The following is a 72,089-nucleotide window of genomic DNA, read 5'->3' on the forward strand; positions in this document are numbered from 1 at the left end:
TATAACCTTCTACAGACAACATCGTAAAGGTAGCACGAAGGCGCTGGACACAGGCCGCTACCAACCGGGCCGCATGGAAAGCATTGGGGGAGGCCTATCTTCGGCAGTGGACGTCCTATGGCTGAGATGATGATGATGATGATTATGAACCTTCTATAGTCGGCGTCAAAATGATCGTGACACCCAAAGTAGAGAAAAAGTAGATAACACAACCTTATTCCAATTGTAACAAAGACGTGTTGCGATATAATTGGCTACTTTGGGTGTCATGAACTATTTGACGCTGACTATACGATAGGGCAAAAAACAAGCGATATGTTTGTTATAGTTCCAAAATACTGAACTGTCCTATGCATGACATTGACAGTGGGGCGCCACCGTCAATGCCGGATCGCTGGTTCCGATTTTTGCTATGTTGGAAACCATATAGTTGAACGATGGTAGCGCCCCCCTGTCATTGAGTTTGGTGGGACAGTTCAGCTTGGGTCATCTATACATACGGTACACTTTGTAATGTCACTATTATTTTTTCAATCGTCAGATATCTTTTAACTGAAGAATAAACTTATCATTTTGACATATTTCCCATACTGAAACTGTCAATGTGCCAAACTTATTCTTCAGTTAAAAGTTATCCGACGATTGAAAAATCAGCCGTAAAGCAAATAAACAAGCTGATACAGATTAGTCATCAATTAAGGAATGTTATTCTGATACACATAGTAAATGTATTTTAGAGCCTGATTCCCCCTTTTTGGATCAGATGGGATTTTACACGCCCACTACGATTTTATTTTCAAATACCAACAAGTGATTTAAATTTCAAGCAAGTAAAATGTGTCTAAATACTTACCCCTTGTATAGCTTCGCATGACGACATGGCCGGGACACCAGTGGACACCATGGGCGATGATCCTGTGGACAGGAATACAATTACGTCATCAGACACCATGGGAAAAAATCCTGATTATAGAAATGCGTCAACAATATCATGATGTACGGGACTATTCACCATCATCAGGTCATTTAGTTTCCACTGCAGGAGCAAGACCTACCTTCTCTATTTTTTATATGTTTCTTTCTTTCATTTACCAGAGACAAAATGGAGGAATTTGGCCTACACTCAATACGCTGGCCACATGGGTTGCGAAATATGTTTGTTACTCTTTGGACGCAAAAACTACTGAACGGATTTTGATGAATCAGTATTATTGTTTATAGATCAGAGTAACATATTTAAAGGCTTTAACAATTTTATAACAATCTGTGCTAACTGAATACCACGCGGGCGAAGCCGCGGGAAAAAGCTATTCCTACTAATATTATAAATGCGAAAGTTTGGATGTCTGGATGTTTGTTTCTCTTTCACGCAAAAACTACTGAACGGATTTTGATAAAACTTTACAGTATTATTGTTTATAGCCCAGAATATCATATAGGCTATAATTTATGACGATCTATGACAAACGAAATTTCACGCGGGTGAAGCATAAATTACACATAGATATACGTCAAATTATAGTGCTTTGGCTCTGTTTAATTAATTTAATGAATGCTTTGTCTCGTCGTGCTAAATGTTCAATTCAGAGAGAGAGAGATATAGAGACGACAAATTTTAATTTTAAAAGGTGAGACTGTTTTATGAAAAAAATTGTAAAAAAAAACTAAAAAAATGAGCAATTTTCAAGTTTTGACTTTGGCATTTTACAGAACATAATTAAGTTAAAAAAAACACCTATTAGTAATTTGTAAATAAAAATTAATAATAGTCCCGTTTCCACCGGGGTTCGAACCCGCGTTCCCCGGATTTCGAGTCGGCCAGCCCGACACCAATGGGCTATCATCGCTCCAGTTTGAACGCGTCGCTACAAATTACCCCACACCCCTACCCCAGGCCGCCTAAGCCTCCCTCAAAGGGTAAGGGTAAGTACAGTGCAATACATTAAATTGTTTCGAATTTAAACATTTTCCTCAAGTTAAAATGTTCTGTCAAAGTTGTTGTAGCACAGACGATACGTTCTGATACGTTATGTCGATGCAATAGGTGATGCTTTGCAACAATTTTTAAATTATTATCCGACTAATATTATAAATGCAAAAGTTTGCATGCAGCATGTCTGGATGTTTGTTATTCTTTCACGCAAAAACTACTGAACGGATTTTGATGTAACTTTACAGTATTATTGTTTATAACCTACCATTATGTTAGGCTATAATTTATCTGTGACAAACTGAATTTCACGCGTGCGAAGCCACGGGCGGAAAGCTAGTTTTTAAATAAATAGTTTTTAAACAGTTGTTTAAAAACATTTGACATAATTAATTTAATGTAATAATAACTCTACCAACTTTCTACTCTTCAAGCCTTTTCATTTCATACCCATATTAAGGGGGTTGAGAACTAATTATGTAATCCGCCATCTTGGAGCGGCGGCCATATTGAATAGACAAATAAGTGTTGCACATTGTATTGTCACTAGAACTGTATGCAAAACAGCTCAATCGGTTACAAACTTACTTAATACATAATACATACAGTGCAAGTTATGAATTTAAGATTTTCTTTAAATAGTTATGTTAGCAAAATTTCGATTATCCGAATACAATTTTTTATTTACATGCGAATGAATGTTGATGAAGTAAGACCGCACTTACTGTATGTAGAAAACATACCAATTTTCTACATAATTTTAAATATATCAATATATAATTGTTGCAAACGCTATTTCGGTTCTCAGATAGTAATACTCTTCTAGGGAGTTGCACCATCTCACTTTATCTTTGACAAACGTCAAAAATCTGTCAAACTCCATGCAAAAAGCACCGGTTATTGTCAAAACTTACGGTTTTAAGTTGTGCAACAGCCTTAAACGGCAAAAGTACTACATGACCTTTTGAAATTTCGGATATTTTCACAAAATTTTCAGCCAGACTGTACAAGAACACGCCTCTATACCCGTCTCGCTCTGCCCTACAGCTCTCAATGTGGACTCTCTCTCTGAAAATCGATTCCAAACGGTGGTTGGGGTGATTTTCAGTCTGAATTCTATAGTGCTAAGCTTAGGGCATATGGACGTCTCATTCGCACTTCTAACTCTACCATTAACGACTTGGAAAATGTGAAAATTGTTGATAAACTCTTTATTATTGAATTTTGAGTCTTGAAAAAATTTGTGGAGATAGATATTAGCGTTCTTAATTGCCAGTCATAATGTTATTAGAAACTATGGGATAGTTTCCGAGAAATAAATTTCTGAAAACGATTTCCTGAATCGCGGTGACGAAATATCCTCTCGCGCTGAGTATATAAGGCAAATATTTTGTTCTGTTGTCGAGGAGGGTCCGTTGCTACGACGTAAGCCGGACGGCAGGGATCCGGTCTAACTCCCTGCAGCCATTTGTGGCTGACTCGAGTCAAATATGTCAAGATGATAAGGAGATTCAGGATCTCAACACCACGTTTGTAGCTACTTTGACCTTCCTTTTGCCTTTGCTTTATGATTCAACTAGCGGCCGCCCGCGACTTCGTACACGTGGATCCCGTTTCACCCCCTTAGGGGTGGAGTTTCGTAAAATCCTTTCTTAGCGGATGCCTACGTCAATAATATCTACCTGCATGCCAAATTTCAGTCCGATCCGTACAGTGGTTTGGGCTGTGCGTTGATGGGTCACTATGTTAGTCAATCAGTCACTTTTGAGTTAATAAGTATTTAGATAGATGATTCAAAGAACGCAAAAAAAAAAATATTTGAGAAAATGTCAGAATAATGTAGAGTACAACAATCAAGGAGGGATTTAGACGTATTTTCACTTTCTCGTGTATCTTTTCTCAAATTGTGTAAGTGCAAGTTGTAAATTAACATGTATTTAGCAGAGTTACTGTATCACTTAAATCAAAGCTAGACTAAAACGAATGTTGTGTTCAGCTACAATCGTAGTGCAAATTAATCGTTACTTTTGTCGAATGTATTCTATGTTTTCGCGACTTCGTATTCTTTTTTATTGATGCTTTGTTCTTATTGGTACAAGCTCGTAGTTTACAAGCCTTCTTCGATAAAATGTACTAGTACTGTACTACTAGTAGAAAAATGTACTAATCTATACTAATATTATAAAGAGGTAAAGTTTGTGTTTGTATATTTGTTAAGAGCGTTTACGTCTAGCGTGGCATGTCAAGTTTAGGTAATTTCGATGCTATTTTTATTCACACTAAAATAATTGTGACTGTGTGCGTTTTCTCACGCTCTATAGTCAAACCAAAATACTTTGATCCACCATCGTAAAAGTGTGCCAGGCTGTCAAGTGACAGCTCAAGGAAACTATAAAATCTTCAAATCTTCCAACACCGACTCCATAATTATAAATCATGGTATACATTAGTCCTAATAAATAATAAATACATAAATTCTTTATGAAATAGTAAATTATCAAAGGTTTTTTACTATTTTGAGAATATTTTATACAGCCTATGTTCAGCAGAAAAAAATTGAATTTTAATGGTGAGAGATTTTTTCAAATCGGTTCTATTCAAAACAAACTTTTCCTGTTAACTATTCTTTTTTTATCCGGAAAATGCATAACATTTCATACCCACCAGCTGCGGGGGCAGCTAGTGGGTTATGTGGGGTTCTTCCTACCAGAAGGTGGGTAGCCCCTACACCCACTAAAAACCTGACTGTTTCTGCCATGATCCATATGAGTGATATGAGGGAACGCGGGACATCGCCATTGGCTGTTGCCTGTAGCATTCGTCCTTAGCCGCCACCAGACACCTCCATGTCTAGCGACCGAGGCCTGTTAGGAAGGGACAGTTGGAGACCATAAGCTGTCCTCTTGCGCCCAGGGTGTCGGCGGCGGATAACCGGAGTGTCGGCTGAGGCCTCTCGCTCCCGCTTTCTACTGCTTCTTTCTGTGAAAGAACACTTTCACAGAAAGTAAGCACACTATACCATAAGATTATTTGTCTCATAAGAATATATTTTATACTAATGTAGATATTGTTTCCGAAAGCGAGCGGGTTCATTCCGTACCTGTACGCTTCATGCGTTCTCTAGCAAAAGCTGAAAATGATTTGTCAATATTTTTGACAATGATGACTTTGATGAGTCACAGTATAATAATATCAGTGCTTCTGGAGAAAGCTAAAATTTTTGATAATTAAGAATTATAAATTTTGTCTGCCTATTGAAATTTAAATCGTTCGCATCCTTTTAAACGAAGACTCTACTCATGATACATAGTACATTCCTCAAATATGAGACAAAACCAATGAGTTAAAATTACATTTTAATAGTACCTACATACAATCGTCTTACACTCTTTAGAAAAGCACACTGATACAAATAAATAATAAAAAAATAGGTCAGTGGGTCAAATATAGGGGCAGCTGCACGTCACTGAAAGACGATTCTGTTTACTCGGCATCTGGGCTGGAGAACATGAACCCTTGTTTAAAGATGCAGATGTAAATGGACATATAACTGGACAAATTTTACATGAAATGTGTAACAGAAATCAGTTAAAAGACACATACATGGAATACCAATAAGGTTGCGGAGGGAAAGCTACCTATTATAAACTAGCGGCCGCCCGCGACTTTGTTCGCGTAGACCTCGTTTTACCCCCGTTAGATATAATTCTTAAATAATATACTAATCGAAATATTTTCTCAACTAACTATTTAGACGAAAAAATAGCCTAATTATTTATGCCTATAACATATTTGTAATGTAACTGGTTAATGATTGTAACGGGTTGAAATAGTGCTTTTTTTGCGCCAAACGGCGTAAACGCTCTTAAATTGTAAGGGGTAATCTCGGGATCTGCTGAACCAATTTTAAAAAATCTTTCACCAATAGAAAGCCACATTATATCTGAGTGTAATAGGTAGTAGGATATATAAAAACCGAAAAATTCTACGCGGGTGAAGCGGCGGGCGGAAAGCTAGTTTATTTATAATTATGTGAGAGCATAATTATTAAAGTCTAAGTCAAACATTCTTTATTTGTGTGGACCTATATTAACGAGACATTACAAGGCGTCAAATATTTCAAGAAAAAAATTAAAAACTATTATAAAGCTAAATGCTCTCATGGAGCCTTTACCTACTCTGACAAATCAAAACTTAAAGAAGAAACTAATAATAAAACTATACTGTCCTGCAATGAAAAGCTTGATCGGGTACAACACCCCAAGTTATTTTAGAACTTGATTTCATGAAAAGACTCTGAATATCAAATCTCTTAGGTATCTAAAGTCAAACGATTCTGAAATGTCAAGTGGCATAGAGTTGGGACTAATAAATAACCCATTAAGATAGTAGCGCCCTCCTGTCAATTACATACCTGGAATGTTAGAGTATTGAACAACTAATAAAAATGCTTTGTCCTAAATGACTGACGGATATCGTAGAGACCTGAAAGTTGGAAGGTGTGTTCTTTGTATGACGTAGGCATCCGATTTTCCGAAATAGGGTCATGAAATGAAGGGGGTGAAAAAAGGGGGCAAAGTTTGTATGGGACAAAGTGATTCTTTGGTTCAATCTACTTGAAAGTTTGCTTAACAATTCCTTAATATTATAATTCATGACAAACGTGTGAAAGGGGTAAAAAGTTATTTTGGGAATCATTTGCGTCGAAGTTGATATCAATACTAGATACTTACTGCTTTTGATTTAAATACTTTTTATTTTTACAAGTGTTTGANAAACGCTCTTAAATTGTAAGGGGTAATCTCGGGATCTACTGAACCGATTTTAAAAATTCTTTCACCAATAGAAAGCCACATTATTGCTGAGTGTCAGGTTAAAAAGCTAGGAGATAATACTTTAGTTTCATCAAAACAGTTTACAACTTTTTGCGTGAAGGAGTAACAAACATCCATCCATAAAATATTGTAATATTAGCAGGATAGTATGTGCATGTCCATTGACGTCACGAAAACACTCTCTACTCTAGTGCCGCTCTGTGACTCACGCCCGTATTCACAAACAATGCTCGCTTAAGTGAAGCAGCAAATCGAACGCACAGCGTTGAATAGAGCTCTGTGATTGGTTCGTGTGTCACCCTGTGCGTCCACGGGCATTATGAGACCTCGTAGTAATGTTTGTAAATACGGGCAGTTATGCACTAGACATGTAGAAAAATGATTTTTTTTATCCACAACGAGGAAGCTCTTGGCCTGTATCTCACCTGATGGTAAGTGATGATCAGGCTGAAGGTGGAAGCGAGCTTCACCCGATATCCTCAACCACGGAGGAACTGGCTATCTTACCTCTAACTGCCGGAACACAACAATGCTGTTAACATTGTTGTTATGGCGACAGACTTAGGTAAGATGGTGGCTAGCCAGGCGGACTTAGAACAAGCCCTACCACCAACCAAACCGAACAGAAAAATCTGCCCCCACTGGGAATCGAGCCCGGGAATTCTGCGTCTGAAGCAGGTGGTCTTACCACTAGACCACAGAGGCGGTTGAAATGAGGCGGCGGGTTACGAAGTGTTTAGCAGTGTATAGCATACCTTGTCCCGTGTCGTTGGAGCCGGAACACCCCATGGGTCGATGGTGGTCCCTCCGGTGCTGGCTGTATCGGTTCTGTATGTTGGGACACACCTGCAAGGGTTAGCCTCTCATATAATCATCATCATCATTTCAGCCACAGGACGTCCACTGCTGAACATAGGCCTCCTCCAATAACTTCCACATCGTAACGGTAGCGGCCTGCAACTACCGCCTTCCTGCTACCTTTATCAGGTCGTCGGTCCACCTTTTGGTGCCACTAGCCTTTCGTATAGTTAATAATTTGACAACCGGGCATGGTGGTTGGCGTAACGGACTATTATTCCAGAGGTTACGGGTTCAATTCCCGTATAATACAAACATTTTTTGGCTGTTTAATTTTTTTAAGTTGTTGTTAGCATTGGGCCTCTCTTTAAAAAATGCTATTTTAAATTGACTTATTAATAAATTCAAAGAACATACTCAGTGAGCGGCAAAGTTGATTCATATTGGGACGTGTAAAAGCGCTTTTTAGGTTTTGGCACGTTGTCCTTACCGTTTTTGGCCACTCTAAATTTTAAATATGTAAAGCGTATTTTTACTATTCATTTTTATAATGTGCTTCAGATTTCACCATTATGATTTTAATATTTTTTATACAGGGTGTCCCAAAAAGTAGTGTCAAGCCGAAGCCCAAATACCCCAAGTGTATGTTCCGCGATTTTTGATAGTTTTCGAGTTATGGTTGTTAAAAATTTCTGTGCTTAGGCACTTTTTAGCTCACTGTGGCGCGAACAGTCAAGTTACATGCCTGATTTTTATATTATTATTAGATAAATACTAGGCCTAGCAGATTTAGAAGTATTAACATCCATAACACGAATGTAAACTAAAAACGTTAAAAATCCTGTATGTTGTAAAAAAAACATCATAACTAGAAAACTATCAAAAGTAGCGGTGATTCCGGTAATGATGCTCTCTGGGCTTCGGCTTGACACTATTTTTTGGGACACCCTGTATTACAGAATTTTTATACTTATTTCAAACTAAGTGGCTAAAGGCCTATTCAGACCTAAGCGGTATTCGCTACCGTCTGCGGCAGAGAAAACCCAGTGGGTATGCGGTAATAATACTGATCAGACCTAAGCGGTATTCGCTACCGCGTGGTATGTACCTCTACCCACAGCGGCAGCGAATATCGCTCAGATTTAAATAGGCCTTTAAAAGGGTGCTGTGACCACAACCTTACCAAATATTTTCTGCAATTAATTGACTGCAAATAAAGTATTATCGATATAGAAGCATCAAAGATGAAACTCACCACAGGCTGGTCCTCGCAGATCTGTCTCAGGGTGTCTCTCAGACACCGCGTCATGTCGCTCAGGTATCTGACGTCAGTCGTCCGTGAGAACCGACGCGGGGACGTGCTCTTTAGGTAGTCATACGTCGTGTTGATGTGGTTGTCTTTGTATCTACAACGACGTCACAGGACTTATGGCGCAGTTACCCTATATCAAGAAATTGACCGAAACGAAGCGCGAGCACGCCACCGAAGTATGGGCGACGCACGGCGAAACTAACTGAAGTGCATGTTTACACTATGTCTCGATCAATTTCCCGCATAGTGTAAGTGCGCCATAAGGCCGGTACCATGAAACGAAGCACAATTATACAGGGTGTCGCTTTAAGTATGGATCAAAATTGTTGCATTGCATTATAGGTCTAGGTCGCTCAGGTATCTGACATCAGTCGTCCGTGCGAACCGACGCGGTGACGTGCTCTTTAGATAGTCGTAGGTGGTGTTGATGTGGTTGTCTTTGTATCTACAATGACGTCATAACACATGTAAGGTTCTCGCCCAAGGCGACTTTTTGTAGTGACGCTATTTTGTAAACGAGGGACGGAATCGCTACTAACACGCGTTTTCGCAATGGGGATGTTGCCTGGGTCAAAAAGCAAGAGTTTTAATTAGTCCTCCAATAGTGCTAATTCCTCGCAATTGCTGTCTCCAATAGTGCTAATTCCTCGCAATTGCTGTTAACTCATTAAAAGACCAAAGTGTAAATAGTGAAAACAGTGAACAAAAATCTAACTGAAACCTAACCTCAAAATTTCAAAAAGTGTTAACGAATTTCCCTCTTTCGTGTGAAATAAAAACAATGTTTGGAAGAAATAGCTTTGAAAACGGATAATTAATAAAGTAGCAACAATGTCGAACAACGACAATATAGTAAAACCATCTTGTGAACCATCCAAATCAGTTCTTGTAAACAAACAACTTGTTCAACAAGTGTTCCATAAGGGGCTATTTGATATGGCTACTCGACCCAAAAGTAATTCAACTGGAGATATACATAAAATAGCAGGTCCTGAAACAATTACCAAACAAAATACAGATAACTGCAATATCCAAACAAATAATTGCCAGCAGTCCCTAGAACAAACAGTAAATCATCCCTCCTCCGAGACTAGCGGCGATATAATCAACCAAGCTAAAACACATCATATCCATTGGCAAAAAGTTCCAACAATGAACCACAAAAGAAATCGCTCCCCAGAGCAAGCAATTAGTACCCATAAGTTTCAGAAAAGAAGTGAAACTAGACAACAAATGTTCAACAAAAACAGAGCAACTGTAGAAACCACTAATAGTTTCTCCCTACTCAGTGAAGACGTAGACCAAGAAGAAAATGATATAATCAATACAACAATTCCCGCCAAGCCAAAGAGAATTTCAAAACCACCCCCCAGAAACACAGACAAGACTTTATAACCACAGAACCGATTGGGTGCTATTTGCCGATTATTTGGAGGCGGAAACAGAATTGAAAATAAAATTAAAAACTGAAGCTGACATAGATGATGCAACATTCTATATAACCAACCTAATACAGGAAGTTGCATGGCGATGTACACCACAATTGAAAACCATAAGTAAAACTACTAACATACCTCTGCAAATACGAGAAAAACTTGTGGAGAAAAGAAGACTTAGAAGAGTCTGGCAGCTGAGCAGACATTCGTATGATAGAAGACTCTATGAAAAAGCAGCTAAAGAACTGAGGGAAATGATAACAGAGAATGAGAACTATACATTTGAACAGAAACTGTCATCTTTATCTGCTAAAAGGTGTGATGATTACTCTTTATGGAAATTCACAAAGCAGTTCAAGAGACCACAACAATCAGTACCACCATTGAGAGCTCAGTCGGGAGCTTGGGCCAAAACTCCTAAAGAGAAAGCCGAGATCTTTGCTCAACATTTAAGTCAAGTGTTTGTACCAAACTCTTCAACAAGGAGTGATTTCGAAAAGGAGGTAAATGAATATCTCGAGAGCGATCAGCAGCTATCACCACCTATAAAACTTATAACACCAAGAGAACTACAAAGAGCAATAAGAATGTTGAGCAACAAAAAGGCTCCAGGATTTGACTTAATCACTGGTGAAATCCTTAAACATCTACCCAGAAAACCAGTCGTCTTCTAACTTATCAAAAAATACTCTACACGTATTTTTCACTTTTTCAAACTAATGAAAATTTAAAGAGATAAAGCGCCCCAAAGTTCATAAGAAGAGGCCCGTGACGTCAACGCTTGCTTAAAAATGCCGCACGTTGTGACGTCGTGCGCAACTTCAACGCACCATAACTATGTAATTATTTGTTAGATTGACAAATAAAAATATATGTGTCCAATATTTTTTGATATTAAACATTACGGACTAAAAAATTTTTTTTAGGCAACTAGCCTATTGTAACGCGCTACAGAAGTGATGCCAACACGCTACAGGCGCTACTGACACGCTACAGCATCGCGACTGTATCGATACAAACGCGCGATCGTGTCGCACGACATTGGAGAGAGAATGAAGGGAGGGTGGCGCGGCCATTGTAGCGATCACAGGTAATTATGTGTAGTTACTGAATCGCGAAAGAAGCGCGACAGTTTGAATTACGATTGAATCGTGTTTATGTGGGCGAGGGGGCACACAACTAGCGACCGCGTTGCGACTGTATCGATGCGAACGCGCGACAGAATCGCTACTGCATCGCTACAAAAAGTCGCCGGGCCAAATGATGTATCATGAAACGAATCATATTATACAGGTGTCGCTTTAAGTATATATAAATAAAAAAGAAAGATGATTCTAGTGCAATAACTTGAGGCATATGAGCCGTACAACAACGGGAGGGGCAAAACCTTTAAAGGGGAGCGCGGGGCATCTGTGTACTTAGTATAAAAAAACCTGCGACCGCTGAGAAAATGCATTCCAGACTGCTCGATACGACCAATAAAATTTGGTAATCTTGACTGGAGGAGGGGGGGCGCGGAATTTTTTGTATGGTCAAAAGGGGGCGCTTCTCAAATAAGTTTGGGAACCAATGTTCAATAATGTTATGTGGTTGTGTGTTTTTCCTCGCAGATCTGTCTTAGGGTGTCTCTCAGGCACCGCGTCATGTCACTGAGGTATCTGACGACGTTGTCAAAAATTGTGACTTAACTAAGGAAACCTGTCTAACCTGACATCTCTCGCCGATTTCACAGGCGACTGTGGCCTCTTCCGTCTCCTTTTCTCCTGCACCGCTGGTATATCTCTCTCTCTTTCAGGCTTGGGCACATCTTTAGGGCTCTTACTTCTGGTGTACGTTTGGACGCTTTTCGAAGACTTTGCTTTTGGTAGGTCTTTGGAGGAATCTTCTTTGGGTCGCAGAGAACGTATGCTTTTTGAGTGGTAGGAGCTTTTGGAAACTAAAAAGAAGTAGTTTAGGTAAAAATCACATTTAATTGAATAAATAACGCTAATTATTTTTCTTCTCTATTATTTTGGAGTTGGTTTCAATCGAAAAGCGAAAGGTCACTGACTGACTGACTCACTAATGACGAAATCTCAGAAACTACAAGTGCTAGGAGTCTCAAATGTTGCATGGGGGTTTCTTTTTAGAACGTAGGTACTCACTAAGACGGCATTTTGAAAAATTCTACGTCTATGGGTAAGGTAAGGTAAAACGGCATCCACGAGTACGAAGACGCGGACGGCCGCTAGTTTTAAATAATCTTGATTTTTAATTATCTTTGTTGCCAATTTTTGGCAGTTCTTTTGGGGCCATTCTAGTACCATAAACTAGACATGCCACGAATATTCGGCTACTATTCGGTATTCGGCCTATTCGGCCACTTTATTTGGTATTCGGTATTCGGCCGAATAATAGGTACTATTCGGCCGAATACCGAATACCAAATCATGGAAAAAAAATACACATCATATTAATCAAGATTTGTCTTTATTATCAAATCACAATACTGTAATAAGTAAAATTAAACAGCGGTAAGTTGTGATGGATAAAAATAAGCTTTTCAGCATTTGACGGTAGCAAACGATTAACGCTTTTCATCATAAATGATACCAGCTTCAGAAAACAATCTCTCACTCGCTACTCCCGGGAGAAGAAAGATAAACTTTAGCAAATTTCGAGAGGTTTGCGTATTGTTTTTCATTAGCTGACCACCACTTGTAAGGATCAGCTTTCCGATCTAGTCGATTTGATTTCAAATAAAAATTCATCTCATTTGTTCTCCTCATCATTACTATTTCGCATATTATCTTTAGCGACTTCCTCAAACCAGTTCCAGAAACTGTCGTGTATTTCAAGAGGACACGACAGACAGGTCGCAACCTGTCGTATTATTATTTACGCACTCGACTAGCATGTACTTTGTGCCGAATATTCGGCGCTTCGGCCGACAGCGTTGCCGAATATTCGGTATTCGGTATTCGGCCAAATCACTATTCGTGGCAACTCTACCATAAACGATAATAAGTTACTAAAAAGTCACAGAAAAGATAAGTCCGTGATTTATCTATTACACTTTTTTTTTTCAGGAATATTGATTTCAAAAAAGTAAAAAGTGCTTTTTAAAGCCTATTTGAAAAAATAAATTAGTTTTGATAACCAAATCACTAGGTCGATTTTCATAAAATTTTAATGGAACAAACCCGGGATCATATTCTTCCAAATAGGTAAATATGTTTTCCAATTCCAATGATAAAAAGATGAGTCAAAGAAAAATTAAGAACGTCCTCTTTATGAAACGACTTAAAAGGAGACTTACGCCCGTATTCACAAACGATGCTCGCTTAAGTGAAGCAGCTAATCGAACGCACAGCGTTGAATAGAGCTCTGTGATTGATTCGTATGTCACCCTGTGCGTCCACGCGCACTGTGAAACCTCATAGTACTGTTTGTGAATACGGGCGTCAGTTTCACCTGTATGTTTGGCATAGATTACTGAACCGATTTTGATGTGGTCAGAAAACAATGGCGACTCACAGTTCTTAGCTTGTGTGTAGGCTATCAGACGTTGCAGTAGTTCAGCAGATATGCTCCTCCCAGGAGATGTTCCAGGGTACCTTCGCAAAGAGTTTGCAAACGCCTCCGAACACCGGGACGGACGAGAGCTGGTTAGAAGACCTGGAATAGAGATATAAATATAAAAACTGCATATACACTTAAAGGGGCGTCCATTAATTACGTGAGACAATTTTGGCTATTTTTTAACACCCCCGCCCCCCTTGGTGAGATTTCATGAGATTTTGCAAGGGGGTCTTGTCCCCCACCCCCTAATCTCACGTGAGATTTTCCAAAATGCCTATTTGCAATGTAAATGAGATAATCAATGCTTCAAAAATAAGAGATTTTATAAAAAAACAACAAAAAATTAACTTTTAGCACAGAATAATAATAAGTACTACGTACAGAAGTTTTACTTCGCAAAGGTATTTAAAGAAATGTATGCTCAATGTCATTAACAATATGGTGTAATTTTGCCTGTCTCAAGAGTCAAGCACCATTTTGTTGACAAACGTCAGTGATCGGCACTGCGCCGAAGCTATAGGGCTGACTTCGGTAAAATGATGTGACGTGAGGTGCCAAACTGCGGAAAATGGCGGAGGAAATACATGATTTAGCATGAATTATCATGAATAATTTAACTGCTTATTTACCTCTCAGTGTCTTGATGCAACTTAAAAAAGTACATTCTGTGTTTTTATTATTATTTAGGCAGTTAAATACTGCACAGTATTTAGTACACCATTTTCTTCCATCATACACAAGAATACGCGTGCGTGAGTCAATGTTCGCTCGTATGTGAGGCCTTGTCAAATAGTACCCTGTAGGTGGGCCATCGTGCGTGTTTTGTTTTCTATGTAAACTCGCGGAGATGAACAGGCCTGCTTTTAGTACAATTTTTAACTATTAGTTTACATTTTGTTAATATCTAAGCATTGGTAGCAAACTGCGGATCTAATAACTGGGCCTGTGTTCACAAAGGCAGACGGAGGATTTACTCTGTTTGTTGTGGAAAACAATTACGTGATATTTCTCGACACCCCCCTCTCCCCCACGTGAGATTAAGTGAGGTTTTTCTGGACCCCCTCCCGCCCTAAAAGTCTCACGTAATTAATGGACGCCCCCTAAATTAGACATTTATTTATTCAATAAAAATGATATAAAATCAATATTAATGTTTTTTATGCATGACAAGGCAGGTATTTGACCGCAATGGCACCTGGTGTTAAGTGAGATGTGTATGGAAATTGCTGAGCGTGACGTCACTTTACATACTCGCATACTAATTAGTATAAGAGTAGGCGCACACCGTTGATTTTTCGTCGGCCGATAGTTTAGTCGGGCAGTTGATCAGTATGGGCATGTATGGGAGTGCGCACACTACGCCGATTCGATTTGGCCGATTCTTCATACAATTTAAAATCGGGCACAACTATCGGCCAACTAAAAATCAACGGTGTGAGCCAACTCTAAGACGCTGCGTTGTTTTAAAGTGTCGAATGACGTCACGAAATTTTGAATGCTTACACACCTTCGACAAATTTGTCATAGAAAAGCACAAAATGATTTGATAAGTACTTAAATGATGATAAAGTATGTGAAATTACTCTTAAGATTTTCTGACCGAAATCGGTCGGATGAATCATCATCATCACCATCAATTGTGTCAACCATCTAAAGTTTTTTACCTCTATCGACAGATGTGTAGCTGTTCCTGAGTTGCTGATGGGAACCAGTTTGTATGGACGCCTTCGTCTCGCCGCTGCCAATGCCGCCGATTTCAAAGTTGCCTTGAGCTGTAATAATATGTTCGTTGTGGATAAAAAAAAAAAAATATACTGCATAATATCATAGCAACTACCTACATACCACCATCGTTTCATCGTGTTACACGTTTGTCCAGAAATGAAATCTCTACAAACAATCATGTGGTCCATAAATACTAAAAAATATCTACACCTACACTAATCATTTTAAGGTGTTCAATTTTTGATGCAAATCAACTATTTTTCATCTACACTAATATTATAAAAAGGAAAACTTTGTTTGGTTGTAATGAATAGGCTCAAAAACTACTGGACCGTTTTTAAAAATTCTTTCACCTTTCGAAAGCTGCATTATCCACGAGTAACATTACAACACAACACAATTTAGCCTATAGGCTAAATTTTATTTTAGAAAAAAATAGGGTTCCGTAAAATATGTAGATAATGTACTCCACGAGCGCGAAGCCGCGGGCGGAAACCTAGTTCTTTTATAAAAGTTCTCAAATACACAATTATTGATATCGTCAGTGGAAAGGAAAAAATGCTAAAGCGCCATTTTGGCCAAAATGAGTTATATACATTGTTGGATAGGATTTTGGAGTATTGGTTCTAGGCGTTCACGTCTCCCCCTATAATGATGTTTTGGGTGTTTAGCTTTTTGCATACCGCTTTGTGCGTTATATCTAAAGCTCAATTGGATTGTCTCCCTCATTTTAGTCTGCCTGCCTCCAGTGTTACCGCGGCCTCCGTCTCCGTGACCAGTTGGGGGTCGTGAATGACTCGCGACTTTGACTGGTTTCTGCCGATTGAGGGTGCACTGAATGACTTTTGTGCCAGGAAATTGCTTAACCCTTCCACTAGATCCCATGTAGGGTTCTTGCACGAGTGCTATGGTTATGTCCTTGTCCTCGGCTGCTTGCAGCAGTTCGGCAGTGGCTTGCTTGGAGCGTCTCAGGTGAGCTTAGATGATGTTAAGCTTTCACAAATCAAATCAAACATGCAGAGTTCAAATCAAGGAGATTTGAACTCTGCATGTTTAGGGTGCTCTTAGCAGTAGGTATGCTGTTCTGGAAAGCGCTAAGTAGTCCTACTTTTGTTTTCCAGGGCATTCATCACTTTATCACTGAATGCCCTGTGGTGGTGGATGTTGGATGTGTCAGTTCTCGCCCTCGCAGTTTTTCCACGATAGTGATGTGCCTTATTTTCAGGCTGGACAGTTTAGCCATGAGTAAGTTCCTCCGCAGTTCCTCTTCCTCTTTGCATAGGGCTTTTGTATGTCCAAAACAGAGGCATTTGGCGCATTTCACTAGTGGGGTCTTCTACCGGTCTTATCTCCAGACCTATGTGGACTGCCCCCGCCTCGAACAAGCGTTTGTAGAGAATGGGTAACACTTTCATCCATAGCATTGTAGCAGCGCGTTCCTGGCCTGTAAGCCCCTCGAAGAGTTTCTTATTTTGGGCCTTTAGATTATCATTTATGTAGACCTTTGATTTTGAAGTCAAAAGTGGTTCTGACGGTCTTATGACATTGTCGCCGGTTATGCTCGAGTCCGTCGATGAGACTATCAGTGTGTGGTTTGGCTTTTTGGTGAGATGGACATGGTGGTGACCGCGTAAGTCACCACCCACCAAAGGTTCCCTCCAGTGGTTAGTGGTGGTCATTAAAATTGTTAAGTGTCCCTACGTTTGTTCACTATAATTCAAAATATAGTAATTACCTACCACTCCCGAACCCGGTTAGAAGTAGGTTCCGGGAGTGAACCGGTTAGAAGTAATGACAATCAAATTATGTATGATATTAGGATAAATTAAGCATTTTTTGTCATAAAACATAATACCTATTCAATCTTTAAGCATTACTATTGCTCAAAACGTTTAATGTAGTTAGAGTTTAGTAACATTTGCTTATATTCGTTCTATAGGGTCTGCGTAAGTAAGCAAATATTCATGTAGGCTCCATGGATAATATCGCTTCTTACGCATTTTTTCGCTGGCGCATACGACTATCTTATTTTGTAGTTTAGTAATTTATCTTCGACTCACTTATTAAGCTGTATCTCACTAAGTATTTTTTCTCTTTTATCAAAAAGGTTGTTTAAACTATTCAGCACTTATTGGTTGCTGGATATTTGATTATAAATGGAGGTTAGCAGTTTTACCCTGACTAACATTTAATGAATTTTCATAATTCTTTTTCTAAAGCGACACCTATTTTACGATCTAAAAGAGCTACAAACCTGGTGTTTTCATTAAAATATAGGCCAAAAATCAAGAACACGATATCATTTTAAAAGAACTGTTTAACATTAATATCAAAAGAGATACGAATTTTTTTCGTAAAAAAAAGACTTTGATCCTCATTTCCCACAAGCACGGTTTTGGCGCTTTAGTCTTTTTTCCTTTCCACTGACGATATGAACATTGAACACTATGGTGTCCAATATCATCGATATTCGATAGTATTGATTATGGGATGTACCACATTATAAAATAGTACAGTCGAAAAGTTCGTGACACCCAAAGTAGCTAAAAATTTCGCATCACGTCTTTGTTACAATATTGGAATAAGGTTGTGTTGTCAACTTTTTGGCCACTTTCTGTACCACGTAATCGATATATCATCAGATTTTAAACTATCGATAGATAGACAACACTAACTCACTGCGGCACGGCTCTGGCCGCTGTGGCGGGAACTCTGCTATCTCCACCGGTGGGGAAGACGGCCTGGCGTGGCAGTGGGCTAGCTGAAATACAACCGCAAGTAAAGAATCTTGCTTCTGAAAATATTGTTACCCCTACAGGTGTTTTTCTATGTTTAAACCGGTAGACAAAGGTGATCGAGTTTAGTGAGCATTTTTCATAATATTTTATTTTATAAATTGCTTCATTTTTTTTTCCACAACGAGGAAGCTCTTGGCCTGTATCTCACCTGATGGTAAGTGATGATCAGGCTGAAGGTGGAAGCGAGCTTCACCCGGAATCCTCAACCACGGAGGAACTAGCTATCTTACCTCTAACTGCCGGAACACAACAATGCTGTTGTTATGGCGACAGACTTAGTTAAGATGATGGTAGCTAGCCAGGCGGACTTAGAACAAGCCCTACCACCAACCAAACCAAACAGAAAAATCTGTCCCCCACTGGGAATCGAACCCGGGACCTCTGCGTCTGATAGACCAAAGAGGCGGTTAAATAGAGACATAAGGTGATTCTTTTTCTCAGCACTTTTTTACGGGACAATCCCACCTCTCGTTCCCACCACTGCAACTCCTGTGTAGCCAGGACCTACAGCTTGACCGCCAATAAAAACCCAACCAGTGAAGGTCAAGTTTTTTTAGCACTTGCCAAATGTTTGTCTCGCAGCGCTGGTAGGGCAAAAATCGTGAGTTGTAGAAACGGGACTCTACCATAGATGGAATTTTTTGACGTCACCAGCTGGAACTGACGACAAATCTACAGGATTTCCTTTTAAAATCGATAATATTGTCTCTGATGCATATGCCCTGCAAGTTGCGAACTCAATCGACAGGCAATTTGTTATTTTCAAACCCAATAAAATGAATTTTACAGCCAAAAATTAACTCAGTTTACAGGGCTAGAATGGACCGAAGTCAGCAAGCAAAGTTGTGTCTTAGAATTATTGTTTATTAACGTCAAATAACCAGACGTCACCGTAACCGTAATAGTAACGTCACCGTAGGAGAACCAGAGTGACTGACATAGCTCGCAGAATTGCTAAAATCAAGTGGCAGTGGGCGGGGCACATAGCTCGAAGAGCTGATGGCCACTGGGGCAGGAAAGTTCTTGAGTGGCGACCACGAGCTGGAAGACGTAGCGTGGGCAGGCCTCCCACTAGGTGGACCGACGATCTGGTGAAGGTCGCGGGAGGTACCTGGATGCAAGCGGCGCAGGACCGGTCTTTGTGGAAATTCTTGGGGGAGGCCTTTGTCCAGCAGTGGACGTCTTTCGGCTGAAACGAACGAACGAACGTCAAATACAATTATGTAGTAGTAAAAAGTATACTTACCTGGTAGCTACTAGTGTATCTGTCATCGCATATCTGCGCCGAAGTGTCGATGGATGTGACAGCCGGTAAGGCGTTCGTGCTCGTCTCTACTGAGGACTTGGCGTGGGTCACTGGGGTGGTCAGCTTGAGGGCTGGAAGGGACAGAAGTTTATTGCCTTCGCTACACTGCTCGCTTCGACGAAGTTTCGAAGCCACGGGACAATTCCCACCTCTCGTTCCCACCGCTGCAACTCCTGTGTAGCCAGGATCTACAGCTTGATCGCCAAAAAACCTAACCAGTGAAGGTCAAGTTTGTCCCGGGGGAAAGTTAAGCTGTCATTGGACCCGCAACAAAATTAATCAGAAGAACTTGGGAGGAGTTCGAAGTTAAGGTTCGACTTCCCTTCATTGCAAAGCTGAAGGTGAAGTTTCGAAGTCAGCCGAGTAGTTTAGTCAGACTTCGTGTTCAACGTCAGAACGCCTCAAACTCTTTGACTCTGGCATTTACAGATAACAATCGAAAGTCGGACGAGATGAGGCGCGAGATTGTCCGATGAGAGGTGAAATGCGTGTCCACACTATTTGGTCAACTTCGCGAGTAGATTAACATAAGCATTGACATGTTACTCAGGAATAACATAATGTAGCCTGGTGAAAGAAATTTCAAAATCAAATCTGCTGAAGTGTCGATGGACGCAACAGCCGGTAAGGCGTTCGTACTCGTCTCTACTGAGGACTTGGCGTGGGTCACTGGGGTGGACAGTTTGAGGGCTGGAAGAGAGATGATGGTAAGGTAAACTAGCTTTTCGCCCGCTGCTTCGCTCACCAAAAATAATCCAGCGGCGACGGGGTTCGAACCCGCGTTTCTCGGCTATTGTTGCCTGAACTGGAGCAAGAATTTTCAAAATCTACAAACGGGGATAACAGATGCGTATGGTAAGGCGCTCATGCTTGTTTCTACTGTGGACTTGGCGTGTGTCACTGGGGTGGATATCTTGAGGGCTGGAAGTGAGATAATGTTAAGAGGACCAAACACTATCAGTATGGTGATTGGAATGAAGGAATGACGGCTATAAGTAGGGAGATTTAGAATGTCTTATGCGAAGGAAGTAATGACAGAAATGCTGGTCCGCTTGAAGTAAACTAGCTTTTGCCCGTTTGGCCCGTGTGAACTGTGAATCTAAGACTGAGTTGCACCACCAAACTTTGACCGTAACTATACTGGTCATCACAGAAATCGGCCCACCTACGTTTTAAAGGAAAACTCGTTTTTACTGACACAATCATGGTGCCCCAACAATATTGGTGTCATTTGAAAGCCCAATAAATATCCTTAAAGAAAATCACATTTAATTTCCTAATAAACGATTAACATATACAATAAATGTGACTTGAAAAACTTGAAAAAAGACCTCACTTTGGGCTCACCTCTGGGATCAATTAGACCAATTTTTATGGTTATAAAACCAAATAATAATCTCACGTGTCCTCTTTAACAGATGGATAGCGATTAATCCCAACTTAACAGTTTTATAGCCATAAAAGTTGGCTCAAGCGTAACTACCTATTTTTTGAAGAAGTGACTCTGGATTCTTCTACAGACACATTTTTGGGGTAAAAACCTTTCCTTTAATGAAATGAAGCTTTGAACTAGGCTTTTAAATGGTAATATAGTATAGTAATATTGGTGGGAAGTGGGGATGCATACGTTTGAAAGTGCTTGTCGCGGGTGGGTCGATTTTTATGATGACCAGTGTATAACGATAACAGGTGTTTTTTGTATGGAGTTTGACAGTCTTTTGACGTTTGTCAAAGTTAAAGTAAGATGGTGCAACCCAGTCTAAGCCTGCCAAAATATTATTCAGACAAAAAAACATAACTTTTCATATCGCCAATAATGAGAAAACTGACGTCCTATATTTCGTGTTTGTCCGACGTTTCACGCGTGAATTTTGGGTTCTCGCTGAAATTCTTTGTCGCGTGTCCCCCTTCCAAAAACCGGGATAAAACGACGATCTTTCTGTCTAAGTTCAGTGGTTTAAGCGTGTAAAGGAAATAGAGACATGATAAGTAAAGGCGTACTAGCCTTATTCTCACAGCCATTTTCAACCCAGTAAGCTTATTGAGAGAGAGTTAAACCTGTCTCCTCAGACTATAGACTTTTAGTCGGCCGATAGTGAGGCCGGATTCTAATTTGCATGAAGAATCGGGAGATATCAAATCAAAGTAATGTGCGCACTTTCATACATGTCAAGTCCATACTGATTAACAGCGCGACCCAACTATCGCCCGACAAAAAGTCTGTGATCTGCGGGGTGTCTGAATCTTCAATGATCTCACCAGTACCGCTGGAGCGCCTCGCCGGCCGGCCACCCATCACGGTGACGGCGAGTCCTGCATCCCGCAGGCCTTGGATTACGGCCACCATGCCCTCACCCTCACCCTCCATTGCATCAGTTGTGGGGTAGGGGGATGTGCTGGGGTCAGGACACAAAAATAATCGAGCAGACATTAGGCCCATGGCGTCGGGACATGAGGAAAGAATCCTCATTTGGTGTAGGGATAGGAATGGGACTGGCCGACTCGAGTTCCGGTGAACGCGGGTTCGGATTTCGAACGGGACCATTATAGATCGTTTCATCCACGAAGACGCGCCCCACCAATTTCTGGTTGAGGAAAGCGCGGGGTGCGGGGAGTTTGATCCGAGCAATCCGAGCGTCATTATTGTAGTGTGCGTGTGCACTCATGGATCATTTAGCGTGTACCGATAACACTAAAACATTAGCGGAAGAATGGTGGGGCGCGTCTTAGTGGATGAAATGATCTACACTTGGTTACGGAATATGGGGGCAGCACATAGAGCCTATTGGAAATCTTTGGGCGGCTTTTCTTGAGCCAGTCGACGTCTTTCGGTAGAAAATAATTAAGACAATCAGGTACCTAGCCGGACTTCAAATAACTATGTAGTTCATCTGGGTCAATTGGCTTTTAATCTTTATGACAGTTACATATAAACATGCAGATTTTTAGACGTCAATATTTAATTAACCTTTTGATACAAGATTGGGAAAAATTCTAAATTCTAAGGGTATTAAACATAGTATCGTCAGCAATATATCCACAACCAACCAGTGCACAAATAGAAGTATGTCAGATACTAACAGTCATTTTGAGCAGGCGCAGCAGCGAGTAGCAAAGATCGGGCCGGTAGCAGCCCTGCCAGTCCTCGCTGTGGGGCAATGACCTGAAGCAAATATCATCTGATTAGCGACACCCCTAGCGATGTACTAAGCTGTGGAAAAATGAGCTACAAGACTATAGTCTGGTCTGCGAGCAGGTAGAATTTTGTCCAATGACCCCAAGCTACCCATCCTTATCGCTCGCGCGTAATTATATTGCTGTCGCGACTGTGCGACTGGCACCCGCAGTGAGTGTGCGAGCGCGATAGCAACACCGGGCCGGTTACGGACCGGGCTTTACAAGCTAAGTCAGCTTAATAGCGACACCTCAAAGAACCAAACCGACTGGGATGACAAACCCATAGAGCGACTGGTCGTCCAAGGAAATGTCGAAGGAACCCGATCGCGTGGCAGGTCACGTATGCGCTGGACCGACCAAGTGAAATCGGTAGTGGGAGACGGCGTGTGTGACTGCACCAGACAGTCTGCCAACAGAGAGAGATGGCGGGAGATCGTGCGGAGAGTTGTATCCGCCTCTACAACCGATGTGAACAACGCCTCAACGTGACCACGACCACTCTGCCAAGAGCGATGCGAATAAGAAGAAGAAAGAACCGCACCGTTCTTGTGCTCTGGCTCTAACGCTATAGGAGCAACGAGGAGGGAGGGATGCATGAGGGTAGACCAGCAAACCATTTAATTGAATAACTATGGTTCATTTTCATTGGGTATCCTGACTTAGCGCAGATTTTTTTTTTTTTTTTTTTTAAAATCTTTGGACAATTTCACACAGCGCCAGCTAGCCCCAAAGTAAGCAACTTAATGCTTGTGTTATGGGTGCTAGCTTAACGGATATACTACTTATATACTTTTTTTTTTTTTTTTTTTAAATACATACATATTATACATAGTAACACCCAGACCCGTCACAGAAATTAAAATTCATCATTTCAATTTCTGGCCGGCCGGGAATCGAACCCTGAAGAAGATTTCTGCAACGTCGCGAAAGTCTAGGCTACGGCCGGATACTCGAGACACCCCCACTCGGGCGATGACGGAACGCCGCCGAGGAGGTTTTATTGGGTATACCCCGTCCTTTTCAGGACGGAGCAGCGCCCTTTTCAGGGCGTCGGGAGTCCCACATACCACCCTGTCCTCCGGCAGTGGTGACGGTGCGCAAAGCATTTCCTCCGCGACAAATAAAAAGAGATTTCTGTAACATATGACCTAGGGCCTAGGGTCCACATTAGGGAACGACGACGAGAAATCGTCACAATATCGAAAGCATTGTTCAGACTTTTACTTACATTATCTGAAAGTAATTGTATTAAACTGAGGATCTAAATAATTTGGAATTTAGATTTTAGACTGCACTAAGTATGACGTCTACTGAAATGTAGTTGCCATCAAATTTTGACAGAAATATATAGGTAACTACGTCATTGGAAGAATATAAAAAGAGGATTGTGATGTTAAGCAAATAGTTTCTTTAAGAATTCACAAAGATAATATACAGGGTGGTCGAAGCCAGGACGGATATGATAAACATTTTTAGGAAGTTGGCTTAGCCATTCATCCATCTGATGGGCCATCATGACCCAATTTGCCTGTTTATTATGTTTTTACGCTATTATTATGAACCAAACGTGATAACTTTTTATACAGAGGCTAATACAGGACCCTGCAAAACTGAACTATCGTGTGAAGTATGTGAACACACACGTCAAATATCAAAATAGTCCAGTCAATAAAGCATTATAGATGGAAATCCGAGGAACACAATTTTTGACTTCGGGACTTTATTTAGACTAGTTAGGAGGTGAACATAGCAAAAGTCCCCGCCCTTAGCCCTTGAGCCTTCAAGGAGAGGGGGGTTTAAAGGTACCACTTTTCGGTTTTTCGCTTAATCCTCGGAAACTATGCGTCCTAGTGACATGGCTACTATGAACCAAAAAAAAGCTTATTCAATTTGCTACAGGTGAGATAGTCAAGTTTTTCTATATCTTGTATAGTTTTCGCGGCATCTGCTCTTTAGGACAGACTGACGAAGGTTTAAGGTGCTCTCTGAAGCACTTTCACCTAAAAACTAGCATAAATAAGTGATCTAGGCCTAATTTCACAAGCTATGGTTATTGCGAATGCAATTTAATTTGGTGACACAATGGATGGTGTAATCTACCGCGGTTTTGAAATAACTCCGCCATTTTGAAAAGTAAGGTCATGGCTTTTTTGACTGCAATTTGAATTACCTATAAGAGTAGGCGCACACCGTTGATTTTTCGCCGGCCGATAGTTTAGTCGGGCAGTTGATCAGTATGGGCATGTATGGGAGTGCGCACACTACGCCGATTCGATTTGGCCGATTCTTCATAAACATTAAAATCGGGCACAACTATCGGCCAACTAAAAATCAACGGTGTGCGCCTACTCTAAATATTGTCAGGTTTGGAGTTATTTTGCTGGCTGTGAAAGTAATTCTCAATAATAAATACTTATTGTATTATGGCCAGCTGCTAGTGATTATATCCTGTATCTATTGATTAATTAATAAATTTTATAGCAAGCTGAAGTGGCAATAGGCAGGGCACATAGTACGCAGAACAGACGGCCGATAGGGCAGCAAGGTTCTGGAGTGGAGACCACGTACCGGAAAGCGCAGCGTGGACTGACGACCTCATAAAGGTAGCAGGAAGGCGCTGGATGCAGGCCGCCACCAACCGGCCATTGTGGAAATATTGAGGGAGGCCTATGTTCAGCAGTGGACGTCCTATGGCTGAAATGATGATGATGATCTATTGATTGACTGACTTTCTTCCGTCACTTTTTCTCAACATCAACAGCAGCCCATCTATTGTCCTGAAGTGGTGGCAGGGCGAGCTATATTTGGGATGGGACGTCTACAAGTGCCCTGAAAAGGGCTTACATACTAATAAAGATTTTGATTTGATTTAACATAACGTTACCAGTATCCTGTCCATTAATTAACAATCGTCAGATGATTTCTGTCACAAGACTTTGTTTATAAATGTGTTATGCTGGTGAGTCGTGACTCTCGTATCAAGTTACGTAAGAATGTCAAAACTTTGGTTGGGAAACAATGATGTAGGTACCTATTTGTTTGGTGATTTCATATTTGTGGTATGTAAGTATTTTAATCCCAGATATTAATGTATTTCGTTCGTTTCAGCCAAATGACGTTCGTTCGTTTCAGCCGAAAGACGTCCACTGCTGGACAAAGGCCTCCCCCAAGGATTTCCACAAAGACCGGTCCTGCGTCGCTCGCATTCAGGCACCTCCCGCAACCTTCACCAGATCGTCGGTCCACCTAGTGGGAGGCCTGCCCACGCTACGTCTTCCGGCTCGTGGTCGCCACTCAAGGACTTTCCTGCCCCAGTGGCCATCAGCTCTTCGAGCTATGTGTGTGCTATGTCAGTCACTCTAGTTCTCCTACGGATCTCCTCGTTTCTGATTCGATCACGCAGGGAAACTCCGTCAAATGACGTCCACTGCGACAAAGGCCTGGCCCCCTAGGATTTCTATAACGACCGGTCCTGCGCTGGCCGTATCGCATCCAGGTTCTTCCAGGTAAAGTGTGTAATAGTAATAAGTCTTTATATGCTAGATTCGTGACCATAGGGATCTATTGAGGCACGGTTTCTGAATTAAGATTTTTGGCTTGTCAAAGTCGAAAATTTTTATTTAGTAGGTACTTAGGCCCTTTCTAGGAAGCTTAAACACGTCCCAAATAGCTTGCCCTACCACCATTTCGGGACAACATATGGGCTGGTGCTGAGTAGAAGTGGCAGAAGAAACTCAGTCACCTTTTGAACGTGCTCACTAATCAAGTGTGAACTTTCATATTATTATTATAAAAAATCATCTTTGAGCAGACCGATGAAATTGAGCACGCTCAAGCTGAAAATCTCTAGCTAGATTATGCCTGTATAAATTAATTATATCTCGACTCAAGTCTTTGATCAATCTTCTTCTTGTCGTGTCGACGACAAACCTACACAGTGTCAGCCCACAACTCCGCCACAAGTTAAAACATGCCTGCGTGCAGTTAGTTTGGGTACGCAGGTTGATTTAATGAATCAATCATTGGTTGATTGATTCATTAAATCAATCTGGTGGTATGAAGACATACTTAAATATGTTTTTGAGGGTTCAATAGTACTGAGGTACTATAAGACTATACCCATCTAGGCACAATTCCAAATATAGCATCAGCGAACTTGCAACCTTCGCTTCAAATATGGGATCCAGAGTAGGTCAGAACCATTTGTGGAGTTTTGCCATGTCTATAAACATAATAAACTAGCTTTTGCCCGTGGCTTCGCCCAAGTGAATTTGTCTCAAAGATAGAGTAGCGCATGTGTCCTCTTCCAAAAACCGGGATAAAAACTATCCAGTTTTGCCCTGGGTCCAAAACTAATTCTCAATTTAATCTCCAGGATAAAAGTATCCTAGGTTTGCCCCGGGTCTGAAACAATTTCTATGACCAATTTCATCTAAATCGGTTCAGTAATTTAAGCATTAAAAGGTATGTAAGCAGACAGAGTAGGTTACTTTCGCATTTATAATATTTTTAGAATTTATAATGCTGTTAGAATAAATAACTAGCAAAATAAATGAAAGTAAAGAAATAGACCTAGTGTGAATGCAGCCATCCGTGGATAAATTATTGCGGTTATATTTCATACATTAAACAGGATGTTAGGTAAATGTATTTAATAATTATTTTATTTTTCATACAAATCTGATTTTATAAAATATATTTTGTAAGAAAAATAAAAAAAATAAAATGATGATATCAAATTTCTGACTTCACCATACCATTTATATGACTATGTTAACATGGGCTAGTGTCGGCTCATTTACCCATTTACCTAACACCCTGTACAGTTCTGCTCCAATATAGTACCTATTACCTTTTCATAAGAGCCTATATTGTTTACCTTCATGTGTTATCTATCGTCTAGGTGTACTATCGGGGACTCGGACGCCTTGACACCTTAAGGGCCTAAATTGTTTGCACACACACGCTCGATTAGGCTACGCCCCCGTTCATTCATGTTTCGGGTCTAAGCAGCGTCGGCGCACCACTGTAGATGTTTGCCCTAGCAAACCAAGCTCTATGTAAAGCGTTTAGAATTGAGTATTGTTTATTACCCGCATTCGTAGCGCTCGTTTGGCAACGTCGCATTTTAGTAAATTTGAAACCCAATAAAGAATCGCTACAAAATATTATATGGGGCTTCGTGTAAAATTTGAACTAGCGATTGCGCGCTCGGGTCACAAAATTGGTATCGCACATTCCGAGGTAACTGTGCAATTTCCCGAGAAAAAAGTAGCCCTTTCTATAATTATTGTTGATATTAAGAGTGTAAATATCATTATATTAGTTAAGCTAGTTAAGGCGAGAAATACAAAATCATACAGTTACTTTCGAATTTTACTTATTTAATAGGTATTTAATTTATTCGGAACTTATAATTTAGAAACAATATGTTATTGAATTAATTAGTAAAGAGTTAAGGAATATTTGTGGCTTAAAAACAATTATTGTAAGATCTGGCTACATAATAACTTTCTTAAATCCTTGAATGTAAATAAAAACCTTTAATAGGTTTCTATTTATTTTTAATACATTAGCAACTTTTGTTTTCCGTTTTAAAGAAACACTTATCTACGTTATTACAATTTAATACAAATATTGCACTAGATAGCAATGATCCAGGTAATTGGTTATCGTAAATATTATAATATTAAGTTAGTTTTATTTCAAATTCAATTTTTTATTGCACATTAAGTGTCTTTACACAAGGTCTTAAATCAATAACAATTAAACTTCAAACTAAATAATACTTAAACAGTTAACAATGTATAGATGAGTGTGTAAGTAAATATAAGAATTAAGATTTATTTTGAGAGGCATGGTTCAGTAATCGCGCGGAGGTCAATAAAAAGGCAATCAAACAGTCCAATTACTAGCACGGGTCAACACAAAACAAAATCAATCGGTTATTGATCACAAAACTTCACAAAAAAACAAAGGAGAGAATATGTTGACAGTTCGCCAAAGCAAAAAGCAGACAGACCTCGTATAAAAACACAATATTAAAAAAATACATATTATCTATTTGTTTGTAACCAAATTCTATTATTAAAATTCTAAGGCTGAGTTGCACCATCTTACTTTAACTTTGACAAACGTCAAAAATCTGTCAAACTCCATACAAAAAGCACCGGTTACCGTTATAGCTACGGTCAAAGTAAGGTGGTGCAACTCAGCCTAAAACTAAGAAAGATTGAAGAAAAAGAAACATTTCGTTTTAAACCTTAACCGTATGACAATAAAGTGCACAATGGTATTTCGTATTGCAACCTAAGCCCTGATTGTCTCTTATTGGTCGTAGTAAAAATATAGTAAAATGCGTAACCAATGAGGATCATTTCGATTTTTAGCTGTGAATGCAGATTTATAGGGCTAAGAAATCNCAAACGCAAAACTCAAGAACTCTGTCGTGGCTAAACGCAATCCGCGAGAGCCATAAAGAAGAAAAAAAAAAAAAAAACTATTGTTTAATTTGTTTCAGCTCTACAACTTTTTTAATGCACTCCTGAGCCATATGAAGGACACGAGCGGGCGACCTTCCTCCGAAAGAACTTCACGGACTGCTTCTGTGTGTAAGTTGAATTCATACTGATAATGGAATTCACGTCCCAGAACAGCATTTACATTTCAAGCACAACTTGCACGCGAATCCTAATTAAACTCCAAATACTTACACTCCATTCAGACGATAATTCACTTTCGAGTAACTCACCGCTTGGAGTAAGAGGTTAAGATAGCCAGTTCCTCCGTGGTTGAGAATTCCGGGTGAAGCTCGCTTCCACCTTCGGCCTGATCGTCACTTACCATCAGGTGAGATACAGGCCAAGAGCTTCCTCGTTGTGGATAAAAAAAAAAAAAAAATAATGTTCACAACTTCTTTAATTAATTTAAGAGCAATACTTAATGCTTTTCCTTTACATAGCTAATATACCTTTACAAATTACACACATATTATTTACTTAGCCATAATACTTGTGAATATTCAGTGTAAGAAAGTAAGAATTAAGTGTAAATTCTTATATTTTTTGTAACAAATGTTATAAATAACTACCTAAATAACCTTTCAGAGATAAATTTCTGTCAAACTACGTACAATGTAAGGTGAACTTTTGTGCGATAAACTATGTTAGTGAAAACCGTGCTAAAGCAGAAGGGGCGCGAATAATGATACCTTTCAGTTGGAAGTTCTAAACTCCTGACTAATGACAGCGATCTCTTGCAGAACATTTTTGTTTCTCGCAACTTTGTTGGAGACACCAATTCTCTTGCCAAACTTTTGTGCTGACCACATCATTTTTGGAGAATCTTTTACCGTTCCTTTTGTTTCAGAAGTTATTTTGTCATCAGAGTCTTTCAAAGTTCATATTCTTTTATTTTCATTGAAATTGGACTATGATAGATATATTTGTGCAACAAATATTTAACCGCAGTAATATTTTTCATCTCAAACATTTATAGCAATTGATATGGAAAATAAATACGAACAGCTATCGTAGAGTAAGCAACGAGTTTTGTATTTAGTGAGCGCGTGTGTGTTCTCACAATGAATTCCTACAACCCAAATAGTGTCATTAAATACTGTGCCAAAAATACAATGGGCTCATCAATAGCCGGTTGCTGTTCATCAAGAAAACAAAATGAATAAAATATTTTTGTTCTCCACTGGCCGCAACAATACAATCTTTTCACAACTTAATTCAGTTCCCGACGATTTTTTTAAAAGAAACGCTCGTAACTCTTGTTGACGGGTTGAATTTTTTAATCTTTCACCAACACTTGGCAGTGGAGTTATTCTAAGAACTAATAACCATGCGGGATGAAATGAATTTGTTTCTACCACTATTCACGGTAACGAACATTCGTAGAATGTGATAATAAATTGAAAACCTTTGACATAGATTATTTCAGATTGATTGCTTTACGACAATCTATAAGGTACGAAAATCACAAATTCCCCTGCAGTTTCCAATAGATTTTATTACACTCAATAGATTAGGTATTTGAAGAAAGCATAATGTTATAAACGTTAAGGTTTTTTATGTTAAAATACCTAAACATGTACATAAGTTAACCAGTTCATTCAAAACTGTAACAATATTACTTAATAGACTGTAAATTAGATTACGATACGAAAACGATAAATTATGTTTTAGCTATTTCTAACAAACTTTAACCATCTCTTAATCACATTAATAACGTTAGCAAGGGTTAAAGGATTTTGTTTAACTAATTTAGCTAACTCAGGCTTATGGTTTCGTGATAAACTTTACGATGAGACTGTATTGTAGGTTTGTCTTTGTTTAAACGAATGCAGCTATAATCATTTTCTAAAGTGAACACCTAGTCCGTTAATTTAAAGTTAATACAATTTTATTAATAGTGACTATCTCAGTGTCTCCATTTGCAAATTACGCTAGGGAAATTTAATCATACTAGGATCCTTTTTATTCTCGTGTCCTCATTCCTTTTGGTGCCGTTTTTTCTCTTATTTAACTGACTGCAGGCACGCAATGTTGCGGTATCTTTACACATGTCTCGTGTTACATAATTCAACTAACTGCAGTGACCTCTCTCTCTCTTCTACCTAATGCAGACAAAACTAGGTCTCAGTCAGCTATTATTGGCGCTGCAGTCTGACACGAATTCCCGTTTTAAATGTCAGCATCGTTATTTGTATTTATAATACCTTTAATAAATAAAAGTTCGTTAGTAGTTAATTGGCAGTTTCAGGCAGTCAGCTACATTCAACTAATTAAGCTCTATTGTAATGTGAACATCAGTCTCATAAAATTGAATCACTCTCATTAGGCATATTTTTCATACGATCAAGTTAGTACATACTAATACATTTACAATTACAGATTTAAATAATATCGATAACAGAGAATAAGGACAGTTTATAGCCTGACATTGACATTCACCTTGAGTATTACTTACGCTAGCTTCAATTTCACTGGTTTCCACTCTGATGCTATTGCCGATAGATTTCACGACATCAAATATTTACACACAATTTATATTTGGCAGTGGAGCAAGTTTTTTCTGAGGAGTCCGACGAAGGAGGGGGTGTGGACGAAACTGCTCCCTCTAAGCCATCCCACGGGCCCGACATTGAGTTTCCACTGCAGAGAAAGGATATCGACTTACTGATTGAAGCTTTCAGGAAGAAAAAGGTATTCCATTCTTACAACTTATGTTACCCACCTGTTTACAAACATTTCCTATCTACTCTGCTCTTTATATTTTGGCATTTGGCATAAATGGAACAAAATACGTTTGATAAACGACTAAATTAGTGCAGACTTGAGTTATGTAGGATTAACATTAATGTGTCTAGAATAACTGCTTCAGCTGCTCCTGAAAATATTACATGAATATTTCATGAATACGAGTATGAGTAGTGTTCATGTTCAAGAATTTATTGTCTTCTGTGTTCTTTCTTTAAGTTACTGTAAGTTGGTACTCACACATACTTTGCACACTGTAAGGACAGAGTATGTAACTGCTATTTGCATACATAATTTAATGTGTCACAGTTTCACGCTCACTCTGCTATTAATGCATTAGTAATGTCATGGCAAGAATAAAATTACGGTACGGTTCTAAAAATGTCGTCGACGGATGGATATTGCCACGAATACCTTTCCACCATGAGAAATTATTAATAAGGCTTGATATTAATTTCATTTTATTCCAGCATCGCCTCCATCCGAAATATGTCGCGCAGATATTAAAAGAGGCCACTCAGGTTCTGAAGCGGATGCCCAATATCCACGTGGCCACCACGTCTATATCCAGCCAGATAACAGTGTGCGGCGACTTGCATGGGAAATTAGACGATTTACTCGTTATATTTCATAAGGTAAGGTTATGCACACGTTTGGATTTAGTATCGTTTTAGGTGACATTTTATGTTCAATATAACAATGATTAATGACTCAATCTGAGACAAACAACCAAAAAATAAACGTAAGAAAGCATAAGCCACCTATTTTAGAGACAATTTTTTAGCACGAAAAAAGTTTAACCCTAGGTTTTCACACACAAACGATTGGCAAAGTTACTTACGTTAGGTTACTTAAGTTACTAACGTTTTTGATATGCAAAGTTTTTGGGACGCAAAAGTAATATGCGCCATTGGAAATTCATGATACCTATCATCATATATTTTAGAAGCTTCTTAGTATAAAGTACTGTAATTGACGTTATTTTCTCAAACTGTGATTTACCTAGTATAGTATGTCGGTCTCGGATATTTACCGTACAACGGCTTCCCCTAGATTCCATTAAGCCCGAGTGCCACTACGTATGACAGGCAGCAGAATTATTATGACCTATCCACGACGATAGCAGATATTTTTATGGGCTCTAATAGATTTCCATTATTATAGTTTTTCCCTTTCTCCATGTTCTAATAGCGAACTGATAATAAGTAGGTAGTTTGCACTTACTATTATTTGTTGCTATTTGCTTCAGAGTCCGTTTTAAATTGTAAATTTTCACATTGCAAAACAATCTTGATTAAGTCGATTTACAGCAAACGGTGATATTCCCTCTTTTTGTGGCATTTCTTGGATTTAATGACATTTTTCTTTAGAAGATTGAACCTACGTGATGTCAAAGCAAATTTTTTACTTCGCTGACTTCAGTTTAGGATCAGAGTGAATTTTTCTGCTGGATTTTTTACACAAGATTTTATGTTTTATCTGTTATAACTTTTTAAATTGCTTGCTATCTTAGCGTGTTTTTTGCACAAGCTTTTGAATGGTCAGTTGTAGCATGGTGAGGTGTAGCAGTCTCCTTCAGCGCATCTGCCTCTCCATACCATACAGATATCCTAGACACATAATCACCAAGATTTTCAAGATACCGGCTACGAAAACCAATTTGGGTCGTCAATCTCCTATGTACAGACTCCTTAATGACTACAACACACTACAGAGCAAGGTTCGGGATTTAGATGTATTTTACGATAAGCACCCTAAAAAAAATAAATTGCATAAGCACTTAAGTTCTGCGATGTAGGGCACGCTTTTTTTTGTTATTATTGTTTTTTTTTAGTTTAGCGAGTCGCTTTTGTATTCGTTTTAAATCTCTTAAATAGTATGTAATTTAAAAGAAAACCATCTGAATGTTGTGCTTACCCTTAAGTGACATACCTATATATCAGAAATGTTATCTTCATAAATGTTAATCATAAGAGTATAATATATGTTGTTGGTATGCCATATAAATAAATAAATAAATAAATAGCGTTTAGATTTGTTTTTATATCAATAAAGTAACCCTTTGTATTGAGATTTCCACAACATTTTTCCCGAGGAAAACTTTGTAACAAGTCAACTTTTTAGAGATTTCGTCGTTGACAAACACTGATTACGCCATTTTCCCCTCTTGCGTGATCTAAATTAACAATGGAAAAATCCACCAGCCGATCTAATTTACACAGGGCATGACGTCATCAGGTACATAGTGATTGCGTTGTAACTTGTAGGTTTTCTTGGGGTTGTTTTCGTGAAGTTTTGACGTCAAGTGGGCAGGCCGGCCGCAAACATCGGGAGCGGCGCACGCGTCACCTAATTGGAGCCGCCGCCGTCGCCGGCCGCCGTTTGATTGATAGACCGCCTGTTACGCCGGACGACCTCGTTAATACGCCGATATTGTTTTCCAACTGATGTTTCCTCTTTGCATAAGATGGGAAACACGTATTATCGGTTATCTACGAATAGTAGAATAGTCTCTATGAATAAATCGAATTATCCGGCAACTTGTCAACAAAAATTAATAAGATTTAGCCGTATTGGTACCTAAGATGTAAAGCATCTTTTCGTCGGCTTTGTAGACAGCCTCTACTGTAGAAGATGAAGATTTCATTTTAAGACCTCAGATACTTGGGTGAGTGAAAAATGTTTTTCTCATCGAATTTCTCAACCCTCATTGTCGGAACTTCAGTAAAATTAATTACGGTACCCATTGATGTCAGAGTCGAATGAAAGGAAAGCTTTGATGCGGAGAGTAAGAATACCCTTCATAAATATACAATAAATGCAAATAGCCACAATTTATCGAGCCGGTGTTCATGTGTGGTGTTAATTTATTCAAAATAACAAGGGAGGGATACTTGTTAATCGCTAGTATAAGTTATGCTCATAACCTAGCCTTGTGCATACTGGGAGCGGTCTAATATTGTTAATAGACATATTTAGTTTAATGACTCGTGTAGGCATGAGGTATTAGTCGTTCCATAACAAGCGCTTGAGTAGTGCATTAGCTGACCCCGTGATCATAACATGGATAAGTGTTGGCAAAAGGATAACGATTATGTAACGCTGCTGGTATTGATTGGCAGCCCACACGTTGCGTAAGCAGCCTTGGCCCACCGCTGCAGATATGAGGATTCTCCAATTGGACACTCATTACGCATATGTTGCGGCGACTGAACGACTGCGTAAATAGCATACTTAAAATACAGGCTGCTCAAGAATACAGAGAAGTTCATTACGAGATAACAATATTTTAACTAGTATTAACACATAGGTCAATTAATTCCAGCTTAATTTTATTTATATCGATTCTACTAAAAAGAAACTTCGATCCATGAATAAACCAAGCAGTCAGCAGTCGACATAGCAAATTGCCTACTTTCATACATCCTATATTCCGCAGCATAAAATTGGAAAGGAGCGCGTATCAACTTCTCAACTTCACCGACTAAAGGAGCATAGACCCGAAGATCGCTCCGTTGTTAGCGAGTCATAACTTTGGAACTGTGGGACGTGACACATGAAAGTGAGATGGGTCCTTGGGACACATTGACAGATTTAGAGACACATTTCGTCTGACTGTACATCATTATCATGTAACCTTCACAGATTTTATTATCTTCCCAGAATTCATACGATTCCTTCTTTTATATCAGGACAAATTATGTCCATTTATACCTAGTGACACGGATTTCACAAAATGAGCAAAAATGACACTAACGTGTAGTGAAATTCTCATGAAATGTATCTATTTTTATTTACTCGTGCAAAACAAAAGTTTTTTTGCACCGACAAAAGATATGCTTTGAGTGAGCGCTGCAGCTTAGTTCAGTCCGTGGTTCAGTTTCCGATTTTCGATACGGAATGCCAATAAAACTACCGTGCAGTTTGCATGCAAATACTTTGTTACAGCTATATTTGTAGAACGTGGCTGCTCTACCAACTGGCCTTTTATTTAACAATGTTCATTGTACAATTTGTACACCAAATAAAATGGACAAACTAAGTGAATTCCTTTAAACCTAATTTTACTTCATAAATATTTCAATTAAAATTATAGAGGTTTAAAAAAATTACATCATTCACGTCGCTAGCCATGTATGTATAGCCATAGTTTGTACCTAATTAATTTATTAAAGTAAGGCACAATTAGTCGGCTTATTAGAGTTTCTTTTTTATAATTCACCTATGTACCATAAATGTCCTGTAAAGGACGTCTGTCTAAGTCTCCGCGGAATTACACATAGGTACTTTAAAATTCAGGGTCACCAGACACAATTTTACGTAGTACCTTAGGTGGATTTCGAAGTACAAAAAGTAACTAGTTAAGCCAAAATAATGAGAAGCTAAGCTAACTTATCTCTCATATTTTTGGGACTTTATCTAAAGATTTACTCACTTATTAAAAAATTTCAACTGAATCAATATTTACTATTTGAGCTTCCTAATATTTACTGTTGTGAATAAACAAGTTACTCGTGCCAAAGTTTATGCTTTGATATTACAGACTGATAATTGTGTGAACACGGTGTTACTGTAACGTTCGTAATTGGTTACATGGAGAGGCACTTCAAGTGTTATCGAAATATCTTCGGTATCTACACGCTCGGGCGAGCATCCCTCTCCACAGGGTATTCGCGAAATAAAGCGTTTGGGATTACACGATATATTGCAGTTTCCATTCATAAAAATAGATCCATTTTTCATGTTTCCAATCGCGATCTGATATTGTTTGTAAATCAATTTCCTTTTAGTGTTGTATTAAAATACTTCTTGACGTAATTTCCCGTGATCCATGAATTAAACTCATTGTAAATGGGAATCAATTTTGTTCAATTTTGTACCGGTATAACAATGTAACAGAATTTAATGGTAGTCAAAATTATCCTTTATTCGCATAATATCAGATTCTCAAAATATCAGATTCTTAAAATATTAGATTATCAAAATAGCAGAATCTCAATATAACCGAAATTGGACACTCAACGTGAAAAATATATTTGTATTACCTATGCAGGGTGTCCAGAAAGTAGAGGTCAAGCCGAAGTGAACATGATATCTACTTAAAAATAAATATGAAGAATGTTAATTTATGCACAGAATACAGGGTGTTTGGCGGAAAACTGTTCATAAAAAATGTTTCATAATGTTTCATCATCTCTGTAAACAGTTTATAAACAGTCCATAAACATAGGTGATGAAACATTGTTTATGATACATGTTGCCGTGCTCCCCGCCATGAGTGGAGAGCAAGTGTGGACGGTCAAGTTTCAGAAATCTGTGTTTATGGTAAACTTGTTTCACACTAGTCATAAACAGTTTATCAACAAATGTTGCCTAGTGCCTAGCTTTATGGTCAAATGGGCAAACTTGTAGTCTTAAAATGACCTTACCTATACACCCACGAAGTTTGCCTAACCTTCCGCCAAACACCCTGTATAATTTATGCGTATGATTGCCGCTGGATATAATTATAAATCTATGGTGATCTTTTTTGTTTTCAATAAGTGTTTGTCTCATATTTAAAAATAAATTTGATTTAAAAAATAAATGTTGTCTTGATTGTACTTTGGCTATATTGAGAATCTGCTATTTTGATAATCTGATATTTTAAGAATCTGATATTTTGAGAATCTGATATTATGCGAATAAAGGNCTTATCTCTCATATTTTTGGGACTTTATCTAAAGATTTACTCACTTATTAAAAAATTTCAACTGAATCAATATTTACTATTTGAGCTTCCTAATATTTACTGTTGTGAATAAACAAGTTACTCGTGCCAAAGTTTATGCTTTGATATTACAGACTGATAATTGTGTGAACACGGTGTTACTGTAACGTTCGTAATTGGTTACATGGAGAGGCACTTCAAGTGTTATCGAAATATCTTCGGTATCTACACGCTCGGGCGAGCATCCCTCTCCACAGGGTATTCGCGAAATAAAGCGTTTGGGATTACACGATATATTGCAGTTTCCATTCATAAAAATAGATCCATTTTTCATGTTTCCAATCGCGATCTGATATTGTTTGTAAATCAATTTCCTTTTAGTGTTGTATTAAAATACTTCTTGACGTAATTTCCCGTGATCCATGAATTAAACTCATTGTAAATGGGAATCAATTTTGTTCAATTTTGTACCGGTATAACAATGTAACAGAATTTAATGGTAGTCAAAATTATCCTTTATTCGCATAATATCAGATTCTCAAAATATCAGATTCTTAAAATATTAGATTATCAAAATAGCAGAATCTCAATATAACCGAAATTGGACACTCAACGTGAAAAATATATTTGTATTACCTATGCAGGGTGTCCAGAAAGTAGAGGTCAAGCCGAAGTGAACATGATATCTACTTAAAAATAAATATGAAGAATGTTAATTTATGCACAGAATACAGGGTGTTTGGCGGAAAACTGTTCATAAAAAATGTTTCATAATGTTTCATCATCTCTGTAAACAGTTTATAAACAGTCCATAAACATAGGTGATGAAACATTGTTTATGATACATGTTGCCGTGCTCCCCGCCATGAGTGGAGAGCAAGTGTGGACGGTCAAGTTTCAGAAATCTGTGTTTATGGTAAACTTGTTTCACACTAGTCATAAACAGTTTATCAACAAATGTTGCCTAGTGCCTAGCTTTATGGTCAAATGGGCAAACTTGTAGTCTTAAAATGACCTTACCTATACACCCACGAAGTTTGCCTAACCTTCCGCCAAACACCCTGTATAATTTATGCGTATGATTGCCGCTGGATATAATTATAAATCTATGGTGATCTTTTTTGTTTTCAATAAGTGTTTGTCTCATATTTAAAAATAAATTTGATTTAAAAAATAAATGTTGTCTTGATTGTACTTTGGCTATATTGAGAATCTGCTATTTTGATAATCTGATATTTTAAGAATCTGATATTTTGAGAATCTGATATTATGCGAATAAAGGAAAATTATGTGCCTAATAGGGTAAACTACCCAATTATTGGCACTTTAAGCAGCTACTTCACAAAACCGGTAAAATTTGCATGTAAAAATATGTTTTATCAAAGAAAAAAACATTTATATTGGTCTTTTAATCTTTTCAGAATATTATAAAGTACTTATCATTAATAAATTAAATTATTTATTCAATATAGTGTACCTTTTAAAAAAATACCTCAAAATACCAGTTCCTGGCATAGCCAAACCTTTTATTGGCAGTGATAATTACCTATTATTGGCACTGTTTTCGCAAGACTGAAAAATAGCTGCTAGGTCTTATGTAGAGGTTTTAAAGAGATTCATGATAGAAATAAACAAAATAAAATCCTATGCTATAAGAAAAGTAACATTTATTTGTATAGGAACATACCATATCAGTACAAACGCTTATATTTAAATATAGTTTTAAACTTTCCATAAACACTTTTATCAAATCTTCTTTTCTCTTCGGAAATACTTTTTTGCTACTGATTTTTATTTTATCCAGGCAACAAAAATCTGTTCTTCCTCGTCAGTTAAAATTGTGAACGGACCGGGCTTAGAGCGATGATCAGGATGTTTCAATCTGAATTGTATAGTAGACCGTGGTACCACTTTTAAAGCCTTTCAAAGGCTTATTCCACTAATCCCGGGGATTAGTGAACTTTTTATTCATTAATCCCCGCTAACGCCAATGGAGCTTAATGAACTTTTTAGTTTATTTTATTTTTCTTTATTCAGAAAACTACGTTAAAAAAAATAAAAATGTAAGAATCATGTACCTTCTATTTATTATTGGATAAGAACTCACTTATTGATTATTTTTATAATCAAATTAAATTAAATTTAAGCCTGATTACAAAGCTATTAATTTACACCATTTTTATCTTGTTACATCTTGGTCCAAATTTGTTTGTAATCGTTTCCATCTTCTTTTAAATGATGAATGGAGAATAACGATTCAATATCCATAGTGCTTTTGGTTAATCAGGTAAGTGTTAATTTTTAAAGTATTGTAATCAGTCCTCAATTTAATTTAATTTGATAACAAAAATAATAAGTGAGTTCTTATCCAGTAATAAATAGAAGGTGCCTGATTCTTACATGAGTATTTTATATTTAACGTACTGGGGATTAATTAACTTTTTAGTTCATTAATCCCCATCGTAAACTCCATTGGCGTTAACGGGGATTAATGAACAAAAAGTTCACTAATCCCCGTTGACGGGGATTGTCAACGGGGATTAGTGGAATAAGACTTTGAAAGCCTTTGAAAGTGGCTGAAAAGATAATTATTTTTATTGGCACCTTTTTAACCAATGTTTGACACCCGTGCCAATAAATGGATTTTATATAATTGGCAGTGGGCCAACATTTGGATTGGTGTATCCAAAACGTTAAAAAATATTTGAAATGCAATTTAAACTCAATTTTGAGACAACCAAGGTATAATTTTTAATAAAGTCAAATTATTTTAAATACCCTTTTATTGGCATGTGTGCCAATAAAATGGATAAACAGATTTTACGTATACCAAATGTTGGCACACCACAAATAATTAAAAGTTGGCGGTTAAATTATAAAATAATGTTTTAAAAAGGCAGTTAATATATTCAATAATAAGACAAAATGATTATGTATAGGGACAACAAAATAGATTTGCATTTTTTTAAAAGATTATGATAGCTCTTACCTTAGTAAAAAACGAATATTTCGATTGTTTTTTCTTTGAAAGTGGCTGAAAAGATAATTATTTTTATTGGCACCTTTTTAACCAATGTTTGACACCCGTGCCAATAAATGGATTTTATATAATTGGCAGTGGGCCAACATTTGGATTGGTGTATCCAAAACGTTAAAAAATATTTGAAATGCAATTTAAACTCAATTTTGAGACAACCAAGGTATAATTTTTAATAAAGTCAAATTATTTTAAATACCCTTTTATTGGCATGTGTGCCAATAAAATGGATAAACAGATTTTACGTATACCAAATGTTGGCACACCACAAATAATTAAAAGTTGGCGGTTAAATTATAAAATAATGTTTTAAAAAGGCAGTTAATATATTCAATAATAAGACAAAATGATTATGTATAGGGACAACAAAATAGATTTGCATTTTTTTAAAAGATTATGATAGCTCTTACCTTAGTAAAAAACGAATATTTCGATTGTTTTTTACGCACAGGTCGCGGTTTGTCAAACAAATGGTTGATGCGCCGCGATGTTTGAAAAAATAAAAAACGTGTGTAGCCAATTGAGTAATAAATGATATTACTGTACAATTTCTACTAAAAAATATAAGATTTGGCTACAAAAAACCTTAATTTTCTTAAAAAACTGGAGCATGCCAATAAATTGGTAGAGTGCCAATGATTGGGTGGTTTACCCTACAATGTTTCCAATTGATGCCGTAGTTTACGGCGTTATTAACAAAATTATGGTTGGCAATAGCCTAAAATTTTTCCGACTCGTTTACTAGCAACTTTAACCTTTTATAAATTAATGTCGTACCTGTATGATTTCTTGATCCATAAGCTCTATGAGTTACGTGACAAAGTTCATAAAGTTTCACGAAAAGCTCTAGAGATTAATACATCAATTACTTATTAGACTTTTTAATGTCCAATTACAGTAACTTTTATCAGTATGATACACGTACTATTATTTAAAGTCTCTAGGGGTGATAGTTAACTTTTGCTAGCTAGCACTTACGTCGTAAGCAGAATATTAGATAGTTAAGTGCACTAAACTTTTTAAAATAAATTTATTTTTTTATTTTTATGCAGAATGGACTACCGTCGCCTGAAAATCCATACATATTCAATGGAGACTTTGTAGACCGAGGGAAAAAGGGCTTAGAAGTGTTCCTTTTGCTGCTGGCCTGCATGTTAGCGTTCCCAGGCGGAGTGTACCTCAACCGAGGCAACCATGAAGATCTCATTATGAATTCTAGGTGTGTATTTCGTAAGTCGCTCTTTATTTCTCGTCACCATCGAACACGAGATTTCTTGATTTATGTTATTGCGAGTAATACCGGTTTATGTACAATTAGAGACTGATTAAAAGACAGAGTTATTATTTTATACAGGTATGGATTCATCAAAGAAGTGCAGCAAAAATATCGGGTAAGTAAAATAACGACGTTAACAGCAAAGTTTGAACTTCAGTTTTAGCTTTTATCAACAAAGCGAAATCGTATAACGCAATTTTTCAGCTTCGAACGAAAAGCTTTTATTACAAATATGTTGATGCAAAAGTTTGACAAGCATTGAGACAGGCAGACGAGATTGATTAGAGTGCTATAATTCATTGGCATTGATCCGAGTTTTCATGTTAAACATTTCTGTTTAAATAACGTCAAAATCAACCCAAAATGTTTTGACTACGAAATTCATTTTGTATAAGTAGGTGTCAGGCATAACTGGCCTGCAGGATAAATTGCTTTAGAGTACCAGTATTGTTTCACCAATTTTAGGTTGAAATGATTTACCTTTGTGGCTGTATATTAAATATCTCTTTGTAGCACAACGCAGAAAGGCTCTTGAAGTTGATAGAGTGCGTGTACCGGTGGCTTCCACTTGGCACCATCATCAACAACCGCGTGTTTGTCGTGCACGGCGGCATCTCCGACACCACCGACCTGGACATGATCCGCAGCCTGGAGAGAGACAAGGTACTTATCACCAGGTGATATTAGAGACGGTATGTAGAGAGTAAAGGCTGACGCATTGAACCGCCTTTGAAAACTGTAAAGTGCCCCATAAGGGCTACCTTTTCTGTTTTATTTTTTACTACATTTTGACGTTCATAAGTGCCACTTGTGGTCTAAACTGAATAAATATTTTTGATTTAGATGTTTGATTTTGTCCCCCAATTGGCGAGTATAGAGAGAAAAAGCTAAAAGTGGCGTAACGTTTGCTGTGGTCCAGTTTGTCATTAAGAAAACCGATCTCATCTAACGTTTTTTATTGTCCTGCATATTGATCTCCCGCTGGCAAAGAGACAGTATTTCAAAGATAATTTTCAGAGTTTGATGAAAAGTGTCTTGAATATCAATTTGTAGTCAAAATAACTCATAAAGCGAAGAAAGCTAAAACATTTTTGCTGAGATAAAATCTGAATTTTCTTATTATACCATAATTCATGCAAAGCGGCAACTTCGAACGTGCAGACCTGAATATAAATTCAATCAAACAAACAGAACGAAAGCTAGCGGTTTGTAGCTAATGAGATCGGAATATTTATAAAGCATTGCAAAAATATTGTGACTAAGTCAGTATTTCATTTTCAGTACGTGTCGCTCCTTCGACCTCCGGTAACCGAAAACTCCACGTCGGGTGCCGAAGTTATAGACAAAGTGGAATGGAAACAGGTTAGTTGTTAATAAACCAATCATTCATTACACTTCTGGGCGGCACTAGGACCATTGCTGGCTCGTTCAAACTTTTACATGGCTATGCACTAATACGGCAATCAATCGATTGGCATAATTCTAAATTCAAACAGTTAGTTCACTGAACTATGACATTTTAGGCTCCGAGTAAAAATATTTAAGTAACATAAGTGGGTTACTATAATTAACGTATAAGAAAATAGTGAATTAGGTTTGTTTGAAAAATGAATGCTTAATCACATTCGTGTTTGATGTTGTACGTAGGTGTATAAACAGTATTTACAACTACAGACAACATCACCGATAATGTAAAGTCATAAATTGTATCGAGGATTCAATTTCTACCTTGATTGCTGCGCGAAGCTCGTTAGGCTGTCTTCGAAGTCACCTCGCGCAATATCCTCTTAACTAAACGCGTTAAGGTTAGCTAGGCTATGAACATTTTATAAGAGGCTCTAACGTAATCATTAACACACAAGTCTGTTTGCGTTGCAATCAGGCGACGGATTAAACAGAGTTTAGTAGATATACTCGCGCAAACTATTAGTTTGCACAGTTAACTTGTGAGATTCAATTTGCTTCGGCGCGCTACGCGTGCAGCTAAACGAGTTTTATTACATAGTTTAATACATTTTTGCAAGATTCCTCCATTATGGTGAATTTTGTGATGGTGAAATTGCAGACAGGCATAAATGAAGTCTGAAAAACAATAAAAACAGTCATATTGTTTTGTGTTAAACATTTTAAAGTAACTTGCCCATAAGTGTACTAATATTGTAACGGTCAAAGTATAATAATATTTATGGTAATTTAGTATTGTATAGAGGTAATTTTGTCGTTAATACTGAATTTAAATTGATGAAGTTTTACAACGAATTCGCACGGCGCACTACGCAACACAACGCCTCACAAAAACAAATTATTTGATTGATTTAAGTCAGATATAGCTACCTACTAACATTTTGCTGAATCTCATAACTTGAAGCCTATAACTATAAAACAAAGGTTATTGCGTCGGTTATGTGCGACCTAACAGTATTGCCCTCGGTAAAAGTCAGCCTTTTCTATAGCGATAGTATTTCACACAGAATCTGAACGATCTGTGCATTATACATTTTCCTTTTGACTACAACATGATTTTATTTTATTGAAGTCACAAAGGTAACGGCAAATTTTGGTTTATACATTTTGATATTCATCAGCAATTATAATAACTGAAATCTTACGATTGACAGGAACGATAAACACAAATCAATGTCTACTATATTTTGATTTACATCTTAATTAAGATTAAGTATTTGTTACCTACTGTAATACTATTGAGAATTACGAGTATGTTATATTGTAGCATCGTGTCTTCAATAAACAACACGATCTTACCATTCGTGCTGCTTACATAGCAGAGCCACGTGGTTAATTGAATTACCGTCTGGTATGTATTAAATTTATGCCATAAGTTCGAAGTTACCTTCTCGCTAAGTTTCCAGAGGTAGTTTCAGAAGAGCTTTAATTTGATGTCGATTGAAATTAATTTGTTGTGAATTACTGTGTGGCATTCTCGAAATACGTGGCTTGAACGTTTTCTGTTTTTCAGTTCGTATGGAGCTTTCTCTGAAGTTGCACAAAACCTTTATCCTTTCTGGTTTAACACTTTATTCGACCACTTGGAGATTATTGGCTGGGCTTTGTCTGCTTTATTACATCAATGATCTTATCTTATTTCTTTTCGTTCGCAGCAATTTCAGCAAACGTCATCTTTGGCGTAATACAATTTCCCAGGGTCGGACCCCCGCTGAGTGGCGCACGATAAAGTTACCGCGGCCGCTTTATGAACACGAGTCCCAAAGGCGAGGTTCTTCTTACAATTTGTCGTCTGCTTCAGACATTTTTGTTCAATCCTGTCCCCAACTATGTGTATTCGCCTAACATTGTTACGCGGTCCGCCAAATACAATTACCTACCTTATTCATAAGTTCATAATTTCGTTTGAAATTGTTCATTCTTTTGTAGGTAATTTAGTTTTTATTAGGCATTTTAATCGAATAATTAATTTTAAAACAATGAAACTTGATTTCTAATGAATTAGCTTTTCATTTCGTGTAATTGCTTACACGTTTAACTTCATTCGTAACATTTGTTAGCTTTTTACTTTAACACATAAATTTTGAAGTTCTTTATTAAAGTAATTAATTAATTTTTAACGAATAAAGTCTAGGGCAAGTCCGTAGACTTTTGTGATTAAGTAAGGGCTCTTGCACACGACGCCGCCACCGCTAAATTATGCTTTATTGGCGCGATGGCGGCGCGGCGCGGCGGCGGCACGCGGCGGATTTTTTACTCGGCGCGTATGAACAGTGTAGGGGCGCGGCGACGGCGCGGCGGCGGCACGGTGGCGGCGTCGTGTGCAGGAGCGCTAAGGTCGCTTAGATACCTAGTGATAATGTGTTTCAGTTTTAATTCTAAAATATCTTGGCATCGTACCACCTAAACCCATTTAATTGCGATTAATTGGACATTTAAGAGCTTATCAAAAGAGTTGTCCCAATAGTTGGTGGGTTCCAAGACGTTTTTTCAACGAGATCTAGAGTTGTTGGAATGTCTAAATTATCAGGCAAACTTTTATCTTCCACATTGCCCTCAAAAAACATTCTCAATTGAAATATGGCCCAGTTTTACTAAACGAAAAGGGTATCGCATGGCCCATATCTTTGATTTACACTAGTCTGTCACATTTTTTTTGCTTACTACGCCCACATCGTTATAATAAATTCAGTCAATTTATCCATTTTTACCTTCTTCAGATCAAACTGCAATCAAATATTAACACAACCTTCAGTTCTGTACGGTTATATTCGTATTATTTGACACGGAAAAATTACTTATATCGGTTAAAGACTGATATAAAAATTAAAATAATCCATTCCCATAATAGATCTATTCTTTTACTAAAAAGCTGTCACTGCTATAGCAATTACATACCTACACCTACACATGCTCAAGACATAAACCATGAACACCGTGACCCACACACGCAAACACTTTTGAAACGGCTATAACAACACATAGGAAACTATTTTTTTTATTGTTACTCGTAGCCACAGTGTTTTGCCTTGTCACCCAGAGGTATAAGTTCAGAGAAATGTCAGATTTCCATGAATCGGTAAGTAGTGACACGAAATGTAGAACTTCAGTTAACTGAGGTTTAGTCACCATGCGTGTCGTCCGTCCTTGTCTCACGCACGTGGTGCAATGGGGTTAAAGGGGTAGCTGTTGATCGATTCCAATTGTTTCCTCGAAGCGTCGCCGTCACGCTAACGCTATGACACGATGCCACTCATTACTGTGCCGATAACGATCGTGTTCGACCGATGCTCGTTGCGACTATAGACCTGGCGACACGTGAATGTGATTTAGTGGGGGATTTCGATTTGAAAACTCGCAAATGAAGGTGGTAGCTCAGTGGGTCGTTGGTTAACAGAACGTAGGTATAAATGTTTATTTAATATTACATTAAAACATAGATAATCTCTTTTATTCTTCCTATTATGACATCTAAAATAAATAAAAATTATGCCATCGATACTTATTAGCAAGGAAAAAATAATTTTATTAGAGCTCGGAAAGCTTGTAAATCTACGTTATAACACGAGTACAATTACCTATTTGAATTGCATTTTATTGCGCCGTTCAAAGCAAAGTTCCCTGAAGTATGAAACTCAAGTTTCAGTATGAATATTTTATGAGTTCGGAATATACGATAGGTAACACACTTCCTCGCTTATAACTTCTACTATAATATTCAAATTTTCAACGTCTAAACCGTTTAAAGCTGTAAAGTATAAAGCAATATGAATGGGTACCTACTTAAGTATAAAATAATACCTAGGTAGGTACTTAGATTATCTTTTCTGCGCAACTTTTGACTAAGTCTCGTTTTGGATTTTCGTTCAAAGTTTAAAATTCTAAAGGTTTATTTTTAGTTACATAAGGTTTAAGGACCCAACTCCCAGTTCATTTGATATTTTCAACGAGTATGTAAATTGAAACTTTGTTTGCTGAAAATATCAAACAGAGGTTAAATATTTTTAGATTTTACATTCGCTGGTTTTCCTAAAGGCTTCGCATGCTCGTAAAACTGAGAGCCACTTTTTCTCTTAGTACTTTTAAGAGCCATGTTACGCTTAAACTTTGCCACTTAAACATCCCCACGCAGGTTATTGTCCTACTATGTTTACATTAATGCCAATCCAAGTTCGCCGAAGGGCCCCGGCCGCGGCGCCATAGTCTTTGAATTAACCCGCGAGCCACCCAAAACTTTTACTTCATTTGCATAAAGCTCCGCGGATTCGCGGTCGAACAGAATTGAATATTGTACGGATGGATTAGCATTTGAGAAGAAGGAATCTCATAATCCGCAGATCTGTGTTTGTCAACTTTGAGCCCTCTGTTAAATGAATAGAGCGTATTATGGTTAACGCGAATCCACGGATAGTGGTGGAATATATTTTATTTAAATGCAATAGTAAGTTTAATTACCGTCTGTGGTAATATCACAGCTGATATTCAGTGGCGCAATACAGCCAATCGAAAACTACTGTTAAGGCTGTTATTGTCTGAAAGTGCCAATAATTTATCATAAATGATGTAATTGCTTCATTTGGCAAATGGGCCTTGGGGTGCCATAAAACGTTATTAAAAAAGTAACCCGGAAAAGTTTACACGTAATTGGAATTTCAGTAATATTGGCTAAGAATAAATAAATCATGAACTTGGCAGGTGTTCTCTCTACGGGGATGGGTTTGAACTTTGAGTTCTATCGTGGTAACTATGTTGTTATGTATTCAATGCAGGTAATTTAAAAATCTGACCTATTTTCTAACAATTATGTAATCTTATTACAGCTTAAACTCATAGATACGTGTCATAATGCTATAAAAACATGCCTTAAATCGGGAAAGCAGTTTACAAAGCTATTATGTGGAAATAAAAACGCGTCTTTGCGTGAATTGGTGACGATCGCAGCAGCCTGTGAAATTGGAAATTTCTCCTTCAGAGCCGTGATCTTTTAAATATGATGAAAATATATTGCGATTTTATAAAAAAACAAACAAAGTTATCCGTATAATCAGGGGGTATATTTTAACATTTTTTAAGTGCTCGTGTACCGTTGGTTAGTGTAACCTTTAAGGTGTAGTTTTCTGTATCCATTGTTAGTCAAGGCTTTGTTCATATTCCTAAACATTTTGAGTGAAAATTAATATTACACTTACTTAAGTTTATTTTCACATACGATGTCAATGAAAGACTAATCTTTTTCACAATAATGTGATTCTATGCGAAACTGAATCGATCTAGCCGTATCAGATAAATACATACGGCGGCTTATCATGTCTGACTCTTTCTTCCCTAAACCCATGCGATAGAAGACCGTGTCAACATGCATTTAACTAAAATACTTGAACATAACATTCTGTAAACTATAATTCAATTACTATAGAATTTGTGCAGTCTCAAACACCTCCGAGTAGGATGATAAAAACAAAATGTTTATTGTTTTACCTCACTGAAGGAAGTTTCTGCATCTGTTTTGTGTAGCTATTGTTTATTATGGCATTGTTAGGTGATAAATTGGAGGTTGGATTGTATTTATTATCTTGTTAGGAGTTAAATCATATCTTCGTGAACGTATATTATTCTATGTAGTTTCTCGTTGGTACAGAATTACGTACAACAAAACATCTAAATAAGCATTATATTCAAAACGAACAATATCTGCCAGATGGTAGAAAGATTCTTCAACCCACCCCTTTAAAACGAACAACCTTTTATTAAAGTTTGAAATGAAACCATAAAGATTTTACACCGGTGTGCTGCGACTGCACTTACTTTAAAATCTGAGTAAGTTGAGTTAGAATGATTTTATCTTATTAATATGATACAAAAAAATTAAGCTTACGTCAAAAAAGTTTTGTAAGCGTAGGTACTGAAATGGCTCAATTACTCACATAAGGCGATTAAAATAAATATACATATTTTTATTGGTTCATGATTACGGATATGTACCCTATAAACTTTAATAAATTAAGAAATAACCATTATACAGTAATAATGAATTAATTTTCAATTACTATCAACGATAGATTAAGAAAGTCTCTGAGCCGAGCCTTGAATAATACAATAGTTGGTTTTCCTTTTGCCCTTTGGTTTGATCAGCCCCTAATCAGACCCTGCCTTCATTTCCTGTTCAGTATTACTGATGTTAGACAAAACAAGCATTTCCTATTTCTGCCTTGTTATTATCATTAGCCTTATAGTCTACTGCAAATCTATTTACGGCTCTATTCGAGCGTCTTATTGAAGCTGTACACATAATTCTGTCGGTGTTACAATTTCATAGATTATAGGTACCGTTGGAATGTTGGTTTTTAATAATATTTTAGCTTATTCACAGATAAGCAATTAGTGAAAACGTTTTAATTAGTTTTGTTTTAATTTAGGGAGTAAAGGCACTGTTTGATAGCCGCCTAGTTTTTGAGTGTAGTAATCGACTACAACATCTGCTCGTTCGAATCCTGTTGGGACTTTGATGAAGTAATTTTTAGGTATGCAAATAATAATGTGTATTTGTTTTTAGGTGTTCGACATCCTATGGTCGGATCCGCAATGCATCGGAGGCTGCGTCGCAAACGCCCTTCGAGGTGCTGGCACGTACTTCGGCCCCGACGTCACATCGTCTTTCCTACAAAAGAACAAACTCAGTTTCCTAGTGAGGAGTCACGAATGCAAGCCTGGGGGATATGAAATACTACACAACGGCAATGTAAGTTTTAAAATTGAACTTATACCTAACTTCTTGTTTGTCAATTTTCACTTTGATTACAATCTGTACGGAATTGATAGTTACGTTTTGAGGTCGTCTTATTTTGTTCCCTTAGCTCTCGGATTATATCCAAAATGGTATGAAATTGACACAATATCTTCATAAAAGATAAGCGATATAAAGGCGTTCATCAGTCTTTATGAGCCGCCATAGTCTTTGCGAAAGTCGTTATCTAAACAAGCACAGTGATAAGCTTTTCATGAGCTTTTGTCTACAGAACGCCTGCCATTACTCGGTGTAATACGAGTATTAGGCTTATACAAATTATAGCGACAAAAATCTCGTGTCTTAATATCTCAATCCCAAACGATCCTCAATTACACACACGTGAAAATAAACTGGACCCTTTAGCTAACATCAGCTACAGGTGATAGCAATCTGCGTGGCTCCAAATTGCGACGAGTTGGGCGTAACAAAGGAATTATGCGATCCCCCTGCGTCAGTTTGCTCTACCACAGCCGCAGCTGTGTGCCGAAGCCCGCACGACTTGCTAGAGAAGCTTGATAATTTAATTATGGGCATTTTAAGTCTGCGAAAATCCTCTTAGTTTTTTTATCTACATAACTAACTTTACAAAGTTAGGTTAATTAAGCATAGTTAGTTACGATTGTACAATAAAATAGTATTTTACGATAAGTAAAGAGTAATAATTATACTTTCTCATTCCTATAATCATTCCCTGCACGTCGTAGCACGTTTTGTACAAAAAATAAGTTATTATTTTTCTACAATTCAACATTTTATTTCTTATGCTTTGCAATCATCATATTTAAAGTGAGTACAGACGAGGCATTTTAATAACCTTCAAAACAAAAAACTAAATAATTTAGTTAAATTGTATAAATGTAGATAGGTACGAGTTTTCAAGTGCTCTTTGCATATGAACTAGTATTCACAGCTCCCAAACTCCCTAACTCAACTATGGATAGATTTTGAACTTCTCGGTTTCTTTTGGAGTTTGTTTGCTCACGAGGCGAGGCGTAGGTAGCAGTTATTTTATTCTATGAAGTTTCTTCTGTGTACGTATCACTTGTAGGTATGCATTGGTACGAAGATTTGTCAAAAAAACCAGCAATAAAAATTAAATAAATATACGCTGACCCTTTTTTCTCCCTTTTGGTTAAAGAGCTTTTAGAATACAATCAGTTTTCAGAATAATATGAGCTGTATTTTATAAGACCCATTTCCATTTTCATCTTACAATTTGCAAAAGCAAAGTCGTTCACGACCGAATTAAGCAAACCTATAAAATAATCGCAAAAACCTCTTTCTGTTTTCCTTAGAAATCTGAAAGAATTAGCATATTGCTTTATTGTTTTCTAGAATTCTTAGTCTACTACGCCGGTTATTCATATTAAATTCCCTGGAGCGGTAGTTTGTGCTGTAACATCCTCGGTGCCGTGAATTTCCAAACATTTTGCGAGGCAAGGCGAGGAAAAGAGAACTATTAAATTGCATTATTGTTTTCATTCATATTTTACCCTATAAAATATAATACTGTCATATTATTAAAATTGTAATCCACCATTGACATCTCTACATTGCGTCAAGGTTGATTGGTAGAGAATGCTTTATGGAAAATCAGAAAAAAGTCGACGAAATTATTTGTGTAGGTGATCACAATATTCTCCGCTTCTAACTACTACGAGCTCGGGTCCAACAAGGGTGCCTACTTGAAGCTGTGCGGCAATTCCCTGGAGCGGCAGTTTGTTCAGTATACCGCCGCGGTGTCCCGCACTCGCCGCCTGACCTTCCGCCAGAGGGTCGGCCTGGTGGAATCCTCCGCGATGAGGGAGCTGCACAACCAGATCGTGATGGCTCGCAGGCCTTTGGAGGCCACATTCCGCAGCATGGATTTGGATCAGAGCGGTATGTAAAACTTTACTCATACGTACTCTTCACGTGTGTTGGAAGGTAAACACCAGAAGCTAACCGTTCAAAGTAACTGCTCAAGGTAGGTCTTTTTCCTCTGCTTTTATCAATCAGAACATTTATTGATTATTTTTTGTTGTAAAAAGGTAGGTTTTAGTTTTATTTTCTTGATTAAATCTGAAATCCTGGAAATTACGAAATCCGAATAGCTTGGACGTGGTAACAAAAGCTCGCATTAAAATAAAAGTCAAACAACAGTGTTACTGAAAGTAACAAACAGTGGTTAGAGTAAGTTACAGATAACATTTTGTTAACAGCCTGAGCTCTGTATTTGTATGCTGTGTAATATGAGAGCAGCGAACAAAGGATCGCATACTCAATTTTCCAGTAAAGCTGTACAAAGCTCCCGAATGCTTTGGCACTGAATTGGCATTAGTGGGGTAGTGCAGCGGCTTCATTTATAAACGTCTGCAGTGTTGACACAACCATTTGTGCTGCAGCATCCAAGGAATGCGATTCCGATAAACGCTTTTACAACCACAAGGAATATTCCTTAGATAGTGATATTACCTACTTCGAACGATTTTGTTATTCAGTTTTCATTTAATACTTATGCTCACGTCTCGCAATCAGTCACTAATGGCACTTCAGAAGCGATGCATTTAAAAAACACTCAGCAAAAAGCGCTTTTCCTTTGATGGTTTACGTATGTTCAGGGTATTTCATAAGACGAAAATAATACTCTCTTAAGTTTCCAAGTAAACACGAGTGCAAAGATTTCGTAGAGTCGGAAGCCGTAAGTATAGTGCAGAGTTATTTATGGCTTTAGATCACGCTGGAATGTGTCGTTGTAAATCAGCAACGTTTAGGATCCTAATGTTTTATGCGCGTCTTAAAATTGTTTCATTTTGCAAGTGTAAATTACGTCCCGACGCTTATACCCGAGTTCAATAGCTGCTTCAACAATAGATTTCACGTGATTTCATTAAAGAAAGAAATCTTTGATGTTGTATGAACAAGAACATGTCGTAAAAAGCTTTTTAAACGTTTTCTTTGACGCGTAATTGCATTCACATTATGTTGCTTTCGTGTCTTGTTCGCCTAAACCAGATTATATCCGAGGGAACACTTTACAGATAATACATTAATTAGAGGAAAACTAATGGAGTTTATAACTTGTTTACATATTTGAATCTCTTATTATCGTTTGTTTTGTAATTTGAAACATAACACTGAACAAAAAATGTCCAGCTATATTTTTATGTAGTATGATTTGCTACCAACATAACTAGCACATACGACAGCACATCAAGGTAAACATAGTAGCTTCTTATACATAATAATAATAATAAAAAGCATTTATTTCTTTCTTTCACAATCCATTATTACAGTGAAACACAAATTGCTATGTACTAATTGAACAGGGTAAGATTGTGAGAGAACTGGAGTCTGAACTAGGCGAGAAGCCTGTACTACAGAGCGCCAGTACTCTCCTCTCTCGATAATGGCCGGAGCACATAGAATTTATTACATATAGTGGTATTACCACGAAAATGGGACGAATTTGCTACGAAAATGTGTAGTCTCATGTGCTGTCTTCTGTACAAAACAGGTAAAATTCTGACAAATGCTATCATATTCCTTAGGTTATATCTCAATAAGCGACTGGTGCCAGGCCATGGAGGAGACGACGCACCTAGGGCTTCCCTGGCGAATGCTGAAAGACAAGCTGGTGCGCACGGACCCCGACACGCGTCGTGTCCGGTACATGGACACCTTCGATAATGTGAGTGTGGAAACCTGCTAGCTGTATGGATAATGGATATTCTATTTTATAACATATTCGTCTGATAGTTTATTTAATTAGGAAAATTATTATGACACATTTACAAAAAACGTATTACCGTATTACTTAAAAACTATGAATAATTATGAATAAACTAAACTTTAAAAATTACTTATTTGAATATACTTCTGTATTTTGTTGTTTATATCTGTCACTCCCCTAAAATACACGGTCCCACCCTCATACCTCTTCTTTATTTATCAAAACCTTAATTCCTCATTTGCACTTTGTACCTGGGAACCTGGCTCCAACCTAGTTCCTAGTGCAAGCGTAATGACTACCTACACCTTCTTTAAATTAGGAATTAACCCTAACTACTAACCATGAACCCACTACATTAGTTACCAATTGGTCGCCAATTAAATCCAATTAGGGTAAACCGTATAGCTATTGCCCACTTAAAGATTTCAAACACATTGCGATGAAAAATTAAAGAAAGTATTTTAATTATCGACCATTTATGACTTTTTTCTTATAACTCAATAAACTGTTAAACAGAATATTAACAGTTTTTAGTTAAAACTTACGTAACTTAGAAAATATTGAAATAAATTTAAAATCCTCCAAAAAGTACAGTTATTGCCCATTACTTACACTAATTGCCCGCATCAAAGCACAGTAATTGCCCAGTATCTTAAAACAAAATAATCAATTTTAAAATGACAAAATAGGCTTTAAATAAACAAAACAAAACATCAAACTTAAATTCTAGTAGTACAGTCTTCATCAAAATAAATTACGTTTGGCCTTATTAACATATTATCAAATATTTCTTGAGCTGATGTTGATGAGTCAGAATCGGTAGAGACAGAATCATCTCTACTTCAAACCATAGATGACGCAAAAATTTGAATTTTATATGTAAATTTTATATGTATTTATTTTTTTATCTTCTTTGATATCAGTTCAAGTGGTTGCTCAGAATGTTCAATTAGCTGTTGGTTATTCTTCCCTAAAGGTGTATCTATTTCCTTACAATTAACATTTTCACTAGTAGATTTAAGGTAGGATTTTCATTTTTTGTATTTGCGTTTGAATTTTTATAAATTTTTTCAAGCCAAACCATATTTTTCAGCAATTTATCTTGTAGATAAATTGTTGGATACATCTTGTACAGCTTTGATCGCTTTTTGCAAATTTTCCATGCTATATTGAACTTTTGGAGTCTTTGGCATACTGAAAATGAAACATTAATTAAAGCCATTTTAATATTTATGCCTGTAAATTGCAAAACAAGTCTAGCAATGAGCAACTTAAACACTGCTACTGCATGGTGGCAACACTCTAATAATAATTACTCTGGGCAATAACTATACATTAACATATGGCAATAACTGAAATGATGGTGGGCAATAACTAAAAATATACAGATTTACGTGCAGTGATTACCCACCGTTAAAATGACTGTTAGAAATCAAATTTTATCAGTTATTTTCATTGATAATGGAGAAAACACTTATAATTTCATCATGACTATACACCATTAGTTGAATATTAAGTGACTTGCAAAAAAAATTTAACCTCTAAGCAAGTAACTCCTTAGTAAAATTGTTAAAGTCTTTACCAGTTTGAGTAACATTTTCACCCGTCTTGACAAAATCCGCCATAACTGTTTTTTTAGACTTCCTATTGTAAATTTTAAATCTACTGTAACTACATTGATCTCGGAGCCATCTACTTAGTAAATTCAAATATAACTAGAGTGATTCAAAGTCAGCACCTGACAATATTATTCTTAAAGCGGGCAATCACTACCAGTGGGCAATCACTCTCTGGTTTACCCTAAGTCTTTTCTTTCTACATTGTACGTTGTAACAAATGAGGTCACCCCTGGCGCAGATTAGTGAACTATGGAAATTCCGTTCTGTTTACTTGTTAGAATTCAATACGTGAAGTCATCGGAAAATGCGTCTTGGATCGCTTACGTACTACAAAATAATTAGATACTTCATTAGACCATCCTTATTTCAATCAAATTCGTTTAAAAATATAAATATCAATCAATATAAAGACAACTTATTAAATAACAGTAAATTCCGGATGGAATTCGCACTGAAATGATGAAAAGCCACGATGGCTTTGCACGTGACATTCTATTTCCATTTGGGAAAATACGAAAACTTGGGTATGTCAGTAATTTATAATTTTTAAACTGTGCACACCTGCAAAGTAGAGAGCGAATAAAATTACAGATTAGGCTATAAAACACAGATACTTAAGTACTTAACGTTAACGTTTTATTGTTATGTTAATTTTGTCTGGCTAGCTAATAAAACCAAGGTAGCATTGTTATAATTACTTCACGAGTAAATCCAGGTTTTAATTGAGGCGTCTAGACTGCAAACTTAATTGATATAGTCCTTAACCAATGTTTAAATTCTCTACATATGTGTTTTGTTTATTACAGAAGATAGGACGCAAAGCTGACACGCAAACTGTGGTCGAAACTCTGTATAAAAACAAGAGGAGTTTGGAAGCCATTTTCAAAATTCTCGACAAAGATAATTCCGGTACGTAAACGAATGTTTTCAAAGTATAAATAAAACAAAGAGTAAATAAAACTTCTACATTAATTGAGTTTTGCATAAACAAAAATATCGCAAAGAGCAAGATAATACACTGATCAATATATTTTCTCGAAAATTTACTTAATAGCTTATAAAAATGGGTAGCAATAAATATGGATGAGGTTTAGTTTGTGTAAACTTCTAAGGGTTGCACTACCTCTATGTTTCTCATTTAATATTTTTATTAGCGATTTGTTAAATCATATCAAGCTAAACAATCAATAGTAGCTCTATCATATCTCAAAACTAAAATAATGATGGAAATTTAGAATTACTGGACATTCGTAATTTACAGGTTACATAACGTTGGAAGAATTTTCCGAAGCCTGCCAACTGCTCGGTAAGTACATGCCGAATCCGATGACGCAAGAGCAGCTCGTAGACATTTGCCGCCTCATGGACATCAACAAGGACGGCCTAGTAGACCTGAATGAGTTCCTTGAGAGTTTCCGACTGGCCGAGAAGAGTTTACAGGACGACGATTACGCCGATATCCACGCCACCTGACAGGAGCTAGACCGCCGCCCCAGCCGGACGGCGGTCGATAAAGACGAAACTGGTGTCCAAATTGAAATACTACGCTTGGAAGACGACAGGAAAAACAATGAACACAACGGAAACGCGCACGTAATGGGCGAAACGATCAACAACCCGAAGGAGGACGAAATCGAACTAATAGATTGTGAGACGCCGAAGAGGCCGGGCCTGCTGGAGAGCGACATGTAAGAATTGGAAATCGGGGATCCCCCGGATTTTGCTTGGCAATTTATTACTATTATTTAGCTAATTGTGTATAAATATCTTGTGTGAATTTGTTTTTGTCTTTAAATCTTACAATGTTTGGTGTACTCTCTATCTTAACTAAATGCCTAATATTTGTATGAATAAGTCTATTCTATACCTTATCTTTGTGCTTATTTGTATTGCAGAATAATTCTTCTATGAAATAATTACCTGTTTGTAGTTTTCTCAATGTCTTCAAAAGATAATCGTGATGTATTCATATTTAGGTAATAGTACCTTAGACTTGAAACTATCAAATTATTATCTAATACTTATAGAGATTTTAAACAAAATGGAATTAAAGATTTTACACATATAAATATTTTGATATTGGAATTAGTTTTATAAATTGGTGCCAATTTTAATCAAATTTTATAGACGAAGAAACTTAGTTTTATACAGAACTGATTGGCCATTGTAACTATTAGGAATAAATTTATTTGCTATAACGATTTTTATTAATGAACAATTAACGAATGGGAACAATAACACTGAAATTTCTATTTAGAATTTCTATACTACGTAACTACCTGATAGATCCATTATGGTAGAAAATATATTCTCACTCACAATAATATTGAGATCGAACATTTAAGAGACAATCAAACATTTAACAGTTACTTACTTTCACCTAATTATTAATAAAATGTATGTACTAAAATGTACTTATCTAATTTATCGTGGAATCGAAGTACGTGATGTTACCCACCTCTGTCTCCTATTGATCGATCTCGATTGCTTTATCTTACCTTCACAGCTTGTCATCAATCCAGGGATGGGAAATACATCGACTATTTAATCATACATATTAATTAATCATTATTACAATACGCATATTTTTCTTAATACAAGTTATGATGGTGCACCTCTTAATAAGAAATTGTGCTATGATATTATTAAACTTTTGAATATGTAGTAATTAAAATAAATGTATTATACTATTATAAAATAATATTATATTTCGTTCAGTGATCGTAGAAATTTTATCCAATTGAAATATATTTTCAAATTTCTTATTACAATATAGCGTGTTTCTAGTCCTATAGCGGTAGTACAATTTTCAGATACATATCTCTAATCAATTATTAAGCATTCCAATGTTTCAGCATCAGTGTTGGGCATTTTGCAATTAATGTATGGTGACTAGTTGAGATTGCCAGATACAATACAAATCGATTGGGTTCACTAGATTTTTAGATATTAAATACAGACAATAGATGTTAAATTCAGCGAAATGTGTTACAGTTTTAGGTTTTAACCAAACATATCAAGTTTACCAACATACTAACCATGCGTCTACCAACGCATAATCATAATTTAGAGGGATGTTCTTGAATTACACATGTGAAGGCTTCACGGTGAAATGTTCTAGAATTACGCACGCACGCAACATCACGTAGGTAAATGTGAAATATTTATCATTGTTAAGAGCTGATACATATTCTTCACTACCTTTCGAACCATAAGTAATTTGTTACTAAAAGTTCAAGCGTGGATACATTATGTTAGAATCACATAAAGTTCCTTTTGTTCGTAAATCCTACATTTGACCTCTTCTGTCACTTGTGTATGTATTATTCAGGTCGTCGTCATAGCAGCTTTTAGAATATGAACACAAAGATTAAAGTTCCTGTAGTGTAGTGTTCTTCATGTACATAGAGAACATGGTATTATGTTTGTTGAGTTAAAGAAAAAAAATTGTAACGTTGAACTGAACTAAACAATCGATTTGTAATGATCGATAATTGATATCACAACGCATTTTTTAAGCTAATTGCAAAGTGTGCATGTAAACAGTTTATTATAACTGAAATTTAGCTATTGTAATTTATTTACTCTCTTAATCTAAATAGTTATTTTTCATAAAGCAATTTCCACTATTTACAAATTGTAGCCAAATTTAATAATGAATTTTGAATTATTGTCCATTAAATTGTGATATTGCTATGCATTTTTCTTTTAATTATGTACTATTCCTAATACGCAAACCAAGTCTGCTTGTTAATCAATCTTAATTTTGGAGTATTTGTTTATTGAAATGAAATGCTTTTCCACTGACACACTCCGCGCTCTTCATTCAATGTTTGTTTAATAAAGTAATTAATCTTCCGTTACAGACAATTGGCTTATGAGACCTTGAAATTAAGAGGCTTCTGTAAGTTTTGAATGTCTTATTTTGTGATAATTCCATTTTTAGTGAAGGTTTTGATGCCCGAATGATTAAATGTTAAATCCATTCCATTCCTCTAGGCCTATTTTAAGCTCACGTAATTACTTCGTAAAATATCCCTTCAAACCAATTACCCTAAAAAAATGTACGTTTTTACTAAAAATGAATACAAATACTATAAAGCCCAGTTTTCGAGTGTCATGAAATGGGGCAATATTACTTACTCAGTCTTTTGTTTGAAATCTCGAACAATAGAAACAAGTAGACAATGCTAACAAAGTCTCATTTTCAATGGATAAATTATATCCCATACGGTTTCGTTTACGGATTTGGAAGGAAATTCAAAATAAAACAAAACTAGTACGGACGATGACTCAAAAAGCAATCACTGTGGCATCATATGTGTGTTGTGATAGGTGCGATTTACCAACACGAATAAAGCCCGCTGTACTCGTACTAGCAACTGTACAATAAAAAGACTGTAAAAAATGCGAGCTTACGGGTGACTCTTAAGCCTTAAAATCTCAGTAAGAACAGAAGATTGTGGCGGGGCGGTAGATACCAAGATCTCGAGATTGCGAGATAATCTCAACAAATGGGATTAAAATATAATTCTCTTTGGCGACAGTTTTATAGAATACGAAATCGTATTGGACCAGATAAGATCATACTTTGTGGATATGTTTATTTTGTTAATTTTAGAGACGTTATTATTAGCTTTTGATGCGATACATATCGTTCTCGATGTCTGCGTCGTGGTGATCATAATGAGAGTACAATTTTTAACAGAGATATTGACAATTTATTGTTTTATGCATCATTATTTACAGTTATGAAAGACTGAATCAATTCATAGTGGCACCATTAATGGACAAAACACCAGTGACACCACCAGAGGGAGAATTATAGTCATTCAAAATTAAATGCGAAACCCTAATTTGACTCAGATCCCCGTTATTAAGTAGGGATTGACCAACTTAAATAACAGTGTTTGCGCCGAGGCTTCCTGACATAAGGGTTGCTAAAGGTCACGAAAGCTATTAAGTACAACCTTTGAATGATGAATTAAAGATAACCTAGCGAAAAATGCCGACGTCGTCATTGTTTGTTAACTCCAAATTTTCAAGTGGATACTTTGATACAGATATGACGTCAAGGCCTCTTGAACTTTCTTTCGGGACTCTGTTATTTATTGGCCATATTTTTAAAAGGTCGTAAAGAAAATTCACTCGAGACTAGAACGACGTTAGATCAGTTTTAGTTGATCTTAGTCATCAGTCAAGCAGAAGAATTTGGAAGTTTGCCGAGGAAACGGAAAAATACAGCGTGGGCTATTCAAAACCCAATCTTCAGAATTGAAATAAAATCACTAACAACTGAATTTATATATTTCGCCCGCCATTGTAGTCTATTTTCGAGTTAAGACAAAAATACTATAGGTACTACGTTACGTAAATTGGCATAACCCAGTGAAGCGGTAAAAAGAGATCAATCGGCCGCTAACCTTTTGACCTGTATTTATAAAAAGGTCGGGATTATTGGGAGACGTCCTTTGTTATTTGGTTTTAAAATAAATCTTCATCTGTTATTTACTAAAACTAAGCTATGGCAATCGAAATCGCATGTGTTTTGCTCGGAACTAGTGACATATACAATTACGTTTGATATAAATCTTAATGCATAAAAATACCTCAGATCATAGAAGGGAAAAAATACTTATCATCGGACTATCAATGAGCAAGAGCAATACTAAAGATATTAAAATTCAAAATTCAAATGTTTTATTAAGATGTGATCATAATTTTTCAGTAGGTATTCATTCAGTAACACTTAATAAGGTAGGTACTATATTACGAATGCTAAAATACATTAAAAAATATAAGCCGGGTAGGACACACTGGAAATGCAAACAATAAAAAAGTTATAAAAATTAAACGAAATAGGCAGTATAGGCTCTCTCATGAAAAGGGTCCGCCAGTATATTAACTACGACACCCTAATTTGGCGTAAAACCGCCGAAAATTACCCGTACCTATGTCACGTTGAAATAGGGTAGCTGATGGAAGATACTGGTCCAGTATTACAATTTACAATAAAACAATTTACAAACTTCTTTGGCATACGATATTATCTCCTAAATTCTTCGGTGCCACGGTGGTTAAAACACTCGAATTGTACCTACCTAAGCTCAGAATTGAATAGAGTCCACTACTGAGGTTAACCGCAACATAAATTAAAGGGGTTGAGACAATGATAATACTCTAAAGTACCCCAACTATCTATTCTAAATACATCTCGCTCCACTCCTGGGAACAAAGAGATGGCATGAACCTTATAAAAGCTACAGCCGACATTATTCGGGGGCACCGGTGGTCTATTAAAATGGGAGCTACTTACAGTGTTCCTTCGTTTTGTCTCCGTGTACCCATTACGAATAGGATGGTTATTACTTTAATTAATGAAAATGATGTACCTACCATGGATTTGTTCTCAGGCAGAAGTTATAAACGTAGGTAAGTATGTAACTCTAATGTTGTATTAGTTTGATCAGCATCGTAGGATGTAAAGCAGAATTGCTACCAGACTTTAGATTTAGCTACGAGCATAAAAAAGCACTGTTTTAAGGGGTTTTGTAATACAAAATACTCCGAAAGTGTCTATTTAATTACATCTACAATTTAATCGTTGTTTGTGAGGGAAACGTGTTTAATACAAACTACCCCTTGAATAATAAATAAGATTAAGTAATACAATATGACCTCATATTATATCCACCCTTAAACATGATTGATGTTGTTAACCCTTGCGCTGAAAGAATATCTACCTTACCACTTACTTAAACATATCATTATTTTCATGGAAATTTCAGTTAATCGACGTTTATAAATTATGTTAATTAGTGTATAATAAAAGACTACAAATTATTTAAAAAAAAAACTTATTATTTACATGTTATACCAGGATGATTATTACCAGAAACACTTTCCTGTAAAATATTGCCAAGACGAAACGTATGGCTATGGATCTGTGAAATAGTTATCAGATTTCATGTACCAACTCTACATGCCCTAGATCTACACCTCAGTCGAACTATGTTGTGTCGTTTTGCTGTCGTCATACCTACTCGTAAGGTAAAAAATCTATTCACTGTTTCTTACTTTTCAAGATACTTTTGTGTTAAAACTCATTGTAGCATAATAATATTTTAATTACTAAAATAAACAGGTAAGTACCATGTAAGTACTTATAACGATAAGTTGTCATGAAGGACCGAAATGCTCCGGGATAAACTTTTACGTAGTTAAAGTGCTTACTCGGGATTTCTCGGTAAATATTAATTTGTCCTGTTCAAGTCATGTGGCCAAAGCTTTATAGTCAGAGCTTTTATGAACCAACATTTTCCAATTTATTACTGCTACCGCTATCTACAGGTTTTTTTTTAAACCATACGGTATGCTATTGGTTCTCGATTTTGAGCAGCTACGAAAAAGCACAATTCGAAAGCTCACAAAGCTTCTACATCGCGTTCGTAGATGGCGCCCGTAAGTTGTTTCCTTCCGTGCAAACTTTTGTTGAAGTGTGGAAGTTGACTTGAACGACGGTAGATAGCGCTGCTTAACTTTGTGGTTTTGCTTTTGGTGTGGCAGACTGATAGGACCTAGTACAAAATGTACCCACCTAATGTTTTGCTAAAATAGTTTAAAATTAGTAGATAGATTACATTAACTGCACACTTTTTCTGTGGTTGTACAATGAATCAACTCGTGAAAAAAGTTTAGTGAAAAATCTCTTACCTACCAGAAAAAGTATTCAAGTAGTTTATTTAAAAACAATTTAAACCATTTATTATGTACATTTATAATAAACAAAATTGTGTTCTCTTTCATCTGTCGTAGATAGGGAGAGAGCAATTTTAAAATACTTTCCACTGTGGAGAAAAACTTTAATCATCAAAAGTAATAATGCAATAAATAAATAGATTTGTGTTTTAATTGATAGATTAGAAATAATAGTTTGTGCCACTTTAATTAGGTACCCAGGTTATAGAATAACATCATCCTCTTATATAGATAAAAAAAATTATATAAGTTAGTAAAATTATTTATTTGTTTTTCTTTATTTTTGTTTGTTTTTCTTTATTCACAACGAGGAAGCTCTGGCCTGCATCTCACCTGATGGGTCAAAGTTCTAAAGTTACTTCTGTCAAAATCACTTAAAAATAAGTACCTGCGGATGACGGCACAACTAGGGCATGAGATGTGTGATGTAATAGGTGCGATTTTGGAACAAATAATACAGGGTGGAAACGATAAGTGATCTCACTCGATTATTTCTAAACTATACAAGATATTGAAACACTAAATAGAGCTTGTGAATCACTTTTAGGATTAGTAACCAGTTTTATGTACTTTTTAATATTATGTGGCTGTACCAAATGTATGGAAGCTGGAAACATTGAATTAAATTATCCGAAAACAATATATAATATCCAATTATAGTATTGGTAACATTTGAAAGAACTCGTGAATCACTTTCAGGATCACTAACCAGTTTTTCGATATCTTTTATAGTTTAGAAATAATCGAGTGAGATCACGTATCGTTTCCACCCTGTAGTGTGATGTGCACTGTCCAAGTGTCCACTATACGAAAGTTTTATAAAAGCTGTTGTTGTAATTAGCACTAGATTAACTGACAATTTTTGTATGAAAGGATGACGCGGCCCGCTGCTGCACCGTCACGTCTCACCAGAGCAAAAACGATTAGCCGTAGCCTAATGAACGTTACAAATTGTTTTTGCGCTGATGCACATCGTAACAACGTGGCAACAACAAAAAAATATCCACAATTTATCGGTCACTTTTGTGATTTAGGGCCAATTTTTCAAACGGCAGTTAAAGTTTGTGTAAAGTTTCACATGACAGGTTTGTACCTACCTACAAGCAGATTATATCAATTCTTCAGATAAAAATTACACGGAGATCAGAAAGCATGACTTTCATCTGTTAAACATAGGTTTATAAGCATATACCTAGATATGAAACAGGACAACAAAAGTGTCTTAATTTGGAAAAAAGTCACATAGGTAAATGAGAAAAACCCGTTCAGGAGAAATCACACGAAAAGTCTTAAAAGACTAGTTTTCTTAGATACGAGATCGAGTATGTTATAAATAAGTAAAGCTAAAAATACTCACAGTGCAGTAGCAAATCTTCTATAATATCATAATTGGTTAACATATTAGAGACTGGTATTTGCGAAACCGTGATTATAGCGAACAAAATAGTATGGCCCCGATATAATTAGCAGCTAATATTTGACCCATCCATGTCGGTCAAACTTTAATTCGTGGTTACAAATACAGTGTGAGTCACGTTAAAGTGTACATATGAAAATATGTGAAACTAGACCTATTTTTATCGATAAAAAAGAGGTCAAAAATTTTTTGAGATTTTTAAAAAAAAAAATTATAGAATATTTTTTCTTCCAATTACCTATTGTAAAGAAAACGTAATAACTTTTAAACTAAGCGGTATATCCTGATAAAATGAAAACAGTAATAATGCTAAATAACAGGCGATATTAAAAAAATACATGAAATACCTAGAAAATGCCAACAAATAATAAAAAATTATACTTTTTGAAAAAAATCTACTTAAAAATTCGTATTTTTTTGGTTATTTGATAAATTTCTCCAAAAAATGCCCCTATAACAGGTAGTTTTTATTACTTTTTATTATTCTCTATCGTATTACTTTTGTAAAACCAAAAATTGCATGTCTCTATCCCTATCACAACGTTTGCAATGATCGTTTGAACTAAGCCTCTCCGGGCGCGCCATTCAACGCTTCGTTAACAACGGAACTGAAAGTGACTCTAGATTTGTAATTTTGATAAAGACAAGTTAGATTTTAAATAAAAACAAAAGATTTCGAAGTAAAATAAGCATTTGAGTTAAAATTAAAATTTTCTCTACCTGTAGCTGAGAAAAATGTGGTGGCAGGCCTTTGTTCAAACGATCATAGCAAATGTTGTGATAGGGATAGAGACATGTGATTTTTAGTTTTACAAAAGTAATACGATAGAGAATAATAAAAAGTAATAAAAACCATCTGTTATAGGGGCATTTTTTGGAGAAATTTATCAAATAACCAAAAAAATACGAATTTTTAAGCAGATTTTTTTCAAAAAGCATCATTTTTTATTATTTGTTGGCATTTTTTGTGTATTTTTTGTATTGTTTTAGTATCGCCTGTTATTTAGCATTATTACTGTTTTTATTTTATCAGGATATACCGCTTAGTTTAAAAGTTATTACGTTTTCTTTACAATAAGTAATTGGAAGAAAAAAAATTCTATAAAAAATTAAAAAAAAATCTCAAAAATTTTTTGACCTCTTTTTTGTCGATAAAAATAGGTCTAGTTTCATCTATTTTCATATGTACACTTTAACGTGACTCACACTGTATATCTCTGGACCTTTTATCATACTCAGAGCAAACGTTCCCTAATAGTTTACAGCTATTAGGATAATTTATAGCCGTTTAATATCTACCGAACTCGAAGATTTGATTATTGATGTAATATTTTTTGTGCGTCCAGTCGCCGCAGATCGCGTGTCGCGTGCTTACGACCTTTTTTATTCGTCTTCGGTTCTGGGGGTGTAATACAAAAAATACTGTAACTGCCCACTGACTACCGGAATATAATTTTTGACAATTTCATAAATTATACGGCCTATCGCTTAATAATGGGTAGCTAAGGGCATGTTTTATTGTTGCCATGACTTCCAATATAGGAAACAAGTTTTGAACCTTCATTAAACTATTAGAAAACGATATTTTTTGTTGGTATGGGTTGATTTAAATTTTAATATTTTATTGCTGATAAACGGTTAGTATTTGTGATACAAACATTTAGAGATAACTATAGATTCAGATAATGGTCTAAATTCTTCTGCTAATATAAAAAAGACACTTGAGTTTTTATGCCATATTTGCCGTGTTTAACCTTAAAATGACAGTTTGTACGAAGCTCTAAGAAGCTGTTCGTGTCCAGTGTGCCATGAGGCCTCGACATGGCAACTAGATTGTGCTATGAGCATGTTGGAAGCCGACACTTCGTAATCGTTTGGTGTGCGCGTCTGCGGCCGCTTCGACCCTAGATATTGTCCTAGGGTTGAAACTTTGAAACAATTCCAGTTTTGAATTACATTTTTTTTATCCCCAACGTGGAAACTTCCTTCCATAATGGAACGGTACGATCTCTCTCATTTATTACATACATAAAATCAATTCACGTGAGTTCATAACGCGTTCAATATGATCTGAATACACTACTGTTACTTAAAAAAAAAAACTGCTATTTTGTTTACTACAAATTAGCCTTGGTATCTTGTCATCGTGGTGTGACAGATGGGTGGCCCTTTTTAGTACGCATTACAGCCTTATCACATCTTAAATATCAATTTAAGATTTTTTGTCGTAAAATAACCATTGATTCGGGAGAGGTAACTTTTTAATAGGACAGACAACGTAATTTAATGTTAGGCGTGCTTTTACCGTATAATTTACTTTTCAAAATCCACAAAAATATTTTGGAGAAACATTCATGGCCGGAGTTAAGGTCCGTAATTTCAATATATCTTAAGTTATTCAAATAAAATACAGAATCAAGCAGCCCTACAGAACGTAGGGAAATTGCGCGGTCGCGCGCGCCTCGCCCCGCCGCGAAACATGACGCGGGTCGGTTGCCGGCGCTGCCTGCTCTTCGTATGACGTCGCTAATTACACATACTCGTATGTGCAGTAATTAAAGCTGGGCCCTCAGCGTGTTCGCCCTTAACCCTTATGTAGCTACATGGAAGTGGGAGGGCCCTGGGAAGCTAGGGTGAGTCGTGCCGTGTTTGGATACCCGCACGAAAACGAACTAATTAGGTAATTACTCGCGAACTAATAGTTCACGAGCAATTAATTAGGAAATGTTCAATCGCCCATGTAAAGGAAAACAAAAAATGTGTGGAAATGTGAAATTGATTTTCAGGTAATTTTGTTCACATCAAAAATAAATCAATTGAAATGTATTTTGACAAACTAGTAGGTATAGTTTTCTTTAGCTTTGCCGTTTTAACCATACGAAACAGTCATTATAATCAATAAATTAATCACAATCTGTGGAAGTAGGTATCTGATGATGTTTCATCCTTAAATTAAATAGTTTATTCATCGACCTTTATCTGCTACAAACATTAACCACGTAATACCATTATGTATTCTGTGATAATACGGGATATACTCATAATGTAGAGATCTAAATCTACTAATAACTTAATGAGTTACTTGCTATTACATTAATCCTATTCTCTCAATTCGATAAAACGATCACACAATTACTAAATGCTTTATATGGTTTCATCTCATCTTAGTAGTCGATATAGTCAGAGATGTGCGTGGATCGCGTTACGGCGCCCGGAGCGCCCAGTAGCAATGCCCGAGTCAAAGTTTTTTGTCTAATTCCTGACAGATCGAATTAAAATAAACGCTCCGATAACGCGTCCTATAATATTATCGTCCTGTATTTGGTTACGTGAGCGATGTATGGGAACGCGGTAGGTGGGAGCCACTGCGATGCTCTATTTTTTCATGATTTGAGATTGAAGATGATTCAGATTCAATCCTTTGTTCAATGATTAACTTTCGATCAAGTTTACGAATTCATGATAAATAAATTAAAGTTCACCGTTTGCTAGGAGCAAAAGATCTTGTCATATTTCATGGTTAAGGATACAAAAAGTGTTGTTGGTTTTTAGCAGGTAGTTAAATACGAGAACGTAAAACAATGCGTTATAAACAAATCCACTGACGCGTATAAGCTACTGAATTCAACGGGGAGAGGTCCATTTTTTCTGCCAAACCGTTACGAATTGCCAGATGGTCTATTTTTTGTTTTAACACATCCATAATAATTGCGGTTGACACAATGAGCATGCTTCACCGAAAATTGGGAATTTGGCGGTAACAAACAGCGTCAATTTTTTTTGTAGTATGAGTCGACAAAGAAATTCCGATACTCAACAAGGTTTTCATTGACAACAAGTCGTGTAGTTATATAACAAGGAAAAATAATACCTACGTAAAGCCCAGTAGCAAGGATTTCAAGTAGAAGCTCCTTGTGGTTACGATCAGTTTTTTACACTGAGGTTCAAGGTTCGTTAGCCATACTTGATATAAGTTATTACATTTTGGTCGAGATATTTCTTAATGATATAATATTAAGATGACAAAAAAATAGCCAAATATTATTTTTCATCTAGTTCTAGTACCTATTTATTAATGGCCGGGTACAGTATTTTTTCTCTTTTGTTTACGACACCAACACAAATGCTTTTGGGCCAAAAGCATTTACATTATGCAATCAATCCCATTGTTTTCGACTATTGTCCTGCAAATAGAGACCAGGTAATTATGAGAGAAAGTAAAAGTATGATTTGATTCGCCTGTAGTTTGACAGTGATGATCTCTATACCACAATTCCCATGATCTCAAAAGGCTGTTACATCATGAATCCATCCACCATTGAAAATACTAAAACAAAAGTTAATTCATCTTAATCGTACCGAATACTTGAGCGGAGGCAGAGCGATATCCACCTTATCGAGTTACCTAGGCTACTGGGCATCTTCAATTAGATGGCTAGAAAAGCCATAAAATCAAATTAAGATCTAATACACATTACCTTATAGTAATGAGCTTAAAGTTCAATGTTCATCACAAGTTTCAAGCAACTTGTTACAAAAGACACGTTCAGAAAAATAGTCGCTTCGATGATTTTATGGAAACATGATATCGTGTTGGCCTCTCACAAAAAGACTAAAGCAAAACCCGACCGAAATTGTTTTAATCGTCAGAAGCCCGCGTCCCACTGGAATTATTTTGTAATTATACAGATTTGACTTGTATTAGAATGGATAGAGTAGGAAGGTATCATAGGGATTGAATTATTGATAAACACTACAACGCTTTGTGACCAATAATTTTGTATGGATAACTTATTGATATTTTTATGGTTTCTACTTTCAATTTACCTGCCTAAAATAGAAAATAAATGGGTAGGTATTTGAAAATAGGTTCTACTTCAAGAACGGCCATAATGTGAGTTTTCTTTAAATATTTTAAAGAGGTCAATGAAACTGATAAAATAAAAAGTCTAAGCCGCCAAACTTTTCGGTGCACAGATTTACTAAACATTTTGATTACCTACTAATTTAATAAAAATCCGATTTGATATTGTGATTAGAACTTTTTTATGCCGAGGTTCAATATTGACGTGATACAAAGAGACACCGTACGATTTGTTTGAACTAACTTGCGCATGAAATATCGTCCGCGGCTACCGATGGTTCGCTGGTTACCTACCGCGTTCCCGACCACAGAAAAAACTCATAGCTCTGTCTTAAGGCATTCGAATTCCTTGGAACCAAATACGTGTGTGTAATCGCATGTAACAATTTGTTTAATTCGGCGCGAGTTACAGCGATCGGGAAACAGACAGCTTAACTATATTTTTGTCAGTATTTTATTCTATTTTTGATCCAATTGGAGACAACAACAATTAAAAATTACCAGATTTTATCATTTTATCCTTAAAAAGAGTTAATTAAGTGTTTATAGTATAAAGTCTCTTGAAACTGACCGTGTGATTTATTGCCTCAATAAGGTAACTTATTCGTTTACTTAATCATCCCAGGCATCCAGTGAAATCAAGATCTTGGCTCGGCGGCGCCTACCTGAGGTTTCCGTGAAGCGCGGATGGCGTGTCCGAAACAACGGCGAACATTCACGAAGAGGACCCCTAATGGAGTCTGATAACTAAACGAACCATAGGATACTAACCGGATAATCATCTAGCGTCTACAAAACAAAGATTCATCAACGCAATTTCTGAAACGGTAAAAACTGCTACCGTTCGCAAGCAAAACGACCAAGGGAACAGATGGGACCGTTTACAGGATCCTCTTTAGAAACGCAAATGAAAACGTTATTATCCGCGAAACTTTCTTCTTCCGTGACATAAAAAACTAAGTGTCAGAACGGTGGCAGGTGAGGGTGGAACAATGCCTTAATAGATTGTGCGGGTTGACACATACAAAAGCCGAAAATCGTTTGGCAATTTCGGCATCCTTTTAGCGTCATTTCGGAAACCACAATAAAACCGCAAGTTTTTTAACGGTGTCGCGTGGCATGTCTCCTTAATAACTTTTACCGAAAATCACTTACTAAATTACACATCACAATTCAAAGCGTTTGGACCACATGGCTCGAGTGCTTAACGATCCGAATATTCAACAAAAGGGTTTGATCAGCGAAAGTTACTAATTAAGTGCTCAGGTTCCTATATTGAGCCAATAAATATTTTAGTGGAGCTATATATACATCATGTATAACAAGATTAGAGCTTATCAAATGGGGTTGGAATGACAAAACGAGCCTTGCCCGAGCGTCGATTTATTGAGCCAATAAAATTGTCACTCCTTAACCCACAATGAGACGTCATTAGGGACCGTTGTGACTTTTTATTGCGTAACATTCTAACGAATTACAAGTTTTGGTCACACATCAGTATCGCTACAGATACGAATGCCATAAAACGATTAATTAAATAAATTAAATAACAAGGTAGTTCCATTAGGTTGACTTTTAAAAAGAAATGTGGTACAGGTATCGACTGTTTGAAGAAAGGTGGTAAGGTAAGTAGGATGATAATCAAGATCCATGATTTTAATAAACAACATTTCAGAATAAATCTTCAGAAAAAAAACGCAAGAACAAAATAACACTTAACTATTTTAAAATTAATTAAATGCAATTACGATGTTAGAAGAAAAAACACATGGTAGGTAACAAGATTTGTTTAAATTAATTTGATCAATATTAATTTGGATAGGGTTGAACTGAATTATACGATGCACACCTGCCTTTGATTGATACCTTTCCAATTGGCTGCCGTAAAACACCCTTCACAAACAGTTTTGATAGAGCTCTTCAAATAAACACCGTGGGTTAGTTCTATACTTATTTACATACAAATACTTTGTCTAATTCTTTCTTCATTTACATACCTAAGTGTTAGTAGGTATAAGTTCATCATCTGTCTGTATTAGGTAGGTATAGTAAATGATTAGCACGTTAATTCTTTTGTTACTATTGACTAGGGTAAATGAGGTGACTATGGTAATACCCAAAAAATATTTTGGGAGAGGATTGATTGTGCTAGATGCTTTACTTTCAGTGTTTAGCTTTTAGTTATTAACCCCTTGAAATCAAGCACAATGCAGAAGGAGGGTGTTTAAATAAGTGTGATATTTTATTTTACAGATTAGCAATATGAGTAATTTGTATTTACAAACAGAACAATACCTTTGA

The 72,089-nt window shown here is 36.8% G+C and overlaps 1 protein-coding gene and 1 long non-coding RNA gene across 2 annotated transcripts; one reads left to right on the top strand and one right to left on the bottom strand.

The window, feature by feature from the left end:
• Positions 1-22,062: 22,062 nt before the first annotated feature.
• LOC114352078 (uncharacterized) lies at positions 22,063-24,183 on the bottom strand. Its single transcript, XR_003655833.1, has 3 exons — positions 24,107-24,183; positions 22,783-22,864; positions 22,063-22,097 (listed from the first exon to the last, which is right to left on the bottom strand). It is a non-coding gene; the product is annotated as an uncharacterized LOC114352078 (long non-coding RNA).
• Positions 24,184-25,831: 1,648 nt separating this feature from the next.
• rdgC (retinal degeneration C) lies at positions 25,832-57,304 on the top strand. Its single transcript, XM_028303554.1, has 13 exons — positions 25,832-25,837; positions 29,399-29,489; positions 31,945-32,090; positions 32,615-32,779; positions 41,944-42,110; positions 42,246-42,282; positions 42,681-42,830; positions 43,449-43,529; positions 50,185-50,370; positions 52,044-52,299; positions 53,949-54,088; positions 56,556-56,658; positions 57,011-57,304. Exons 1-13 carry the CDS (start codon positions 25,832-25,834, stop codon positions 57,220-57,222), a joined length of 1,740 nt encoding a protein of 579 aa, XP_028159355.1. The 3' UTR covers positions 57,223-57,304.
• Positions 57,305-72,089: the final 14,785 nt, after the last annotated feature.

Source organism: Ostrinia furnacalis, unplaced genomic scaffold, assembly GCF_004193835.3.
Source record: "Ostrinia furnacalis isolate ACB-3 unplaced genomic scaffold, ASM419383v2 OfSCF1246, whole genome shotgun sequence".
In the NCBI taxonomy this organism is placed as follows: Eukaryota; Metazoa; Arthropoda; class Insecta; order Lepidoptera; family Crambidae; genus Ostrinia; species Ostrinia furnacalis.

Bases quoted from the DNA above. Each gene is read 5' to 3' on its own strand.
- rdgC (XM_028303554.1), top strand. The intron at 42,283-42,680 runs GTAAGTAAAATA...ATCTCTTTGTAG, and splicing joins AAGTGCAGCAAAAATATCGG to CACAACGCAGAAAGGCTCTT. The intron at 42,831-43,448 runs GTACTTATCACC...TTTCATTTTCAG, and splicing joins GCAGCCTGGAGAGAGACAAG to TACGTGTCGCTCCTTCGACC.